This window comes from Vigna radiata, chromosome 6 (assembly GCF_000741045.1).
Source record: "Vigna radiata var. radiata cultivar VC1973A chromosome 6, Vradiata_ver6, whole genome shotgun sequence".
Lineage (NCBI taxonomy): Eukaryota > Viridiplantae > Streptophyta > Magnoliopsida > Fabales > Fabaceae > Vigna > Vigna radiata.
In genome coordinates, this window is record NC_028356.1 from 33,382,386 (window position 1) to 33,454,474 (window position 72,089).

Here is a 72,089-nt window from a genome sequence, read left to right on the forward strand (position 1 = left end):
CTTCTTTAATAATTAATTAACAAACTGAAAAATTAAGATCAGTGTTATTCAAGACATTCGTATGATAACATTAATAAGTAATATTTATAATTACTTTGTTAGATAGTTAAAATTCAGAGTTTTAAAAGTGATTTTGAGTTAAAAAGATTATATATAAAATCACTTTTCTAACTCTCTTTTCTTACCAGTATTACTTTTTACTACACATAACTTTTGGTTACGTCATAGTTCAATCTTACGGTTCCACGTCCAAGTCAAAGTGACGTCATCCTCCTTTTCCCCCATGTGACCGTTCATAGCTATTTCACCGCCAAATTTCTCCTATTCCCCAACCCTTTCCTTCTTCCACGCCCCCACGCACCTCATAGCGCGTGTAACTCTCTTTTTTCTTTTAAAAAAATTATTCTTTTTATTTATTTATGAGTTAAATATGTTTTGGGTTATATATTTTTTTAGTCTCTATATTTTGGGGCGATTTTGGTTTTAGTCTCTCTTTCAAAGGTACAATTTAGTTCTTCAACTTTAGAAGGTTTTAATCTTTTTACCAATTTTTTTTAACTTTATTTGTTGTTTCAAGTACGTTTCATTATAACATTTAGATTGTTTACACTGTTTGACACATTTTTGCTTCAATGTTAACTGAGAAACGTGTTTGAAACAGCACATAAAGTTAAAAAAATTTGATAAAAAGGACTAAAACCAAAGTTTTCTAAAGTTGAAGGACTAAATTGTACATTAGTTTGAAAGAGGGATTAAAACCAAAATCGCCTCAAAGTATAGGAACTAGAAACATATTTAACCCATATGTTTTTGGTTTCTTAATTTTAAATGAAAAATGAAATTAGTCCCTCTTTGAAACTTTGGCCTAATTTAGTTCTCTAATTTTAGAAATGTATGAATTTAATCCTTTTAACTAAATTTTGTTAGGTTTATTTGATGTTTTAAGCACGTTTCATGGTAGCATTTGGGTTATTTAACTGTTTGACACATTTTTGCTTCAATGTTAACTAAGAAACACGTTTGAAACATCAAATAAAGTTAACAAATTTTGGTTGAAAGGACTAAATTCATATATTTCTAAAGTTCGGAGACTAAATTAGACTAAAGTTTTGAAGAGGGACTAGTTCCAATTTTTACTAAAAGTTAAGAGACTAAAAACATATTTAACTTTTTATTTATTTATAGTATATGAGTACATAAAATATGAGAAAGATTATGATTTGAATGTTTCTTTAATGTAGCATTTTTCCTTTCAACATCATGCTATTTCATAGTTAGCTTTTGAAAATTTCATTAATTTAAAAGGAAATTTAATAATTGTGCTTTTTTTTACTGCTGCTTTGTTTCATAACGAAGATAAAACTATTTAGGATGAGAATAAATTGGTGGAATATAAATAAAAAAAAATTGTTAGGATTGAAAGTGTTTTTGATGAAGGGGGAGATGAAAAATAAATAGGGGTAAAAACACAAATATGAATATAATAATAAAATGAAAAATAAAGTGTATGCACTTAGATTATTTAACAAGTACACCTAAGTAAGTTAATGAAAATTAATTTAAATGACTTGTTTTTAGTATATTGAGAGAAGTTGTGATTTATTGAGTTTAAAGGTGAGTTAAATTATTTACATTTTTAAATAATTTATAATGGCCAATATAATTAATCAGTTTATATAAAGTATATGAAGACTTTGTCAATGATTAAAGGAGTGACAATCCAAAAAAAACTAAATATAATATATGATTCAGTTCATTAACCTATTCAAGTTTGTTTTGTTCAACTCTTCAATTCCATAAACTATAATAATAAACTACTAAGGACCAAAGATATTATTCTCTAGAAACATACGTTATTACTATTACTTCTACTATTCAGAATCTCTAAAAGAATTTTCTTTAATATTAAAGAAAATTACATAGCTAATATGGTTGTTTAAAATACGTATTTATTACTATTTTTAGTTTTTTATCAATAATACTGATGCTATTGTAATTTTATAAGATAAATTTTCATAATAAAAATATATATTTATAATTTAATCACTTCAATTTAATCTGTCAAATTGAGAATTAGTGAGCTTAAAGTTTTTTATTTGTTTAATTTATGTATGTTAAATCACGGTAAACAATTTAAGATAAAATCATTATAAGATTTCAAACTTTGACAATATATTATTCGTCAATTAATTAACCCTAATGATAGGCCGAAACACTTCAATCAAATATAAGAATAAAAACTCACATCTTTAACTAATAAATTTATTAATATATTTAATAGCCTCACGTCAAATAATTTAAATACATTTTTTTTTAATTTTTAAAAGAAACCTTTTAGTAACTAACTGAAATAATTGAATTTCAAAACTAATAATATCTCATTTAGCACTGAAGAAAGTGCAATAAATGGGGTTACAAAGAAGACAAAACAAGATTGGTATTTTTCTGGAAATTGGAATTTCACCAAAAAAAATACATGAATAAAAAAAAGTCAAAATAAGAGAAGGGGACAAAGTGATCTGATTATATGTTCCCATAAAATTCATGAAATCTCTTAAGAAACAGAGGAAACAAAGAACAATAGTGATATAACTTTTATTATTTAATAAAATTTAAAACTTTTATAATTTTTGTTCCTGTAAAATCAAGCAGTTTTTGATTTTTGTTTTTTTGGAAATAAAAATGTATTAAAGATGGTTTTAATTTGATGAAAAAATAGCCAATGGAGAAAGCATGCAAGGAAAGAGGAAGCAGAGATTGGCAGAGACTAAGAGGAGAGAAATGGATAACTATATTTTTACAACAATTTTTTTATAATATTTTAATATTATTTATGTGTCATTTAATTGATTTAAAACTATTTTATAATTAATAATAATAATTATAAATAAAAAATATAAATCAACTTTAACACATAAATAATATTAAATATTGTTAAAAATAATCTTAAATAATCTTATATAAGAGAAATAGAGTTAATGAAACCATAAAATAAAAATAAAAGAAAAAGAAAAAGAAACTAACAATAGTAGCACACAAGTATAGACAGTGATGTAAGCAACCACAAAGCAACTCTTCTTTATTTATTTATTTTTCTTTTTCTTTAATTAATTAATTTTATTCATTATTATTATAAATAAAAACTCCACCACTTCAACCTTTCATTTCACTTCATTCACTCTCACTTCTCCTTTCACATTAAAATGCAAGGCCTCCGCCGCTGCTCAAACGACGTCGTACACCTCGACCTCACCACTCCCACGCCGGCCACAACCAACTCCTCCACCACCTCATCCTCCTCGTCGCTCTCCATCGACGTGGAGGAATCCACGGAGGCGCGTATCCAGCGGCTCATATCGGAGCATCCGGTGATCATCTTCACGCGCTCCTCCTGCTGCATGTGCCACGTCATGAAGAAGCTCCTCGCCACCATAGGAGTCAACCCCACCGTCATCGAATTGGATGACCACGAGATAACGGCCCTCCCGGACGCCACCCGCACTCCCGCCGTCTTCATCGGCGGTTCCTCCGTCGGCGGCCTGGAGTCCCTCGTCGCCCTCCACGTCAGCGGCCACCTCGTCCCCAAACTTGTCCAAGTCGGCGCCCTCTGGGTATGACCACCACCCACCACCACCGTCAATAATATATTTTCATAATCACCACCATATATATATATATAAAATATATAAAAATTATTTACCTCCAGAAAAGAAAAAAAAAAAAAAAAACTAATTGTATAATTTTTAGTCCTCCTCTCTATGTTAAATGAAATCTCTCTCAATTCACCAGTTTCTCTCTTCCTTGTCTGTTCTGTATTTGAATTCTCCAACTAAATGAGTGTTAACATTTCCTTATATTAACTACAACATGGAAAAGCGAGACTAATTTTATTTTTTTCTGGAATTTCCCAGACACATGCTCTTTCAGTTTGACTTGGCAGAAATTCAGATAGAAAGAATCTCACCTTCTTAAATGTCTGTTGAACACTTGATTTTTTACTGTATGAATAGAAGTGAGATGAGTGTATATATTGTTAACAAGGTTGATGAAAAAGAACGAGTTTTGATCGATGGAGGAAAGTTTGATTATTTTGGTGTGGGAATAGATCTGCGAGTATGGATGCGATGTCTGAGTGACACGTGTTGGGAGAGAGCATCTGTGTTGTGTGGTGAGAGCGACAAGGATGTGTGGTTGGGTTCAATGGTTGTTGTTGTTGTTCTTCTTCTACAACTACTTAGTGTGGTTCCATTATACATAATCACGGGTTCCTTTTTTCCTCAATTATTATCATGCAATCAGCGTCCATGGTTTTGTCACTTTTGTTTCATCCATCTTATTCATAACTCTCACCTAATCATTCTTTCCTTCTTTTTTTTTTTTTTATTTTTTATTAATTAGAAATTAATTAATAACACACTGGTAATTACTACTTACCAAGAGTTTAGTTTTTTTTAAGGGGATTTTATGGCTATTTTTGACAATGATAGGGACCATCATGGCCATCCAAAAGAGGATTTTTTTAGGGTTCTTCTTGACTTGTTGTCCCCTTTGGGGGTTAAACAGTTGGGGAAGAAAGGAAGTTTACAAAGTACTTTGGAAAAGATGATGATGATGAATGAATGAATGAACGAAGAAGAAGGCCATGAAAAAGATAAACTTTTATCATGTTCTTTATCAGTAGACACAAGCACCTCCAATTATTGTGAAGAAAATATATATAGTTTAAATCCAACACGTCTCTTTTGTTTTTTTTTTTTTTTTTTTCATTTTCCTTCACACCCTTATGAACATCATAGAATCAAATTCCATGTTGTGAGATAATATAAAACCCTTCTCTCAGTTTCATGAGTTAATTATGCTAAACTAGAAGAATCATTTGCACAAAAAAGGAGATGGAATTGCAACCCCAATTTCTGCTTCATATTCTTCCTTCCTTCTTTGACTAGATTGGTATCAATTGCTTTTGCCCTTTTAATCTTTCACCAAATTGATGTGTATGTATATATATGTATTATTGTTTTTTTTTTTTTTTTTTTTTTTTTTTTTTTTTTTTTTACTTTTACCAAAGCCAGCAAGGTGGTGTAACCATAAACCTGATATAAAAAATTATCTTGGTTTTTTCCTTGTGCAATGGAAGGTGTGAAAAAAATAAAGAATAGTTTTTTTGTGGGGGGCACTGTTGGAGATATTTTAATAATAATTGTTATTGAATCTAGAATTCAGAAAAGGTAAAAAGCCCAGATAGATTCAAAGCTAAAACAGGGTGCAAGGACAAACTTGAATTACTGTCATCATGCCAAGAGACAACAGCATTGATGGGTGGTGTGTGATGACATGCATGACTACATCCTCATAAAACCTCAGCCAAGGTCTTAATTCAATAGTCTAAAGGGTATATCACCCACATGACCATCATGATCATGATCATGAGCAGCAGCAGGTATATATAAAGAATCAAAATATCAACTTTCAATTCAATGTTGCTGTTTGAAGCAAACCCTAAACCTCAAATAGAAACAAAATAAAAAAGGTTAGCACTATAAGTTGCAGTGTCATTGCTTTTCTCAAGTGTAAACAGTACTATAAACAAAAAGCACTTTAATTTAGTGCTGATTTATTGATAGCCAAAGCATCTTAGAAGCTGGAGTACAGCCAAGAAGCTTGGTGCTTTCTCTCTATTTCTTAATCATTTATGAGTCTGTTTGTTGCACCCAAAAGTACTACAAAAAAAACTATTACTTTAAGGTAATTTTATTATTTAAAAGACTGAACTTTTTTTAATGACAGCAATAGTATTATTATGATGTTAACTGTAGGGTTATTTTGCTGGATTTTTCACATCAAATAACAGCCTAATCAATTCATTACATAATCTTTACTACTTTGTTTTTCAATTTTTCAAAGAATGTTAATCAAATCAAAATAATGGTAAGAATATTCTTATTTAAGACATTTTTGCGATTGTAAGATTATAAGTATGGGAATGAAAAGAAAAGAAAAAAAAAATCAAAATTCAAATTATTTGTATGGAAAATGGGAAAAAAAAGAATTTATTATAATTATTTTATTTGATTTTATAATTTATATATTATTGTTGTTATTGTATTTTTTTACTATATTTTAAAAGTATTTGAAAAAATATATATTCTGTAATCTTATTTGATATATTTATGACTATAATAAATTACTTGTAATTCATAATTGATCATTTTAACTTGAAAATAATAAAGAAAAAGCCTCTATGTATAAAAATGACCTTTCTTGCTATGTAAATACATTATTACATTCTAATCCACACATAATCAAACCAAAAATGATTTATTATATGGTATTTTAAATATTTTGAAAATGATAATAAAAAAACCTTTAATAATTATCAATCATGTAATATTTACAGCAAATTATAATATTATTTTTAAAGTGAAAAAAAGCACAACAAACAGCAAAATTGAGGATTATGATCCATTATAACATATTGATGTATTGATACTTAATATATTTTTTATGAGGAAAATAATATCATTTCTCTCTTCTTGAAATTGTAGCATTCTAAGACATTTAATTTGAAATAAACTATTATTTAACTTCTCTTTCAATACCCTCTTTTTCCCACTATCATCACCTCTTTCATATGAAACAAACAGAGTGTAACAAATTATTTATCACTTAAACTAAGTTTAAGTTATGATAATTTTAAATAAAACATTCAACTGAACTTGATCTCATGCTAAATATTTGACTTTGGTTGTATTTAACTTTTTATGAGAGAATTGTTGATCAATGTTAATATAATTTATTTTTGAATCACATCTTTTAATGTAAAAGTATGAAACTTAATATTTAAAAAAAAAATCTAAAAGTAAGAGTTCTATATGTTCATTTAAGTTGAGATTTTATCTAAAAACAATCTAGCATTACCAATTAATCATTATATATTTCTAATGTAAAAAGATAATGATAATTTAATAACATTTTTTTACAATGTTTTAACAATATCTATGTGTAATTCTGTGATTGGTTCATATTGATATTTATAATTATTATTAATTGTGGAATAGTTTTAAACCAATCACAGAATAACACTTATGAAAATCTTAAGTTTAAAACAAATATTTTCTATCCCAATAAAACACAGTAAGAAAGAGTCAAAGTAAATGTAATAAATTGTTATTCTTACTTAGTAAGTTATTCAATATAGGGTTGATTGAATTGTTGAATTGACATTAAAGTTTTAGAAGGATGATGGAATGAAAAAAAATAAGGGTGGGAAGGATCTTTAGGCATTTTGGAGAGTGAGAGAAGTGTTGGAAGTGATAATTAGGGCATGACTAAGAAAGGGTTAAAATTCCACTTCCAAGCTAGTGGGACCCTATTAGTTTATTTCCTTTAGGTTGGGAAAAGACGGCATTGTGACGACATCATCAAAGACATGAAGCAGTGTATCTCCAACAATGGCCACAATCCAAAGAGAAAGGAAAGAAAAAGAGAAAAAGAAAAGAATGGTAGACTATAAGCTAGTGGAAGTTTCATTGTCCAAAGTTTAAGCCTTTCTTTAATGCAAAAACCAGACCTCTGACATGCATGCCATGCCATTCATTAACAACACTGCTGGGTCCCTTTAAGAATCTTTCAACCTAACATCACAAGAATCTCCAAAATTATTCTTTTTCTTCAACATTAACTCTTCTATGCTTTCTTCGTAAATGCGCAGATTAAATTAAAATAATAGGATTTATTAAGTTCATATGAAAGGAAAAAAAATATTAATTTAGGCTGTAACTCTAACACTTTACTTTTACACCAATGAATTGGAAACAAACTTGTATTAAGAGTAAAAATGTAATTATATATAAATATATTATTCATATAGAAAATGTAGTTGAAGAAAGAAAATATTAGCCCTGGTTATAAGAGTTTGAAAGTTAAAAGTATTTAGAACCTAGTTTTTATAATGAACTTCAAACGTCTCAAGTAGGCACCAAAAGTAGCATACTCAACCTAAATAAATTAATGATGTATATTTTTCTTTTTATATAATGACATATTCATTTGTTTTGTTTTCTTTCAAAACTTTCGTTAATCAATATTTTAATCACAAATATTATTAGTCTCATTTATATTAATCAATATTTTAATCACAAATATTATCAGTCTCATTTATAACTTAGAGTAAATTTAAAAAATCAATTTCTCTTAAGATTGAGTCTAAATTGAAAATAAAAGAAAACATTAGAGGAAATAATATTTTTAAAACTTTTTACAAATAGCGTATGATAGTTTTTCAAATGAGTTATGTTAAGTTTTCTAATAAGAATTCTGAAGGAATTTCATTAATATTTAAAAAGATTCCACGAGTTTTACTTCTTTAGGTTTACAACGAGTATTTTTACTACTTCTGGTTTACATAGTCAATATGACTAGTCTGAGTTTAACCACTCTTGGTTTACAAGTATTCTAACTACTTCTGGTCTGAACCCTAAACAACACGTGTAGACTATTTAACTCAATTGAGTTAAACACCAAGTAAAGTACAAATTGATAACTCTCAAAGTACAAATAGTGAGTAAAGTACAAATTGATAACTCTCAAAGAGAAGATAAAAACAATACAAAGAAATATGAGATATTGTTAAGATTTTTCTCTTTTAGAAAATATTTAGCTTGAGACGTTATATGAGCATAATAAGCTTGTTTGAGCATTCACGAGTTCACAATATTATCCTTCTTATCTTCTCTTCAAGCTTTTATCTATTTATAGCTTTTCTCGAGAGATAATTGTTAGATTGAGAAATTGACTTCAGGAAAGGTAGCCTTTAGGTGGGAAGTCAAACTCTAGTCTACTTTGTAGAGGTACAATGCTTTATCGAACCAGAGCTTGTACGATTTGAAAAAGGAGAAGGGTTCAAGGAAAACATTCCTAAAATGTTCTTCATCTTTCTCAACGTCTTTTTCTTGGGTGCAATGATTTTGATCATATATTTCTGCTTTAGTGATCTACACAAATATCAAGAACAAGGTATACAAGCATCGAAACACTTTATCGTACATGCATTAAACATTTTGAACTTTGATAAGCATTAGGTCGTATTGTGTGTTCAAAACATTTTATCATTTGTCATATCATTAATAAATGCATCATTTGGTAAAATATACAACATATATGACCATAAAATGATGTAAAACATTATATGCTTTATCAAAACTATTTGTAGCGTTTAGCAATTATACATTAGACGATGTTTTTCATAAGATACTTTGCTTGAATTAATACTATATTGAATAAAACAATCTTTAAGCTTCAATGTTATTATGGGATAGACAATTTTTGTTCATAAAACACTAGCTTGTTACTCATAATCTATTAGATGATTTATTGAGAAATGCTTTCTTTTCTTAGATGTTGTTCATAAACTTTCTTCATCAGACAATTAAATTTAGAAAACGTTATTATAAGCTTGATTTTGTCTATAAAAGTTGTAATAAAACATTTTTCTCTTAGAAGTTATTTCTTTAAAACAACTTCTCATATACAACGATATTTCGTTTAATGTTTTTTTGTTAAACTTCAAAACCTGATCAGTTGTTTATACGGTTTATTCTTTAGACGATCTTGTCTTAACATAAATAGGTAACATTACTTTATTGATTATGCAAAATCGTTCTTGATTTGTGTAGTAAAAATGCTTACAAAATCTCATACCGCAATTTCCTGAGGCGTGTAAATCACTGTCCTTAAGGACTTATCCGCGGTGTATTGCGCAAGTCCCCCGGGATACAACAGGAACTTCTCGAAAATATTCGAGGATCACAGAACTAGCAAGAAACTCTGATAGAGTTTATACCCAGGATAATTTTTAGAAAAGAGGAAGAAAGAAAATGAAAAACTCAGAAGAGAGGAGGAGAGAATGAAAACTAAGAAGAAAACTAAAGAGAAAGAGTCAACTTGGTGTTTTGTAGTGGAGAAAGTGGATCAGGCCCATGACCTAAAATATCCCTTAGAAAATTGTTATTTTTAATAATATTCAAAAATAGATATTTTGCAATATTGTATTAAAAAATTATAACAATCCCCCACATATTGCAATATATATATATATATATACAAACGTAAGAAGAGAAAAAAAAAATAATTCTGGGTTTCACAAGATGTAATGCATCAGAACTGGTATAACAAGCTATATGAACCAGTCTTAGATTAAGAAACTTAACACACAGTGTAATTGGTATAGCAAGCTATATGAACCAAAGACACTTGACGTGTGTTAGAGGTTTATCAATCACAATACACCCCCACAATCCTTGCTGTTACCGCTGTGTTGCGCTTACTAGGCCATGCACGTGCCTAGTATTCATGAGTGCTCTAGACATCATGCCAAGATCTCATGCAAGCAGCCTCACTTGACACTCATATAGGTGATTTCATCAAGTGTATGCTGCAAATCATACACCACCCATAAGGGATATGAAAATCATTAAAAACTTTGTTTAAATTAAAATTCCCACATAGAATTTTAATGACAAAGTTTAACCTCTCAATAATGCAGTCTNTAACACTTTCACACACACCATAGGAAGGGACATAATTGATTAAAATCAAATTAGTGCTATCAGAACTAACAAATGACTTGTTTTTACCCATATGAACCTTATTCATGGGATCTCCAATCACAAAGGTTGGGTTACCATCACTTGTTTGTTTTCAAGTGGCTTAAGTCCATTCCCCTCGATGTTTCTAAAATCATTTGTCTTCCCATGGGTTTTGTCAGAGGATCTGCTAGATTCTGTTCTGATTTCACATAATCAATGGAAATAGTTCCACTCTTTAGCAGCTGCTTCACCAAACTCTTGTTTTTAGCTATAGCTATTGCCGATTGGCAATCACAATGTATTGACATCGATGAGGTTGGTTTCATTCCTAGTGGAATGTTCGCTAAGAAGTTTTTCAACCACTCAGCCTCACTACTAGCCATCTCAAGAGTGACAAACTTAGATTCCATTGTAGATCTTGCAATAACTGTTTGTCTGGCTGATCTCCATGTAATCGCACCACCCCTAAGTGTGAATACATAACCACTAGTGGATTTTGTCTCATCTGAATCAGATATCCAATTAGCATCATTGTACCCTTCTAGTACAGCGGGAAATCTACTATATTCAATGGCGTAATCCATTGAACCTCTTAAGTATCTCATAAGCCTGGAAAGTGCATCCCAATGTTCTTGATTTGTACATTGAGTGTACCTACTCAATCTACCTACTGCATAAGCAATATCAAGTCTAGAAAAGCTCATCAAGTGCAGTAAGCTCCTAATTATCCGGGCTTTGAGGCAAAGATAATGATTCTCCTCTATTTTTCATTAATTTAGAGTTAGCATCATAAGGGGTACTCACGGGTTTGAAATCATAACACCCAAACTTCTTAAGAAGTTTCTCAATGTTTGTTCTTGGGATAGTAATATACTATCTCCCTTCCTTATGATTCTAACACTTTCACTCATGTCTTTCATTTCAAATTTTGATCTTAGAAGCAATTTGGTCCTAGCGACAATTTCATTGCATGTTATTCAATTCTACCAATCATATTCACCTTATTTCACATAACCTAAATTACAATAAAAATTTGTTGATTTACAAGGAAAAACTCTTTATGAGATGTATAAAAATAAGCACTACTTATTCTAGATATCATCTTCAGAAATGTGAAATGAGATATTTCTAGATTATTATTAGATGCAAAAATATTTTAAACACTTGAAGCTTTGATTATCTTTTTCATTTAAAATTTGCTTAAATTATGTATCACTTCATGCATGTATTTTATCCATACGTCTTTTTTTTTTCATGGAAAAACTTTCTTTTATAGATGTTTTATATCAAATTGCTCTAATTGTATGTTGTAGTTTGGTTTGTACCAATGCATTTTAAAATTTATACTAACAATTTTTGTTATTACACTAAAAATGCTATATAAAGTATAATCTTTTTCTCTGTTTTCTTTTTCTCTTCTAATAGCACTATATTTAACATACAAATACAAATAGAAAACTTTTTATGATGTTTAAAAAAGACTTTTTTATGTCGATTCTAGACATAGATATCGTCGACATAAAAAATTTTCACTTTCTATGTCGGTTCTTTTAGACCTGTCATAGAATGTCTACTTTTTAGATCAATTCTTCTAAACCTCCATAGAAAATGTCTTTTACTTAGAAGTAAATGTGTTCTTGTACATTGCTTCCTTAGTAATCATGATTGCCAAATTCAATATAAAAAAAAATGCCCACAAATTTTTCTTAATCATGAAACAAAAACCAAATAAGAGAGCCTCAATCATCATACTAAATTAACAGAATACATAATACAAATATCTTAAAAAATTACACAATTAAGCTAAAACACTCTTATAATCCTAAGCCAAGAATACCTACACTTTGATGCATGAGCGAGATACTCAAAAACATACTATTAATTCTAATAAAGATTATAAAACCATAATAATAGGAATAATATGAAAAGCATAATAATTATGATATAGATTATAAATAATAATTAATAATAGGAATAATAATTAATAATAGGAATAATATGTTAATAATTATGATATAGTTTTCTTGGATTTGGAAATTTCAAAAGATGGTATGAGAACCAATGAATGTAGTCAAGTTTTATTAGCCTGGCTCATGTTGAATTCATTTAAAGTAAGTGAACTTAATTAGTTTGGATTCTCAAGTCTATTCAAACCAAGAAAAGATCCTTAACTAAAATACAAATTATCTAGAGAAATGTTTAAGAAATAATTGCAATTGAATCTAATAATGATCATGAACAATTGGTTTAGTGAACCTTTCTCAACCAAACCATTTAGTTTTTACAAAATTGTCGTTTTCTCTCTTACAATCCCAAGAGTAAAAAAATTGTTTCTTATTATAAGACCATTTTCGTGTTTAATATCTTAACCTATTAAGGTTCAAATTATCCCACAGAGGACCAATTTGACTTTCACTCATTAAAGTCACATTAGTTTTTTTGTTCACACATACACTTAATAGATAAATTATTTTAAGCCGAACTAAATGTAAATTAATAATATAAGGCTTTTGCTTTACGCACCTCCATAATCATCACTGCACCGTCATTATTTTTAAAATGACCCATCTACCATTCATGACATATTTCGATGGTGATTTTTGGATTGTCTATTTTTGAATGTTTTGGGAACAACCTTTACAGAACAAGTTTTCTATAATAGGATTTGTAGAACAAGAATTTCAGACCTGAAAAGGTTTTTAGAATAAAAGTTTCAATTTCCAGAATATATGAGCTGTTTTTCAGAATAAGTTTTTCAAAAGAAGCTTTTTAAAACAAGCTTTCGACACATTATATGTCGTTATAAAATACAATAGACAACAAAGTTATATCCTAAATTGACAGAAAACAACGTTAAGACACATCCAACAGTGTCAAAAATCTTCTAACCCTTCTCAGGTATAGCTTATGTTTCCCTCATACCCAATCTCTGCTTGTTTCATGCTCCAAGCGTTCAATTCTGAAACCACCACACTCTGGCTTCCATAGTTAAATACATAAAGATGAGCATCTTTGTCTATAGCCAATGAAGGATAAACTCTGCTAGTGATACAAACTCTCCCTTCATCTCCAAAACTCTCAACAATGGAGTGGTCAATCTGCATAACAAGAACACATCAAACCACCAAGCATATCATAAAACAAGGAGGACTGAGTAACACTTTTTACAAATAAACATACCAAGCTTCTTAGTGAAATCGTTTTTAGATTAGGATCTATGTCTAAGATACTTCCATATGTAGTTTTGTCAAGGTCATGCCTCAATGAGGACCTGGATAAACAAAAATCTGTCTCAATCACAATTTACATGGAGAGGTTCAACAAGAGTTATCTATGAACAGAAAACTATGTTGGTAGAATGTTAGAATTGAGATGCAACCTGCTTTGGTCACTGCACATGAGGCTTACATATCCATTGGGTGCTCTATAAATTCTGAAGAAGACTGCAGTGTGCTCTTTGAGATCCTTTGAAGCCAAAGCTAACAAACCAAATGGCCCTATTGTGCCACTTCTTGCTGCATATTCTTGGCTACAAAGTAGTTGGGGATCAACTCCATTTGGATCAAGAAACTCAGCCTTTTCTAGCTCAGGTAGCTCAAACAACACTTCTACATCGGCCTTCAAAAGTTCAAATATGAAAGCACTCATCATTCATGTGCTTGGTCTGAAATTTATCAATGAAAATAGAGTCAATTTACTTACCTGTGATGCAGTGATACCCGAGACTTCAAGATTTGATCCATGCTCAAGGTTCTCCCTCGTTATTCTTATGTGCTTCCCACGTAGTTGTTCTACCTCTTCAAGTGGCCACTGAACCAATCGCTTCCCACTTTTATCAAGCCAAACTTGCCTTGGAATTGTCTACATAGCCAAAACACTCAGTCAGATAACATGTTAAGAAAATCATTAGAAACTATATAGTATGACAGGAATTGTTTATATTATGGACATACACACTCATCTATCTATGATTATATCCAACAATGATTAAGGTAACAAAATAACTTAAAATTCTACATATCTGTCAAACATATCTCTTTGGATTGAATCTAATAAAATCATATCTGCTAAGGTAAACAATAGGACAGCTGAAACGATTAGAATACCTGTAGACCAGCCCATCCTTTCTGAATATCATCTTGTGTGGAGTCAGATTCGTTCACCCATCCCCACAATATTCTCCTGTTTTTGGCATTTTCAAAAAATGACTTGGAAGCATAGAATTTACCATAGTCATACCTCAAGTCTGAACTAGTCCCTGTAAACCTGACATCAGGAATGAAGTTTCCCTGATCAGATGCATAGTTACCAAGAAAATAGTAATCATGCTGCTTGCGTAGGTAGCTTATCTTCAAGACATGTTTGACACTTGGATTTTGCAAAGATGTTTCCACCCCATTTGTGCTGCCATTGATGTACACGGGAAAAAAGTCTGGACACTCACAAACCCCAGTATTTTGTGATGCATAAAAGGGATTAGGATCCACTTTCCAACTAACAAAATCCTCACTTTGGTAGAGAATTGCCTTCCCTTCATCACCATTTTGGGCACCAACTACTACCCTCCATTTCCCATCCTTTCCCTGCCAAGCAGTTGAAGGGTCTCTGAAATTATCAACTTCAACTCCACTTGGTGGAGTCATCACAGGGTTCTGAGAGTGTTTCACCCATTCCCTTAAGAAGGTGTCAGATAGATTCCTCGGCACAGCTAAGTTCTGAACTTGGTGCTTCTTATCATCAATTCCCGTGTACAAAATCATAGGCTCTTCTTTCCCTGGGATTATAGTGGCTGAGCCTGACCAACAGCTATTAATATCATATGGTCCACTTGGTTCAATGGCATTATTCAGATGAATCCAATTGATGAGATCATAGGATACTGAGTGACCCCACACAATCCTATCACCAAAGGTTGCTGCTTCAGGGTTATGCTGATAGAAAAGGTGGTAAACACCTTTGTAGTACATAGGCCCTGAGAGATTCAATCAACATTAACGCCAGACATCTACAGAAGAAGTAAATTCTGGGAGAAACTAGAAGAAGACTTCTACAGAAGTTAAACGCATAAGTTGATTTTAATTTAATTATTTTGTTCCGTAAGTTCTTATAGTGAAGTCTATTTAAACAAATTCTTAAGAGGTCAAAGTTGATCCAATTTCACAAAGATATGGATGATGATATGGGGAGATGTATGAACAACAGATAGTTCTATAAATTCAAGAGCTTACCATTGGGATCTGCAAAATGAAGACATCCATGTCCAATTATGTCCGCAGAAACATGTCAAATGACAAAAGAAAAGGATTAGAATTATCAATGGTTCAAAAAAAGAAACAGAATTGAACAGATAAACTTGTATTAATCCTACGAAGTATTAATGTTGAAATACTAAAATTGGATCCACAATACTTGGAGGGGATAACAATACCGTTCATCCAATTTTCTTGGGGCTGAAAGTGATAAGAAGTTCGATAAGGTTGCTTTGCAGTTGCTCCAGAATTGATGCTATGTGTGGTGAATGCTTGAATTCCATTTCCACTGTTGAGAAGAAAAGAAACTAAAACAAATAACAGTAGCGCTGCAATGATCTTCATGATGCAAGCATGAGGGAGAAGGAGAATGTCAAAAGAGCAAAAAGGCCTAGCTATGAATTTTAGTTTGATAAAGTCCTTTATATATACACAAGAAAAGGACTATTATATTCACTGTGATCTGTCACTTTGTTGAAAGAGACAAATCCAAAACCAATCAGGTTTTTAAATACACATCAGCTTGAGATAGATTCCAACCTGAAGTTATCTGGGTTACTAGTTAGCCATTCATTGGAGTATTGAACTTCATAATATAAAATATCAATCCATCCTATATGCTTTTAGAATTTAAAAATATATCATATGATTTTTCTATGATGACTCATGTATAATGGTTTTTTCTTTATAGGAAATGATCTGCTTTTTCATCATTTATTGCTTATTTAATAAGAATGTTTTCTTATAATGAAATATGAGAAAATATCTAATTAACTCTTTATTGTTGACTTTTGGAGTAAGTATGATCAAAGTTATGTTTTAATTGGTAAAGAGTGGAATAGTGAGAGTGAAAAGAAATTAAACTCTTATCAGATTCTCTCCAATTTTTGGTGATAAAGCAAAAAGGGACTGATTTATTGGAAACTGTTATCAGACAAGACAGGGACAAATGACAGACTTCATCGTGCATCCATGCATGCATATGCTTGTGTTGTGGCTGAAACTATATCAAGAGAGTTTGGCATGTGAAAATCACCAATGTTCATTGCCCAGCAAATAAGTGAAATGATGATACTATGGATAACAGAGTGGAAGGTGTGGCCAAAGCCATTAACACGTGCTATGTTAGATATAGTGCTCTCTTTCTCGTAGTTGTTTTCTTCCAACAACACAGTAAAAAAAGAATACAACTTTTCAAAAGTTAACATGTGTTTGTTTCAGGTATGAGTATTGTTATTTAATATTGTGCTTGTCTTGGTACAACTCTTCCTTTTAGTATTTTATCATCTGGGTTTTGAGACAGAGAAGTAAACTAGTTTTTTATGTCTCTTAAAAAATTACTTAACAATTACCCCTAAAATCAAATCGTACTTGAAAAAAAAAAAACTAAATTCTTACTTAACATTAAGCGATGGACTTTAAAACTAACTAAACTTTACAAATTAATATTTATACTATGAATTATTCTTATCTCTAACCCATCTATACGACTAGAAATAATTTCAATGAGTTTTAGTTTCACATTAGATAAAAATGACAAAATTGTAAAATAGAAAATACTACACACATGGTATAATTGTATTTTGATATTGTGTGCATATTATTGATGATTAGGCCATAAATAAAGGCAAGACCAAGAAATAAATACAACAATCCTTAAAAATAATAACAAGAAATAATTGTGTAAAGCTAAAACCAATAATAGGAATAAAAAAAAAAAACTCAACAAAATCAATGGAAATACAGAACCATCCTAAAATTTAAATTATCTTAATAAAACTCTTCTATAAACTTAAATTTTGCCATCATTTATCAGTCATTCCAAGAATAGTCAAATTCTTTACTTTCATTGTAAAACCGAGCTTGCTCCTCAGGTTCTTCACTTTCATTGTGGTCTTCCTCTTTCTTCACCTTGGTCGATGTCTCCTTACTTTGATCGTCTTCCTAGTAATCTTCGTTGAGTTGTTCTTCATCTTGGTCGTGTTATTAACCATGCTTCCACCATGGGTTAATATAGCTTTGACTCTTTCATGATTTTTCTTTTTCCATCCGTCACTATCCTTATTGTGCATAATATCATCTTTTATGTTTTCCCACTTGTTTTTATCCACTTCCTTACTAACATTACTAAACTTCTCTTTCAAATTGTTTTGTGCCAATTCCCTTCAAATATGGTTCTCCATGCTGAGACTTTTCACTTTTTCTTGAAGAATCTAATTTAGCTTCCTTAGATGTCGAATCTCCTAATCTTTCTCTTTTAATTTCTTCTCCACATCTTCTAACATGTTCAATTTCCTTAAACGTTGTTGCTCTTCGAGCCCCTCATTTTCTAGGAACCCAAACACGTTAACCAAGCTGATCTCTAGTTCCTTCGAATGATCTTCAAGATTTACCAAGTTTACCTCATCCATTGTCGAGGACTCCACTTTTGCCAACACATTCTCCAGTTCCTCCAGTACTTCCGAGCTCTCTAGTTTCTCTAACACCGAGCTCTCCATGTTCACACTCTCTACAATGATTTCTAGGCTATCTAGTTATCCCATTGGGCTGGCCGGGCTATCCTCACACTTAACCAAGTTCCTTATATCCTCCTCCGAGCTACACAGAGGTACCACCAGGCTATTCTGATGTCTAACCGAGTTGTCTGAACTCTTCACTTGTTCCACAAACTCATTCGAGCTTTCTTCATTCTCTAGTGAGTCATGTAATTGCTGAACCAAGCTAACTAGGCTCTCCAATTGCTCGTCCAAGATTTCCACCTTGTTATCACCATACTCAACAGAGCTTCCTACTTACTCTATTGGGCTTTTTGGGCTCTTCGTCGAGCTTATTGTCAAGCTCTTTACACACTCTTCCATGTTCTCCAGAAAACTCTCCACTAAGACCTCTATTGTGCTCTCAAAATACCTCCATGGGTTGCCCAAGCTTGATTTTCCACTTTCCAGGACTGTTTAGTCTTCCCATGATAGTCGGCTGCCTCATCGAGTTCCCCTTATACTACCCGACTATTTTTCCAAGTTCACTACAAACATAGAAATCTTGGCCACCATCTCCTCTTCCTCTAGTGATGGTTCTTGGTATCCATTCTCCACTACATCTCACATGTCTTGGAATCCAAAAAGAACTTTCATTTGCAGACTCAAATTACCATAATTGACTTTCTTTGATAATTGTGGCAAGGACATTACCGTTTACTAGATTTTCCATCTCTCTCACTCTCTTTTTCACAAGCCATTAAGCACATTGTTTCACTCTCTTATTTTTTTCTCTTTCACTCAGACAAACAAGACATAAAGCTCTAATGTCAATCTATAAAATAGAAAATGCGACACAACACGCACACTCTATAATTGTATTTAGGGGTGGGCAAATCGAACTGAACTGTACTTAAAAACTGAACTGAACTGTAAAACAGTTCAGACAAACTGAACTGAACTATAAAACAGTTTGGACAAACTGAACTGAACTGTTTTTTGTTTTATCAAACTGAACTGAACTATACTAAATTGTACTAAATTACAGTATGAACTGAACTGAACTATTAACTGAATTGTAAACTACACTAACTGAACTATTAACTAAACTGTAAACTGCACTAACTGAACTGAACTATTAATTGAATTGTAAATTGTACTAACTGCACTATTAACTAAATTGTAAACTACACTAATTTTAACTAAACTACAATATAAACTGAACTGACCTACTAACTATACTAATTTTAAACTTAATTGTACTAATTTTTAAACTAAATAGTATAACAATACATGCTTTTCTTAATTGAAATTTATTTTAATATTTATTTTATTTTATTCATAAGTGTCCAATAAATTGATTTTTAATTATTTAATATTATTATTTTCTATTTTATTTATATTTTTTTTATTATTACAAATTATTTTATTTTTTATTTATCTATTTTATTTTATTAATAAAAAATATAAAAAAATAACATTTGTTATATATTTTATTTATATAAAAAATAATATATATATATATATATATATAAATATATATATATTATATTATATAACTTAAAAAATATTAAAATATAAATTACATTTTTTATTTTTATTGATAAAAAATATAAATTTTGTGACAAAAAAAAATTGTCTTAAAAAATTAATTATTATTTTTTTTATGTGAACAAATTTTTTTATTAATATTTTTTTATTAAATAGTTTTTTTGATAAGACGAAATTGGAACTAGAGAAGATGTAAGAGTAGATACAGTTCTCACAGTTAACTGAACTATAACTGCTATAAGTTCAGTTTTTAAAAACTGAACCATAAAATAGTATACTGAACTGTTAGTAATAATATGGATCAGTTACTTTTAGTATAATATAGTACAGTTAAGTGCAGTACAGTACAGTTATTTTTGCCCAACCCTAATTATATTTTATATTTATGTACATATTATTGATGAATGTCACAGGCCTTAAATAGTCGCAAGATTAGGAGATTAAAACAACAATCCTAATGTGCTCAATATGATAATAACTGGTCCGTCATAAAAGCAATATCAAAAATTAAATCTGTAGAGTTAAAAATAGTAATAGAAACTGAATCTTTAAAGCTAAAACAAGTAACATTAATAAAAAAAAATAAGACTCAAAACAAAATAAAAGAAAATTACAAAATCATCCTAAAATTTAAGTTTATTCCAATAAAATAAGAAAAAAAAATTTAAAATCATACTCTTATGATTAATATGTTTTTAGTTAGTGAACATGTGAAATTAGAATTTGTATTTATTCAAAACTTCGATGCATTTTGATTTCTAAACTTTAAAAATAATAGATATGATTTTTTAATCTAATTACATTTAACTTTTGGGCTTATCAAATCATTGAAGCGATAATGTATCAAGGGGATAAATTACTCAAATACTAGTATAAAACACATTTAACACCTTAAAAAAATTAATACAATTAAATTAAAACTATATATATTCTTTTTAAAATTTAAAAATCCTATAATATATATATATATATATATATATATATATATATATATATATATATATATATATATATATATATATAAACAAATTCCAATTTTGTGTAAATATATTTAACCATGTAACTGTAAAATTATTGGTTTAAATATTTTAAAGCTGGTAATTAGAAATGAGAGTAGCAACCAATAATAAAAAAATCAGATAGCATGGCAGTGCACAGTTGGCTTGCATGTGATTGAGAAAATGTCATGATCTATACATTATAATTTGAGCTTATATGGTGAAGGTTTTCCTAAACAAATATTTTTGAGTTGATCATTATCTATCACGTCAAAGATGACTCAGACAATGGAAAATATTAAAAGGAATTTAAAATTCAAGTCTTCTGAGAAATATTTTTCTTTTGGCTAATTCCTAAGACAAAACAACATTAATTAACATTATTAATAAGAGATTGCATGTCGCCATCTTAGTTTGTTAAGGGTCTTTTGATTGATTTGCGTGAAATGAAAGATCAAGACAACACAACATAATTTGTTTTATATTTGATTTCAAAACTGGTTATGGAACAACTTGCCTTATAGAATTTATATTCATTTATTATTGAATTGAACAACTTGTATTTCCCTTTATTAAACAAATGGAAATATTTTTTTAGTCATTATTTCTAGAATTATTGAAATGAAAATATGATAAAAAAAAATGCAGAGAAATAATTCCTTGAGCCACCACAATCAGTCTTTGAGTATTCGAGCCTTAATTTGTGATATCTTAAGTTTGAGCACGATTTATAGTTTTTGACTTATATATTTGAGAATAAGGTGATTTTCCATAAGTTTGTTTTATTAATCCAGGATGAAGTAAGTATAAGTTAGTTTTGTCATTTTTCTTATTTAATTTAATCCAATTTTTTTTATAGAAATTTAATTCAAATATAAATTTGACTTGATCAAAACTTGAATAAGGGACGCAATCGAACCAATCTAATCAATTTTATCATTATAGATGTAGTTAAATGGCAGGAAAAAAATATAATAGTCATTTAGAGTATAATGTCATGGTAGCAAATTCTGTTGTTTACTTTCCATTTTCTTTCCCTTTTTTTTCAAGCTTATTTTACTATTTTTTTTATGTGTTTTTACTATTTAGGAAGTGTTTTTTAAGTTTAGAAATCATTTACTATTTTTAGGTAGTCATATAAACAAATTTTTGTTGTACTTTTATGTTTCTTTTGTAATTCTAAGTAGCATAGTGCATATACCATTTTGTTAACGAGTCTTTGAATTAACTTTGATTGGTGAATGTTTTAAGTTAGTTTAGGACAACTTTATTCTTACAAATAACTTTGATCAAATAAAAAGTTTATAAATGATTTGATGTAATTTTATAAATGATTGAGGTGTTCTTTGCTTTAAACCAGGACCAAACTAATCTACTTTTAAATAATTCTATTGTGTAATCTATTTGAACCAAATTTTCTATATTTTTAATTTTGAAGCTCATTACTAGCTGAGATAAAGTTAAAAACAATGAAAGAAAATTGAATTGACAATTTGCATTGACTACGAAGTCAAGTCATCAATAAAAATAATTTCTCTGTTTCAATGTTCTCAAAGTTTATGTATATTCAAATTGTTATCAGCAGCAATCGTTTATATCTGTGATGTTTTTTTTCTTCAAATACTGAAAGATCCATTGTATAAGGTACTCACCATCTAGTATTGGTTGACCTTCCTCTATCATCATGGAGATCAATTCAGACAACCTCAATTCTACCATGAACAAGGTACCTCAGAAACAACCTTACAGAACTTGGTACCACTTTCAACCTCCAAAACATTGGATGAATGGTATTATTACCCTGAACACTTTTTTTCTCTATTTGATTTTGGCACATGTTTCTGTCTATTTCAGTGCTCATGTCTAATTCTTTTCTCTTGATCTTACAACATGTTTTCTGACAAAAAACTGGAAATGGTTGACTTCATTGTGCAGATCCAAATGGTACGCTCATGAATTTCTCACACTTTAGGTTACTTATTTTGCCTATCATTGCAGACACCATTCATGCTCATACTTGAATAAATTTTTACAAGTTAAAAATGTTGATCTTCTTAGAAAAACTAAATCAATTTATGCATTTAGAGTTTTATAGAAGCTCTTCTCGTTGAACTTCTCCAAAAGTTTGTTGTGTAAGCTAATTTTACTTTGAACACTTGTTCAATCAATCTGTTATGTGTATATATACATGTGTTGATATGAGAAAATTGATACTTGTGGCAGCACCAATGTACTACAAAGGAGTTTACCACTTTTTCTACCAGCATAATCCTCATGCAGCAACCTTCGGTGAGAAAATGGTGTGGGCTCACTCTGTGTCCTATGATCTCATCAACTGGATTCATCTGAACCATGCCATTGAGCCAAGTGAACCGTTTGATCTTAACAGTTGTTGGTCAGGGTCAGCCACTATAATCCCAGGAAAAGAACAGCCTGTGATTCTGTACTCAGGAATTGATGACAAAAAGCATCAAGTTCAAAACATAGCTACGCCAAAGAATCTATCAGACCCCTTCTTAAGGGAATGGGTGAAACACCCTCAAAACCCTGTCATGACTCCACCAATTGGGGTTGAAGTTGATAATTTCAGAGACCCTTCAACTGCTTGGCAGGGAAAGGATGGAAAATGGAGGGTAGTCATTGGTGCTCAAAATGGTGATGAAGGGAAGGTAGTTCTCTACCAAAGTGAGGATTTTGCTAATTGGACAGTGGAATTGAATCCTTTTTTTGCATCAGATAATACTGGAGTTTGTGAGTGTCCAGATTTTTTTCCTGTGTCCATCAATAGCACAAATGGGGTGGATACATCTGTCCAAAATCAAAGTGTTAGACATGTGTTGAAGATAAGCTATTATCGGAGAAATCAGGACTATTATTTTCTTGGTAAATATGACAATGGTGATGGAAACTTCATTCCTGATGTTAAATTCATAGGAACTAGTTTGGACTTAAGGTTTGACTATGGTAAATTTTATGCCTCAAAGTCATTTTTTGACCATGCTAAGAGCAGAAGGATACTATGGGCGTGGGTGGACGAGTGTGACACTAGAGATCATGGCATTGAGAAAGGATGGGCTGGTCTTCAGGTATTTATTTTAGCTGTGTTAGACTTTTTCTTTTGGTTGAAATTGCTTTAGGATTATGTTAAGAACTGTCTTACAAAACTCACTTTTATGGTATCATTTTGAATTAGTCTTATTTCTAGTTAACATGAAATTATAAAATGATTTTTATCGGGTCTTATCTTTAGTTAACGTGAAATTATAAAATGATTTTTATCAGTATTGTTTTTCTATGTACTATGCAGTGTATTCCAAGGCAAGTTTGGCTTGATGAAAGTGGAAACCGGTTAATGCAATGGCCAATCGAAGAGGTAGAAAAGCTACGTGAAAAACAAATTAGCATAAAGGGAGAGAAACTTGTTGGTGGATCAACTCTTGAAGTCTCAGGTATCACTGCATCACAGGTAAGTAAAGTTTTGCTGTTTTTTATTTTGAAACCATGTTCAACATCAATGATGATTTTTAGAAGTTTATAATTCAAGGCCGATGTAGAAGTGTTGTTTGAGCTTCCAGAAGTAGAGAATGCAGAGTTTCTTGATGAAAGTGAAGTTGATCCTCACTTACTGTGTAGTGAAGAATATGTATCAAGAAGTGGCATAATAGGGCCATTTGGTTTGTTTGCTTTAGCATCTGAGGATCAAACAGAGCACACTGCAATCTTCTTCAGAATATATAAAACCTCCAATAGATATGTATGTTTCATGTGCAGTGATCAAAGCAGGTAATTTCTGACATAATTATCTGAGTTTTAATCTGGGAATTATGCTGCTTATATTATACTTTGGATTAAGAATAAATCTCAGTGTGATTTATGGTTGAGACTTGAGATTTTGAGAGTTGTGTACACTTGACAGGTCTTCATTGCGGGAGAATCTTGATAAATCCTCATATGGAACTATATTTGACATAGACCCTAATCAAAAAACAATTTCTCTCAGAAGTTTGGTATGTTTATTGCTACTCATAAATATTACCCTTTTCGTTTCATCAAGTGTTTGCCAATTTGAAATATATATATTCATATATATAATGCAGATTGATCGCTCCATTATTGAGAGTTTTGGGGAGAAAGGGAAAATTTGTATTACGAGTAGAGTTTATCCCTCGTTGGCTATTGACAAAGATGTTCATCTTTTTGCTTTCAACAATGGAAGACAGAGTGTGGTGATTTCAGAACTGAATGCTTGGAGCATGAAGCATGCAGAATTTGACCAAGACCAAAGCATATATCAGCAGTAGCTAAGAACGATTTGGATAATCATGCATCATTTATCTAGATACTTTATATTATTAGTGATTTTCTCTGTTTGTGATTGTTATTGCTATCTTAGATATGTTTTTATCTTATTTTTTATTATCAAATAAGGAAATGTTCATTCAAGTGGTGAACATGGCATCAATACTGTTTTGTTGAGTCGAGATAAATGAAATAGAAGAAAAGAAAGTAGATAGATAAAATAATAAAAAAAGAATTTCTTCCAAATGGATTCAAAATTTATCATAAAAGTTTATTTAATTTTATAAATAAATATTATCATTATATATTGATGTTATTATTTACGTTCATCGGTACTGTTATTCATCTTATTAGTAATACTTTATTTATTAGGTTTAATAGGTCCGTAGGTTCCTATATTTGGGGTTTGTTTCAATTGGGACGTCCAATTTTGGAAGCGGTCAATTAGGTCTCTAATTTTGTCAATTTGATTCAATAAAACCCTTTCCGTTAAATGTAGATAACGCCGTGAAGTTTTTCGACATGTGGCACGCTGATGCGTCCAGGTGTCTGACTTTGAAGTGCATAGGTGGATTAAAAAGTTTTAAAATTATTGGCAAATAAATTAATAAATGAAAATAAATCAATAAATGAAATTAGTAAACATATTAAGACAATGTTTCCTAATTTGGGGTCATTGGTTGTGTCTGCCAAATTAGGGAAAGTTGTAAGTTAGGGTTCGTTGCCTGGGTTCATCATTGTGGTGACATTTGGTGAGCATCGTTTTTGCGTGAGAAGTTAGGGTTCGTTCCATAATATTGTAGTGATCTATCGGTGGTTTTGACTTGAAGCAGGTAATTTTTGGCGGTGTAGCACGTGGAAGAGAGTTTCGCGAAGGTCGTTGGAGGTGTAGCACGTGTCCTGGATAGTAATATCTTTACTTCTTTGTATATTTTTGACAATGATGCATTGTCAGTCGTGGTCCCCCATGTTCGAAGTGGTGTGGCAATGTGTTATTTATGTTGTTCAACAATATTTGGCTTTTGAAAGTGGTCCCCCATGTTTGAAGTGTCGTAGTAGACACTAATTATTATTGTGCTTTATATGGGTTTTGCAATGTGGTCCCCCATGTTTGTTTCTTGTGCTTTTTGTTTTGTTTAAGTTATGTTGAAGTTGGTCCATGTGCTTTATATTTTTTGTTGTCATTGCCGTCTTATTATTTTACAGGATATATACTGTTATAGTGTATTACATGGAGGATCCTTTTGAAGTAGTTTTCCACCATGGAGGTCAGCTCATAAAGGATGGTCCACTTAGGTATGAGGGGGAAAGTACAATTTTGGCTTTTGACCCCGACGTGTGGAGTTACTTCATTATAGTGAGTGTAGTATAAAAGGACTTGGATATGATGACTTTAAGGAGTTGTGGTATTCTGTGGGGGAGGTTCTGTGTTAGACGATAAGTCAGAGGCTTTGACGGATGATAGAGGAGCCTTGCACATGATGACCTTAGCTAGGCTAAATGGACAAGTGCATTTATTTGTTGTTCACACAGTGTCTGAACCTGAGATCATACATTTGTTAGAAAATGTTCCACATAATATAAGTGAAGAAGAAGTTGAACCTGTGATGCATGGTAGTGGTGATGATGGTGGCTGTGAACAAGGTCATGAAGAGTGTCAGGAGGTGGGTGATGGTGAGTGTGAAGTTCCTGTTTCAGAAGGTAAAATGGAAGCTGATGTTGTAGATAGTGAAATTGAAGTTGAATGTGATGTGGGTGAGTCTGAAAGAAATGATGTTGTACAAGGCCAAATTGAAACTAAATGTCATGTTAGTGAGTCTTAAAAAGATGATGTTGTATGTGATGTAGGTGAGTCTAAAGGAAATGATGGTGATGTTCGTAGTTGGAGTTCTAATGGTGAGGATGACAATCTTCATTGCAATGTGGATGTTTCTAGTATGGATGACCTAGTTGACTGTGATATCCAAGAAGAGGTTGAGCATGGAGTTGGGAATTGGTTTGGTGAAATTGAAGTTGATGTGGAAGATGATGCACCATCATGGACTCGCATTTCCGATAGTGATGAAGATGTTGGTATAAATACTGAGACTGATAGAGGTTTGTCTGATGATAATTGGGAATCAGAAGAATTACTTAATGGAGGAGAAAGTGATGGAGAAGATGATGACCACGAAAGTTATGGAAAGTTTGTAACATTTAGTATGCCTAAAACAATGGTGGATTACAAGTGGGATTTGGGCACTTATTTTGCTAACAGGCAAGATATTCTGGATGCCATAAAAACATATGCAGTAGAAAATGGAAGAAATTTAACATATGTTAAAAATGATAGGAAGAGAATTAGAGTGAAGTGTATGGGTGCTAAAGGAAAGTGCCCCTGGATGGCATACTGTGGTTATATGAATGCAGTACGAACGTGGCAATTAAGGACTGTTGTTGATAACCACACTTGTAGTATGTTGGCTGCAAAACCAACGGAGAGTGCACCGGTCGCAGCGTAGCAAGTGATAAATATCGTTCTCTCCCAAGGGACTTATGCAACACATGACAATTCTTCCTTTTATAACTCAATTAGACATCAAAGTGCACAAAAACAACACAAGAAACTCTTTTTGGTATTTTATCAAAACAGTTGGTGTGCAAGGAATTTAACATAGTGTATTTACAATTTGTCAATACTATAATTCATCCATTTCATTCTCATGCATTCACAAACATCTCAATTCCATCCAATAAGTCTTCAATTTCAATTCTAGGTTCAATCATATTTCTCAATACATGAAGAACCAAAAATTCATGGCATGGGTGATCAAGCCACAACAAGCATTAAGCATAGAAATCAAATACTAACATGAATTGGAAAAACATATATCATTAACATCACAAAATACATAAGAGTTCCATGTTTTACAACTAATCTCAACAAATAGGAAAAGCCCTCCATGGAGGAGAACTTAGGGTTCTACAAATTGAAGAGATAAGGAAGAAATTGGAACCAAAGAGAAGATGCAAAGCCTTTCCCAAGGTTCTTGGCAGCTGCTCCATGCTCCATTTGCGCCTCCCCTTCGCATCTCCATCTCCAATTTGTGACTCATCCTCTTCCTCAACCCAAAAGGGGCAAAATCACCATTGATGAAGCTTGAAGACCCAAGGAGGAGTGGGAGAGCTTCCCAACACCCCAAATAGCCTCCAAGGGCCTCTCCCAATCTCTCTAGGTGAAGAATGAAGTGTAGGAGGAGAAGAATGCCCCAAAAATCTAAGACCCATGTTTAAATAACCCATTTTGACACAGCGAAAAGTCGCGCCCAGCGCTCCTTCTGGGTGCCTGGGCGCCAAATTCTGGGCAAAATAGCGAAGCAAAGGGCGCCTAGCACCCTTCTGGGGCACCCAGGCGTGATATCTGCAGAAAAAGGGCGTTGGGCTCCCCCAGGGGTGCCCGAGCGCGGAAATTTGGCTGCAGCACACAGAAGGGCGCCCGGGCATGACAGTTTTGACAGCATTCTAAAATTCAGGCTCTTGTGCGCTTCCAAAGGAGTCCAACATGGGTATTTGCTTCAATTGATCTTTTATTGTCCCAAAATATGTTCCCTTGAGTTCTTGCTTGTTTTCCTCCACTAGAATTGCTTCCTATTCATTTATTTCAAACACTCAAACAAAGAGATTAGAGGTAAAAACAAGTATATACTAAATAAAACACAAGAAAACTAGGAAACTCAGAACTTGAGGATAAAACAAGGTAAAAGCTATGAAGGAGTTGATTTGTTCACAAAATATACACACACAAACACGTTAAATCAACCGTTATCATAGTAAAGAGTACAAAGTTAAATTACTGAATTCAAAATGGCTAAGTAAGAGATTGGAGAAAATCGTGAGAGAAAATCCCAAAGTCAAGGTTGGGGAAATTCGTGACAAGATAAGTCGAAAGTGGAATGTTGGTGTATCTAGATCCATGGCTTTTAGAGCAAAGTGCATTGCTTCAGACCATGTAGATGGGTCTTTCAAAGAACAATATAAAAGGATTTATGATTATGAAAATGAGCTCTTAGCTCGTAATCCTGGATATCCACAGTGAAGGTGAAAGTGGAAGAGAATGTCGGCGGCCATATTTTCAAGAGGTTTTATGTTTGAGTTAAGGCCTGCAAGGACAATTTTGTGTCCTGTAGGCCAATTATAGGGCTGGATGGTGCTTTTTGAAAAGGTAAATATGGTGGTCAAGTGCTAACTGCTATTGCAAGAGACGCAAATGACTAGATGCTACCTCTAGCATATGCCATTGTCGAAGTAGAGAATAAGGAAACATGGAAATGGTTTCTGGAACTTCTGGTTGAAGACATTGGTGGGGAGGCATCATTGACATTCATATCAGATCAAAAAAAGGTTATTAACATGCCCTTTTTCCTAAATTAGTAATTTCATTTTCATTACAATTTATATGAGACCTTTAACAACACTGCCAATTTGAAATTACAGGGATTAATGCAAGCTTTTGAAGAGGTGCTCCTTAGAGTTGATCAACGGTTTTGTGTTAGGTACCTTTACACAAATTTCAAGAAAAAATTCCCTAGAAAGCAGCTGAAGCGAATGATGTGGAAGGCAACTACAACAACTCATCCACAAGCTTAGGAAACTGAAATGACAAAATTAAAGGAAGTGAACCTTGAAGCCTTCAAATACCTTATAAAAATTCGTCCCAGGTATGATCATCTTTCCTAATCTGTTTTTTATGTGATTCAATTCATAGTTCTGGAAGTGGCAGAATGTGATACTCATATTTCCTAATCTCTTCAAATGTAGACACTGGTCACGATCAAGGTTTACCACCACTGCTAAGTGTGATACTTTGGTAAACATGTCAGAGGCATTCAACAGTGTATTGGTCCATACAAGGTCAAAGCCAATCATAACCATGTTGGAAGAGATCCGCCTTTACTTGATGAACAAATGGGCAACAAACCGAATCAAGAGTCAATCAATGTCTGGGTCCATTTATCTTAAAATCAAGAGTAGACTGAATAAGGAGTCCCAGCTAACCAAATTTTGGATTCCTAGGTAACCTTAATAAATCAACCTTTATCATGTCTTCAACACTATCAAATGTCATGTATCTCAATTTTAATTTTGTTTTTCCAACTGGTCAACACTGAAGCTATTTGAAGTTCGCCATGTGTCCCAAGCTAGGGACAAATTTATAGTTGGTATAGACAAATTAGAATGCACATGCAGGAAATGGGCTATCTCAGGACTTCCATGTTGTCATGCGTTGGCTGCTATGAAGCATCTGAATTTAGATACAGAGGAATTCATCCTTGTTTGTTTTAGGAAGTCAACATATGAAGCAATGTACTCTTCCATTGTCTATCCAATTAATGGTGAGAATATGTGGCAGATTACCCCATATAATGAACTGCTCCCTCCAAAAAAGAGAACACTGCCAGGGAGGCCCAAGAAGAAAAGAAGATTTGCTTGAATGGGAGTTAGTTAGGGACGAAACAAGAATGAGGAAGGGTGGTATACAAAAAAGATCTGGCATTTGTAAGGAGCTGGGTCACAACAGAACTTCATGCTAGAAATCAACCCAAGATGGTGAAGTCAACCCTGACCAAACACAACAAAGCAACCAAACAAATGAAGAAAACATACCATCATCAAATCAGCCTTAAGCAAGCAAGCTGTTTTTTGTAGCAGTCGTGTTTTGAACATTGTAATGATGTAAAAAAAATTTGATGTTGAACCTTTGTCATGTTGAACCTTTGTCATGTTGAACCTTTTTACCTTGTAATGATGTACAAAACATACCATCATCTTTGCTTTTATGGAATGATTGATAACAATTTGCTGTAAGCTTTTTTTTATTTAAGAAGTTTTGTCTTTAGCTTCCTCAATTTTTAGTGATGAGTTCTTTAAGAAGTTTTTGTTATCTCTTGCAGTGATATGCAGTGTTTGAATATTTTCCTTCTGTTCCTTTTATGTCTGTTAAGACTTTGGCAAGCGTACCAAATCGTTCAAGTAATAAAACTGGTAAGACCGAATATCGTTTCCCAAGAGACTAGTTTCACTAGACAATCGTATAATTTCTAACTAACCTAGACTAAAGAATGCTTCCATAAATTGAGATTTGGTTCAATTAAAGTAACTATAAAACATAAATGATAAAAGTGATCTTAAGCACTCAAACACTTGGAAATGGTAAGATTAGAGATGATATGGAATGATATTGTTGGGGGTATGATTTCACCTACTTCACTCTTATGCATAGAAAATCACTTCCTCTTCATTAATATGTCAATGTCAATCTACTAGTTTACTCAAACCCNAATCCCTTGGTAGAAAGAGCCTAGACTTCCTTATTAGACTCCAATCCCTTGAAAAACCTAACGATTAGTTCCGCATTAAGAAATGAGATTTTAAGACAACCAAAGGTCCTAGTTCTATCCCTAGATACTATTTCCTTTAGGTGTTTAACCCAAATTCGGGTTTACCCAACATTTCCCAATATTAAGCAACCCTAAAATCAAGTCATGAGTAGCAATTTCACAACAAGCATTAAGAGAAGAAATCAAACACTAACAATCAATGAAAGAGGCATATATTCATTCAAACCAAAATGATTTACATAAGAGTTTAGTGGCTACATCAATCCCCCAACAATAATGGAACTAGCTCTCCATGAATGGAGAGCTCAAGCTTACAACAATGGTGGAAATTGAAGAAAGAAGAAGACCCAAGGGTGAAGATGGACTGTTCCCACAGCTCCAAGCTTGCCTCCAAGAGCTCCAACAGAGAGAAAACGAGTCTGGGTACCCCAGCTGCAGCCTTCCAGAGAGCAGGGCGCTCAGCTGCACCTCAACTACAGCACTCCAGAGAAGAATGGGGCTCAACTGCACCTTAGCTGTAGCAATTATCTTTTCTTAAAATTTTCTCTTTTACATTCATTCAAACTTTGTGATTCTTCCATTCCTCGAATCGGCCAACAAGCTTCATGTATGTGATCTAACAACCAAAAAGTGGGGATTAATGATGAAATTTAAATTAATTCAACTTAAGGTGTAACTACTTACAAACTTAACAAATTGAGGCATAAACAAGGTGCAAAGTTAAGAAAGAGTTGACATTTTCTCTCAATTCAATACTGAAATCATGGTAAAATATGTCCTTATCAATGCCAAACTTATGTAATTGGCAAGGAGAACGTGTAACGTTCTTAGAGGACAAGCCTCATGTTAAGGGAATTATAAATGGCATTGTTTGATATTCTGAGTTGGTGGAAATTAAATGGAATGAAATATCCGACATTGTGTAGAATAGCAGCCAATTACCATATTTTGTCTTTACCAGTTTCCACTATGTCCGCAGATTCTGTTTTTGACACCCAGAATGACTATAGATATTTCAGTGGCCTATACTCATGTGATTATTTTAACCATATACAGTACCTGTTTAGTTTGATCCATATTGTGATTTAACGAATTGGACATATCAATGCTGGTGGAAGTGACCATGTTGTCATAGGAGTGCTGCTCAATCCCTGTGACTTCAATATGCAGAGTTTATAACATCCCTGAAATTTCAATTTTTTGTCTGTCTTGAATCCTAAGTTTCAATTGTGAATAAGCTATGTATTTTGTCACTTTATTTCAGTGGGCTGCAATACTGAATTTGAATAGAATTTGCATTACAAAGTATTACAAATTTATTCACCAAGCATGAAATGAGAGAAAATTCCAATTTTATTGATGAGAGAAAAACTGAATTAAAATGACTACTTTGTATTTACACAGAACCAGAAGTACCTATGGTACTAAATTGGTAAGCCTGGATAACTTGTCAGTTACAACATATGCCAATCAGCCCTAGGACACAGGTGGTAATTAGATTAGTTCTCTGAAACAGAAAACAACTACTTAACTAGACCACATTACGATTTTAATTATATTAAATGAAAGCTGTGTAGCAACATTTGGAAATTAATATCAGTCCTTAATCATCCCTTAATCAGCCCTTAATATCAGCCCTTAATCAAATGAAATCAAGAAACTAAATCAGCCCTTAATATCAGTGCTTAATTAAACACCACGTGTAATTCAAGAAATCGTTCAATTAAACACCAACCTTATATCAGGAACCATGTTACAGAAGACCGATATTCTCAGACACCAAAAACATGTCACTTCTTTGCAGATAAATTGAAACTGCTTATTCTATAAAGATGATCTGTTATTGCTAACAATGTTGTAATTTAGCAGTAATATTGTACACAGTATATGGACTGGATTTATAATAACTCTTCCATTTAATTCATTTCATTAATTTCATTACAACAGACCAAACCTACAACAAAATTACAAGAAATCATCCCTTCCTTATCAACATTGAAACTAAAACTATCTGTATTACACATATAATAGACACCAACAACATCAGCACCTTCATCCACTTTTGAACAATGAAAACTGATTTTTGTAAATTCCCTATCATTTTCCTAGTACTATCCATGTCTTCACTGTTCACCAGAGTTTCTTTGTTTCCTTCACTGTTGAAGAAGCTACCCCTTTCGTCACCACCAATAATATTGCACCATTTGAAGAAGTTGCAACCACTTTCTCCACCACCATTCTATAAAGACAACATTCAACTTAATTAGGGAGTACCACCTTCTTCTCACAAACTGTACCACAAATTAATTAGGTTTAGTTGAACCAAACATACCTTATACTTGGAGCATCCCCAAAATTGCTTGCCTCGATTCTTCTTAGTTTTCACAGTTCTCACCACAGTAGCAGATCGGTGAAGACGTACCATTTTGCTTCCGCCTGGCGCTACAACTCGATGAATAGCAAGAGTGATCCTTGGACATTGTGGAAGAACACCCACCCGCGTCGCAGAACTACAAGCTCCACCAACCCAGCCAAGAACCCTAATTTCTCTAATTTCCCCAATTTCGCAGATTTCCCCTCTTTTGCAGCACCACCTACCTGACCTCAAAATAGGTAACATTGTTATGCTTTACTGATTTATAAATATATTTGGAAAAAATATTTATTCTTTTTTATTTAGCCAATAATTTTAAAACTTTTTAATCCCCCTATGCACTTCAAACTCATCCACCCGGAAGCGTCAGCGTGCCACATGTCAAAAAACTTCACGACGTTATCTGCATTTAACGAAAAGGGTTTTATTGAATCAAATTGACAAAATTAAGAACCTAATTGATTAATTCCAAAATTAAAGGACCCAATTAAAACAAACCCCCAAATATAGGGACCTACGAACCTATTAAACCTATTTATTATTATAAAAACAAAAGTGTCTCATATTGTGACTCATTTATTTATAAAGAAAAAGAATAAATGAATTGCAGCATAACTAACTTATATGTTTGCAAGGAAATTTTTAATGTTATCTATATTTAAGATATTTCTATTTATTATTTTTTTTACTAAATCATTCATTGTTTTCACTTTCTTTTTTTACTTTCTTTTTTCTATTTTTTTTCTTTTGTAAAAAAAAAAAGCCTTAAAAAGTACAAGGTAAGGTGATATAGTCTAAGAACATTTTTAAACTCATTTTTGACATTAATAATTTTTTTTTCTTCTAACTTATCTAGTATATTTTGTATCTTAAACTGTTAATAACACTATTTTGTTATTTTCAACTTGTCAAAACAAAGGGTAAGTGATAAAAAATTATAAAATATATTTTTATCTTTAGTATGAGAATTTTTTTTTATTAAATTTATCAATAAACCTAAATTTAACAATGAATTTTAAAATTTAAATGATTGATGAATAATTTGTGGATAATGATAAATAATTTTGTGATAATGAATTTGTTATTAAAATGTCATCGATCAAATTTTTTGGTATTATAAGGTTTTTATCAATAACTTGTCTGATGGTTTAACATTGTAAGTGACTTATAACTTTTATTACCAAAATTGTTTTTGTTAATAAATTAGACGAAATTTTTTTCACCAAGTTTGATGATATTTTTATATATTAAAAGAAAAAAAAGAGAGAAGAAGAGAAGGAGAAGTCGAAGTTGGCTACTGTGTTGAAGGATAGTTGAATATAGTGAAAACTATGTATGAGATTAGCCTAAAATACAAATGAGAAATAATAACAAACTAACTAAAGATAAAAATAATATATCTAATAGTCTTGCTCAAGCTAGTGCATACAAATCATCGTATGTATCAAACTTTACTAATATAATCCATAAAGACATAGTGAAAGTATCTCTTTTTGCACTCGAGTGACACCAAATTGTTAATGATTTGCAAAGACGACATAGAAGATAAAATACCAACCCAGAAAACTCCCTTAAGTAATTAACCTAGGAGGTTGCTCTATATAAATCTCTTCTTAGAAATTGTCATTGAGGAATGTATTGTAGACATTTAGTGGATAAAGAGGTCATTGTTGAAGAGTTATCACGACTATAAATAAACTAACAAAAATCCTCTTTGTCATGGGAGAAAAAACATATATGGATGATTAAAACACAATGGTGAAAAAATAAAGATCACAAGAGACAACAACGGAAGAAGCCATGGATGAACAAAAGAGAAACCTTAAAAGTCTAAGATTCTCCAACCAAGGCACCTGAAAAAGGGAAAAGAGTAATCTCGATGTTTTGAATAACTGCTTGAGAGGAGACAAGACGTGTGACCACACACGACAATCTTGAAAAAGGAAAAAAAGCAATTTGGACACTCTGAATCCCTACGAGATGTGCCATCATGCATGACATAAAAGAGAGCAGATCCACAACTTCCAAAGGCACTGAAAGAACATAATAGCTTCAATGAAGGTGTCGTTGATGACATGGTGGTCGCTTGGCCGAGAGATCAAAACCATGTGATCGGTCGGAATTGGAACTTTGGTAGTGGTAGTGGTAGACGATGGCACTGTCGGCAGTGGTAGATGATACTGTCGCTGACAGCGACGGGTAGAGGCAACCTAATTTTTTTCTTGAAAAGAATCTTAGGCTCTAGATACCGTGTTGAATATAGTGAAAACTATATATGAGATCCTCTATTTATAATAGAAGAAATATAGGCTAAGCTTAAAATACAAATAAGAAATAATTACAAATTAACTAAAGATAAAAGATAAATATAAGATAAAGATAATATATCTAAGAAGAAGAACAACATTGAAATAGAACTACGATAGAAACACGGAACTGCAACAATGACACATAAATGCAACTATAGTGAGAATCGAAATTGGAAGAGAAAGGGAGGAGGAGAAGCAATTTGATTCCAAGGCAACTGTGGACGCAACGACAACAATGATAGAGGTGCTGTGAGGAGAAGAAGATGATAAGAGGAGAAAGAAGAAGAAGAAAAAAAAAAGGAGAATGAGAGAAAGAAAAAGCCTTCAATAATATATTTTACTATGCATATTTACTGTGAATTTATGGTCATCAATAATTATAACCAATTTTATGATGCATTGAAGAAATTTATTCACGAATAATTTATTAATAATTTTTTTGCAATTAATAATTCGTAAGTAAATTCGAATTACAAACAATTTTTTGCTATTTATGATAGATATGTCCTTTCATAATGCACGATTTTGTTATAATACTTCTTATTATGTTTATAATTTTTGTAATTTATGTTTAAATTTACCTTCGGATGATATACAATATGATAAATGCACATCATATGATGGAAATAGCGTTTGTACCAATTCAAAACATCAATTTTTTTTTTTCAGAAAATTGATTCTGGTTTCAATAGGGAAAACATACAATATGAAATAACTAGATAAAATAAAATGTTGTATCGATTATCCAAACCCTTGTTTGTTACTGTTTCTATTTTATGCTTTGGTCTTGGTCAAATTCTGCATGCTTCATGCTCCAAGCATTCAGTTCTGAAATCACCACACTCTGTCTTCCATTGTTGAAAGCAAAAAGATGAACATCTTTGTCAATAGCCAACGAGGGATAAACTCTACTCGTAATACAAATTTTCCCTTTCTCCCCAAAACTCTCAATAATGGAGCGATCAATCTGCATTATATATATGAATATATATATTTCAAATTGGCAAACACTTGATGAAACGAAAAGGGTAATATTTATGAGTAGCAATAAACATACCAAACTTCTGAGAGAAATTGTTTTTTGATTAGGGTCTATGTCAAATATAGTTCCATATGAGGATTTATCAAGATTCTCCCGCAATGAAGACCTGTCAAGTGTACACAACTCTCAAAATCTCAAGTCTCAACCATAAATCACACTGAGATTTATTCTTAATCCAAAGTATAATATAAGCAGCATAATTCCCAGATTAAAACTCAGATAATTATGTCAGAAATTACCTGCTTTGATCACTGCACATGAAACATACATATCTATTGGAGGTTTTATATATTCTGAAGAAGATTGCAGTGTGCTCTGTTTGATCCTCAGATGCTAAAGCAAACAAACCAAATGGCCCTATTATGCCACTTCTTGATACATATTCTTCACTACACAGTAAGTGAGGATCAACTTCACTTTCATCAAGAAACTCTGCATTCTCTACTTCTGGAAGCTCAAACAACACTTCTACATCGGCCTTGAATTATAAACTTCTAAAAATCATCATTGATGTTGAACATGGTTTCAAAATAAAAAACAGCAAAACTTTACTTACCTGTGATGCAGTGATACCTGAGACTTCAAGAGTTGATCCACCAACAAGTTTCTCTCCCTTTATGCTAATTTGTTTTTCACGTAGCTTTTCTACCTCTTCAATTGGCCATTGCATTAACCGGTTTCCACTTTCATCAAGCCAAACTTGCCTTGGAATACTCTAAAATATTGAGATCACTTGATAAGAACATTGTCCTAAAATAATTGATAACCAGAATCAACATGAAGCTAAAATAAATACCTGTAGACCAGCCCATCCTTTCTCATAATCATCTTGTGTGGTGTCACACTCCTTTGACCATCCCCACAATATCCTTCTGCTTTTTGCATAGTCAAAAAATGACTTGGAAGCATAAAACATTCCATGGTCCAATATTAAGTTCAGATTTGGTCCTCCCAAATCAGCATCAGCAACAAACTTTTCCTGATCAAGGAAATAGTCACCTAGAAAATAGTATTCTAGTTGTTTGTTCTGATAGCTGGTTTTCAAGACATGCTTAACACTGCTGTTGTGGACAGATGTATCCACCCCATTCTTTGTGCCACTGATGTACACTGGAAAGAAATCTGGACACTCAAACATTCCAGTGTTTTCTGATGCATACATAGGATTAGGAAACAGTTTCCAATGAACAAAATCCTCACTATAATAGAGAAGAGCCTTCCCTTCATCACCATTTTTGGCACCAATGATCACTCTCCACTTCCCATCACTTCCTTGCCAAGCAGTTGTAGGATCTCTGAAACCATCCACTTCAACTCCACTGGGTGGAAGCAAGATAGGGTTTTGAGGGTGTTTCTCCCATTCCCTTAAGAAGGGGTCTGATAGATTCTTTGGTACAGCCAAATTCTGAACTTGATGTTTGTTAGAATCACTCCCTGTATACATAATGATAGGTTTTTCCCCAGGGAGGGTTGTGATTGAGCCAGAATAGCAGCCATTGATGTCATAGGACTCACTTGGTTCAAGAGCATGATTTAGATGAATCCAATTGATGAGATCATAGGACACAGAATGACCCCATACCATATACCTCCCAAATGTTGGTGCATAAGGGTTGAATTGATAGAAAAAGTGGTAAACTCCTTTGTAGTACATTGGTCCTGTGACAATCAAATCAACACTTATCATAAGATCATCATTTCATGTGTTCTATTGAATCAAGAGTTGACAAGTAGATGAAATAGTAGTGCATTAACACCAGTCTTAAAGAAGAAAATATATTAACTGCATTAACACTAGTAAATTTATAATTTTGACTGCATATCATAAGTAAAAATTAGATGGAACCTCAGTAATTTCTAATGGGTTAACAAGGACAAGAGATAAATTTCAATTTGACATTGGAGAGAAGTTCACAGACATACCATTTGGATCTGCATGATGAAGGCAACCACTTTCAATTTTCATCAGCAAAATATGCAGATGACAGAAAAGCAGTGATTTAGAACAGAAGCATTTGTGCTAGAAGTTGATGAACAAGTTAAAAAAGTGCTAAGGATAGTACCATTCATCCAATTTTGTGGGGGCTGAAAGTGGTACCAGGTTCGGTAAGGTTGTTTTTCAGGTACCATGTACTTGTTTGAGCTGATGTTGTCAGAAGATGCGTTGGTCTCCATGATTATAGCACCAAAGTTATTGGAAGAACAACAAGAATCAAATGTATAATGACTTAGTTTGATCAATGGCTAATATTTGCAATTATGCACATTATGGATCTTTCTCCTTATGGCAACAATACCAGTTAAAAAACATGAATCACCACATAAATCCAGAACTTATGAGGATTTAATATACAACAACTTGCAGCTAGAAAATATATTTATTGATGACTTGATTTTCAAAGTCTCCACAAATTACATTCTTTTTTTATTTTTTAGTAAATACAATCTTTGATTTTTATTGTTCTTAAATAATCCTGGTTAACACGCAAAAGACAAAAGCTCAAATTTCAGAAGGTGGAAGTATCCCATAATCCACTTATTTGTTTAATCATTATTATGTTAAGTCCTTAAGAGGAAGAATCGAGGAAAAAACAAAAGAGACTTGTCATGTAATCAAAAGTTAATTATCTAATTTTTTTAAAGGTTGCGTAGAGAAGATATTATTCAAAGACTCAAAGTCTTCAAGGTAAAAAATAATATTTAAAGAAATTTAGAGTCTCGCCATTTGATTTTTTGGTAATTCGAAATCTAGTCTTTTAAAATTTTTAGGGTGTAGATTCATAAAAATAAAAAAAAAAGAAGTTACAGTACTTTTTTTAATTAGGGTATCCCCAATAAATTGAACAAAAATTAATTTGTGAGTTTTGAAATTTATTTAAGATTTAATTTTAAAATGCCTATTTTTGTATGAATGATCAAGATTGACCAATAATCACCTAATTAGTGGATAAGATTATATGTTAACTATGTCCCACATGGTTAACTTTTTATTTTAATTTGAGTAAGGGTAGTATGACACACATTGACATTCATTTGACACACCTAACAAGCGTAAAATAGTTTTAAAATAGTGAATTTTTATAGTTTTTTGAAAAAAAAGAGTAAAATGTAAGAAAAAATAGTGTCAAATGAATGTAAAAAATTTATGTGTGTCAAAGTATTTTTTTTTTTTAAATTTTTCCTCCCACTTGCATATATAGTTTGGGAAGAGTTAACTCTTAAAAAAATATTAGAAATGAAAAATGTACGGTAGGATATCTCCAACGGTCGGCTAAACCGACCGGACGCGTTAATCAAATAACTGGATCGAATTATTGATCGTACTGGGCCCGAAACTGGGTCAAATCTTATTGGGCTCACAGCCCATCATGTCACAAACGTGAAAGAACTGAATAATATCGTATATCACATAAAATATAATATCCAAACAGAGATATCTCAAGTAAGTTTGTTTATATTTTACTCTGTTTATATTCTATTGATCTTATACCAATCCAAAGCCTATAAATAAAAAACGAAGGACACCAAACAAGGTACACGGACATTCTACACATTCTCTCCTTTCAATACAATCCTATTGCAGTACCATTTTCCTCATTCTAAGCATTACTTTGCTGAGAATTGAGAACACGCTATCACCGACGTCTAACTTGATTGTCGGAGTTCCTTTCGATCCCGAAATTATCACCGAAACAAAAAATATTAGAGATTTTAAGTAATTTATTTTTGTTTTTAACTTCGAGCAAATATTGGTTAAGAAAAAATTTCTAAGCAATCTGAAATGAAAAATCTATTTATGATTATATTAATGGTAAAATATTTTGTTAAATTGAAATGAATGTTTATATTTATTTATTTAAAAATACTAAGTTTAAGTGTTTAACCCAGTATTAGAACATTGCATGTGAACTTTTGGTTTGAGCTGTGATATATAGACATGTTAGTTTTGTTTGGTAAGAGGTTCAAGATGAGCTTAAATATTTGGTAGAAAGTTTAAAATTGGTTATGTAGTTCTGATAACTTAGGAGATTTTGAATTATTAAGTTTTCAATAAAGTTGGGTTTGGTATGCACAAATTCAGAAATATTTATTATCATATAAAATTTGGGTCATATATAAGCTTAACTTGTATCATCTAGACTTGCTAAAAATATAAGTGTAATTAGTTTCTAAAAAATTATGTAAAATTATACATCAATCTGTCCATATTATGAAATTTGTTTAATTGATTTCTTCAAAGATATGTTAATTGATGAAATTTGTTCAATGAATTAGAATTTTTCCAACAAATTTTAATTTGAAATAATTAAGAAAAAAAATATAAATTAAATTTTCTCAATAAATTTTATTCTGTGTAGTGAAGGTACCATTTTTACATACACACGATTTGTTTAATTTACTTATATGATTCCTGTTTTATTAGAATGATTATGCACGTGTTAATGATGAAGATTGATATTTTATGTATAATAATTATGTTTGAAATGATGAATTATATGTTGATTCCAATGCTTGAAATCAAGTATAAAAAATTATATGATTACATAGTCATTTATTTGAATTGAATTATTAAATAATGAATTTATTAGAGACGAATTTTATTGATAAAAAATATATTTATAGATCAATTTAGAAACTAATTTTTTAATAAAAACTAATTTCTTAATTAGAAACTAATTTTAGTAAAAAAAAATGTTAGCAAATTAAATTGAAAAAACAAAAGAAAATTAATCTTCGCCGGAAACTTCCACGCAGTCACATTTTCTATAACCTCGTATATTATATAATATAGATTTTACTTTCTCTCACAATTCATAGGAGATGGTCCAACTCAAATAAGTATAAATGAGAAACTTAGAAAAATAATGCAATCATTATTTAGTGTTGTTCTTCCTGTCCTTTCCATTCATGCACTATGTGCATTTAAAAACCAACAACAAGAAAATCCCAGACAAGGCCAAGACCAACAACAACCATCCAATCAAGAACAAAATAACATGCATAACATGAAAATGAAGATCATAATTATGTTAATTATTAGGAACTTAAAAATCTTTGATTTCACTTTAATTATGTTAAAACTTTGTTTACAATATATTTAAGATAACATTTATATAAATAATAAATTGTCTTAACTTGGAGAGAGATAATGTTCTTATTTCATTTTTAAAAAAAATAAACTAAATTGAATCAAATAAATATATATAGAGATTAAATTAAAATAATGATACTTGACATTAACATTAACATGTGAGAGTATCCTCTCACATGACATCGACAATGTCATATGTCATTAATAATGTCACGTGTTACATCAGGATATGACACTTTACAACAAAAAATTTTACAAAAGAAAAATTTTAAAATTTAAAAGAAATAAAAAAAAGTATATATTGACACATGACATGTTGTTAACGTCATTAGTAATTTTTTTTAAAAAAGACCTAATTAAAGGACTTTTTCAAAAGTTATGACACAGTTGAATTTTTTTTAAAGTACGAACTAACTTGACACATTCCCACTCAAGTGAAGACCATTCGAATAATTAAGATCATTCAAGTAATTAAACCCACAAATAAGTTACAGAGAAATTTGTAATAAAAAAACTCCATTAGAGTAAAAAAAAAAAGTCATGGTAACAAATTTATAAATAAAACTATTTTTTTATGACAATTATGTGGAAACGATTGTTAAAAATAAAACAATCCAGGAAAATGGTGTTTGTGGAAAGAAAACAATTATTAAAAGTTCTTAAAGTGAAAGATAACCATAGTTAGGTAGAGAATTATCATTAAAAGTTGGAAAAAAAAATAATGATGGTTAGATGAGAAATTGTCATTAAAAGTTCTTAATGTGAGAAACAACTAAAACTATTGTAGTTATATGTTTTAGAGAAATACTTATTTTTTCTCACTTCTTCCCTCATTTTGTTGTTATTATCTAACCGTCCTTCTCGTTGTTAAAAGACTAATAAAGAAATTGATGAGAATTCCAAACTCATATATTTCTATATTGTCGTTATTTATTGTTTTTGTGATTATGTTTTTGTCGTCCTCTCATTTCCATTATGAATTACTTCTTTTATTCTTATTTATTTTTTATTATGTTGATTAAATATTTTTAATTATAAATTAGATAAAATGTGAAGTTATATTACATCATACCTATTTTCATTACGCATTTTATAATAAAAAGTATTAGATAAAAATACAATATAATAAAGAAATATAGAAGAAAAAAAAAACACTGTTTCGCCATTCCTATATTTAACTCTATTCATATACACTTTAACATGATGTTATAATTTTTTTTTCTTATAATTAATAAAGTATTATGAGTAATTGACAATAGAATCAGTGAATAAAAGTTTTTATTAAACATCATAAAAAATTGCTAATCAATGTATAATTGTAAATATTACTTTTTACTAATTTTTGTTTTTTTTTCTGAACTAAGACCAAATTAAATATAGTTTTAAATCAGTAGTTTATATTCTGTTACTATTGAAAGGAGAAATATAATAATATGCATTTTAGACTGTGCAGTAATTTAGATTTTCCTCTTACCATGTAAGATGGCCTACTATCTTTTCATTTCCAATTAATGAAGTATTAGTCATTTAACCATTATGTACAACACTTAATACACATAAACTTTTCTATACATTACCAAATAACTAATAGTGTATAAAAATTGTATATTATTTTAAAATATTTAACAAATCAAAGTGTTTAAATTCATAGGCTACAATAACTTAAGATAATTCTAGCTTTTGGCTAAGATCCACACACATTTATTTATTTTTTAAATATTAAAAATAATGATAAATTGAAGGTGACAAAGAGTCAAACACCACAGAAGCTTGTTAGCTTTGAACAGATCACTTCAATTTGCTTTTAGGTTAGCTTTAGACAGCTATATGTCTAACAAACACAGCATATTCTTTTGTCTTTCTGAAAGTGACACATAATGTAACATCAAACATAATTGAAAAAAAAAAATAAAAAAAAATCTTTGTTTTCAGCTGTTTTATTGCATTTTATGAAGCAATAAACTCAAATCTTCACTAATTTTTCATGTTCTATAATCTAACTATAATGGGGATTTCAATTTTTTAGAAACACAAAAAAGAAATGCATAAGCATAACATGGTATCTTTTAACTAGATTAACACTCCATATGAACCACATAAAAACACATTTTTCAAAAATTGATCTCAATGATGATGAGATTATTGTTAGAAGTGGGTTCTAGGCCTAACTCAACCACACAAAACCGGCTTATAAGGTGAGGTCTGCACCCCACTTATATATTATAAATTGGTCTTATCTCTAGTCAATGTGGAACTTCCAACATACCTCCTCACGCCGAGGTATATACATCTCGAGCGTGAGACAAGATATTAATGGGTGGTCCGATAACGGCCCAATAGCGGGTGGAACAATCTGCCCAACAAATATTGCTAGGATAGACTCTAACCATAGCTCTGATACCATGTTAGAAGTGGGTTCTAGGCCTAACTCAACTCCACAAAACCGACTTATAAGGTGAGGTCTGCACCCCACTTATATATTATAAATTGGTCTTATTATCTCTAGTCGGGACTTCCAACAATTATGCATGTGATTCCAAAAAAGGAGAAGTTTATTATAGGAGGGATGAACTAAGTCCATATCATAATGCAATAAAATGCTTTGAATAATTGAAGATATTAGTTGTATCTTTCCATATATGAAAACATGGCGCTTTACTATCTCTAAACTTTGTCTTTGACATGATGCTATCAAACTAATATTAATATTTTATTATTAAATGAGACAAAGAGATATATTTTTTCTTTACAAATCTAACAAAACAAATTGGAATTAAGTATAAACAATAAATTTTTACTTCTTTCTTTTCTTCAGAAATAACACCAAACATGTGAAAAATGAATACAAATAATGAGTTTTACTATGAAAAAGAAAAACGAACTTAACAATTAGAAGAGATAATATACAAAAAAAATATGTTCATTTTTTTCCAATATATTTCATCAGTTTTATTTATTTATTTTTATTATACTTAATTTTATGTTTCAATATTTATTAAAATTTAATGATATGCATAGCAAATAAATTAAAAATCCTCTTCATTTAATTATCATTATATATATATAAAGAATTTTTTTAATTAGTACATATGTGCAAAAGTTTAGTTCATATGTTTATAAATTATAAAAAAGAAAAATTACCAGGAGGACATCCTAACTTAATGATTCGACACTTGTTCTTTGTGGTGGACTGTGCAATGTTTTCTTTTGTGTAAGTCTTATTTGATGCACCTTTGTCTGCTATTAATTTTTTGCATCCAGATTAGGAGAATTAATTACATTTACTTTTGTATAGTTAAAACAAAAATATTTCTTTTAATACTGAATAATTAGGTACCTGTATTATACCTAAGGATTTTAACACAATTGATATATTAAGACGCAACATAGTTTTTAAATTTATCTTAAAGGTTACAGAAGTTAAAAGTATAAAGTAATTGATCTTTTTCGAATACGTTGTATAAAAAAGTTGAATAAAGAGAAGAATAAAAACTTTTGCTATCACTAATATTATTGTTATATATTTGTTTCTTTTTAAGTTCTTAAGACTTATTTTTGAAAAAAATTTTACAAGTTTTGAGAAATTTATTGTATTATTTTCATATACTCTCTACGAGAGTAATATTTTGTCTGATAAACCTTCAAAAACACTTTGTTATTTTAAATTTATAATTGAATTTAAATACTTATAAAGTTTACTTTAGTAGAGTTCAACATTCTAATTAGTTAGACCAGTGTTGATACCAAGAGTGATAAATTAAATAATAAGTAGGTCACAATTATTTACAAATATGTGTTAGCACTAATTTTAACAATTAATTTTAATTTCCTTATTAAGTTTAAAAACATTTATTAAACTTAACAAAGGAACCAGATTAAAATCTCTACCAGTTTGCTACTGATCTTGAGGTAGTGTGGCAAAACTTTCACTAAAATTCATCTCCTTTCAAGAAATAAATTATGTTAATGATTAAAGGTTAATTATCTTTTTTTGTTATAAAATTATAATACAATTTTTGTTTTGATTTCTATCTTAAACTTTGATTCTAGTTTTCTTTAATTGATAAATGTTAGTTGATAATATTTTATTAGTAAGAGAAGTTTAACAGATAATCTCTGATATTTTTTTTTTAATTTTAACATTAAATCATCTTATAATTCAATAACTTTAATCTTAGTAGGTCCCTATACATTAATATAATTATTTTTGTTCAATAATATTAATTTTTTTTTTACAAACGACAAATATGTTAAATACAATCCACAAATTTAATTTCTATCAAACGTTTTACAAGGTCAATATGTGATTAGTCATTTGTCATGTTTAAAAAACAATTAATACTATTGAATGAAAATTACTGAATCCATACATTTATTAAATATAAGAAGAAAATCAAAGTTTGAGATAGATATAAAAACAAAAAAAAAAAAAAAAAACCTAATTATCTTATATGGAGATTTTGTGTGGTTCTGTGGAAGGAGAAAAAGAAATGTTTTATCTGTATATGAGTCTATGGCTGTCACAGGCTGTGTTTGTGAATGCAGATAGAAAAGCATATTTGCTTTTTGGTTTGAACTATCTTAGCAATTACATTTGAACGATGATATTTTGATAATTTTCTTAACAATTTTTTAATAATAGATTATTTTTTATTACTTTATTAGTTTATATATTTAAAATGGATGAATTACAAATTTTTATATCCGTTATTAAAAAGTTGTCAAAAATAATTGACACCATTTTGACACTGGACACTTGTCAAAATATGATTGGACGATTTCAAATTTAAAAAAAAATTGATTTTTTTCTTCCAAATATGTCCTTGTCTCACTTTTTTTAATTTGAAATTATCCAACCACGTTTTAACACGTATGCAGTGTCAAAATAATGTCAAAAATTGGTGTCTAAATACCATTTTCCTTGTTAAATATACATTTTCATCAAACTCTATTATCTTCATCTTTCACACTCTCACGGACTCACTTTATCTCTACTTTTTAGGAAGAGAGAATGTTTGGCATGAATAATCAATCAATGTCAGACATCCACCATTAACAAAACATCCACACAGACACAATATTATTTTCTATACCCTCTTCGTGTAAACTTTCTATCATTTTTCTTATACTAATCATACTATCAATTATCAATTTTCTATTCAATTTTTTATTATATTTTTAAAATAGACTCATTGTCATTAATTTTAATATTTTAAAATATATTAAAATAATTTTTCAAATATCAATATTATTAGTGTATTTTTAGTACTCTAGGACAGCATAAAAACATCCATATTGAATCTGAACTCCTGTATCTATGTTACGTACAGAAGATAAGTTCATGTTATCTGTTATATTTTTATACAAAGGCTACGTTCTGATTAAAATATATATTAGAAGTCACATCATAAAAAATACACTTTATGCATCTAAGTACAATATATTCTCTTTTAACCGGTAAAACATGTCATATACTTATATTACTTAATGAATTTTACATGAATTTCTTATTCTGTTATATATAATTATTTATATTAACTTATATCTCAAATCAAATATATTATGTATCACTGTAAAATAATACAGTTAAACATGGATTTGTTTTTTATTTTTGTGTATTTTCATGAACCTAATATAGAATTGGAAAATGATATTTTAACACTAATTTTTTGACACCATTTTGACACTGCACATATATCAAAATGTGGTTGGACGATTTCAAATTAGAAAAAAACTTTAGTTTTTCTCTTCCAAAAATGCCCTTGTGTTAGCTTTTTTTAATTTGAAATCGTCCAACCACATTTTGACACGTCTGCAGTGTCAAAATGGTGTCAAAAATTAGTGTTAAAATATCATTTTCCTATAAAATTTACAACGGTCAAGTTTATTTTCTAATTTCAACTAAAATGTATTTTTAGTATGTGTGTACATAAATTAAAATAAATAACCGTATACAATTACACAGAGTACTATATTTTGAATTTTATGTAGGAATAATTAAAGTGGTAAAACTTTGTCGAAAAATATTGATGGAGATTAAGATATGGTTGGTCTAAATAAAACTAGATGAGATATATTAAATAAAGTACTGAATTTGAATCTTATGAATTAAAAATTGTAACGGTTCGGGGAATGGGGTCGAGTCAACTAGTCCCTACACAATTTCTCTTGTAACCGATCGGTTTTTCTCTTCTTTGTGTCCTTACTCCTATTTTCCTCTTACTAGTCGGTCCTCCAGCGTCCTTCTCAATACAAGTCCGATGTTAAAGTCAATTAAATGTCCGTTCGATAATTCACGAATTGTATTAAATACGTAATTAATGAATCTGTCTACCTCCTAACTTTGACCTGTATTTATAGCGCTGGTCATGGGAGATTAAGGAAACCTTAATCAGGACCCAATCACAGCCGAATAAATATTTTCTTAAGTATTTTCTTAAGACTGCAACTTTTAATAATTTATTGTTTTTTCATATGTAAAATGTGAATCATAACTCTAATAACAAGGTATATATCAAACACATTGTATAAATATGGTCACCACAAAGTTGACCCACAGAAGAAAGAAGATCATCAAGCTATTATGGTATGTGCAATTATTGAGGAAGAAAAAAAAATTGAAGAGTGGAAGAAAATGATAATGTTATAATGTGCAATTATTGAGGAAGAAAATTTTGAAAAAGAAAAACTGGAGGTAGAGAAAAAAAAAAGGGGAAAAGACAGAAAGTGCACTTCAGAAGAAGCCAGTTTGGCTTGTGCTTTGGTCTCTTGTACGTGCCATCTTCAAACACATCCTTTTCCTCATCCACATTCCAATCTCTTCTCTCTCTCTCTCTTTCTATCTCTCTCCCTTCACACACTCACAAACTCAAACTTCCTCAACTAGGTAGCTAATAATTAACTCATACACTTCTCACCATTCTCTTGTTTTCTTTTGGTTACTCACATTAAAGACTAGTCTTAGATACTGAGATCTACTTAAGGAATTCATTTACTTACCTCATATGTGTTTTTCTTCACACTCTTATACCAGGTCATGCTTCATCTTTCATGTTTGATGCTTGCTGCTTCTTCATGCTTTTCATCTTAGATGCTACTTACCAACAACTTCTCAAGGCAATCCTTCTCGGGATCCATTCACCTTTCTCAGCTTTTTCCTCATTCTCTCTCTCTCTCTCTCTCTCTTGGTGGTTTTCTCAAGAATTTCTGAAAAGTTTGAACAAGAGAGAAAGCTATATATAAGTAAGCAGGATCCATGACCTCAACAAAATCAGATCCATTCATTTCCTTACCTTATAGTATTACCCTTTTACCTGCAAGATCTCAGAAATTCTTTTGGTGCAAATACCTTTATTTTCTCATCAACATATGTATATATAACCTATATACTTTGTGAATATCTCACCTTTCTGCAGTGTAGTTTGGTTTCTTACCTAATCTATTTGTATATATAGGTTTCTGGTGAGAAAACATGTCTAATTTGACTTCTGCATCGAGTGAAATAAGTGCTTCTTCAGGAATCAGAAATGACAGTGGTTTTTTCCATGCTCACCAATACTCCTCTACTTCAATAAATCAAGAACCACAACCAAAAAAGAAGAGAAGTCTTCCAGGCCATCCAGGTCATACATAAATACCATTTTTTTTTCTCTACTTTGTTGCAGCCAAAATCAGTTTTTGATTTATTCCCTATACAGTTACTATAGTTCACTGTCAAAATATGATTTTTATTATCATTATTACTTCATGGAATCAACAAATTTATCATATAGGAGAATTTGTCATTGGATAAGACTTAAAACCCTTCATACATTTGTATGTGGGAGTGTTTGGTTAATTTTGAAAAGAATTTGTTGTTTTATGTTGGTTTGGTTCAGACCCTGATGCAGAAGTGATAGCATTGACTCCAGAGACCCTATTGGCAACAAACAGGTTTGTGTGTGAGATTTGTCAGAAAGGGTTTCAAAGGGATCAGAATCTGCAGCTTCATAGAAGAGGGCACAATCTGCCATGGAAGCTAAAGAAGAAGAACAGCAAAGAGGTGAGAAAGAAAGTGTATGTTTGTCCAGAGGCAACATGTGTTCACCATGACCCTTCAAGGGCCCTTGGGGACCTCACTGGAATCAAGAAGCACTTTTTCAGGAAGCATGGAGAGAAGAAATGGAAGTGTGAGAAGTGCTCCAAACGCTATGCAGTTCAATCTGATTGGAAAGCTCACTCCAAAATCTGTGGCACCAGGGAATACAAATGTGACTGTGGTACCCTTTTCTCTAGGTAATTTACTTTAACAATCTCATTAATTACTTAATTAATCAACTTTTAACTCATAAACCAACTTATCTTCTCAAACCCCAATCTAAATTGCTCAAATTAACTCATTTTCTGTCCAAGAAAATCATTTCATAACAGTTTGTCATCAGGTTTATGTATTATATATCTTCATTGTTATATAATAGAAATTGTATAATTAATTATATGGTTATTATATGAGTATATGCTAAAAAACTAACTAGAATATATAGTAAAACACTTTTTACATTGTTATTCCAATACTGATTTTTTCTTATAACTTTAATTTTTAATTAGTTAATGTAAATTCACAGTAATGAAACAAAACTAAGCAATTTATTAGTATAAAAAGTTGATATATATTTGTATTAGTATATTGATTGGTGATGTAAATCCATAATAATGAATAGTTTAAATTTTGTTAGGAAAAAAATTATATTTAGCAGGGGCCAAATTAGTCAGATAAATGACAAAATTAGTAAATATCTAAACTGAATAATTTTATTTTGTAAATTGAGTCTGAAAAATAAGTCTCTTTTTATTTTTATTTCATATGAATTTCAAGGAAAAATTGATACAGATTTTGTCTTGAGAAAGTTTAAGTATTATATTCTAACTCAATAGAATAATTAATAAACAATCTCTTCAGTTTTGCCTTTTGAATATATAGACACTGAGAACCTCTCAACTCAGAAAAGAAAAAACTTATAATTCAACTTCAAGCTTTTCATGTATTTCTCTTATTACACCATTCGTTAAATACATTCATTTTCATCTTTTTTTTTTCTGTTTACACTAAATATAAATCTATTTTGATTAGAAAATAAGTCTAAGCTTTTCCTATCACAGACATTCTTTTCTCTCTGAAAATATGTAACATATAAAATTTAACATTGATTCGTGCATCACTTACACTTATTTGTTTCAGGATATATAATGACATAATTACATGGTGATAAAAAAAATAGCATTTCTACTTAACTGACCATATGTCAATATTTTATCAATATTTATGTTTTTTATTATAACAAAACAAATAAAATAAAGTATTAATAATTAATAAATATACTCCACTTTCTAATTCATTTTTATTTTTTTTTTCTGAATCAAAACAAACATATTATTTTTATTTTACTTTTCCATGTATTAGGAAGGAAGAGGAAAATTAACAAGTCCATATATAGATGAAAAGGGAAAGTGTGTAAAACAGTACAAACAACAAAAAACTGTACTCTAGGAAGGAATCTGTATCTGTGTGTATTTATTTATATACATGAAAAAAAAGAAAAAACTGAATATATGAATTATTTAGAATATATAATAATAGTTTTCAGTTTGATATATAATTAAATTACATATACTCAGACAGAGTTGCATTAAACAAAACTGTCTTATGAAAAACATAATCATTATAATTTGTCATGCAAAAAATAAAATAAAAATACTGAATTTCTTGTTTGCCTTTTCTGTGGTTGCAGAAGAGACAGCTTTATCACTCACAGAGCCTTCTGTGATGCCTTAGCACAAGAAAGTGGAAGAGCAGTGAACCCTCACTCTCTATTATCATCTCAGTCCCAATTTCGAAGCCATGGGCTTCAACTTGAAGCAGCATCATCAATGGTGATGAAAAGAGAACAAGATTTCAACCTATTAGGTCAAGAAATTCCATCATGGTTATCTTCTCCAACAGTGTTGGAAGAATCAATGCACAGTCAAACACTGAGAACCACCTTAGACTTCTCAGCAACACAGTTGTTTCCCACACATGCGAACCACTCATTGTTCCACCATGATCATCATCAAAACCCTAGCCCTACTACTACTACTACTACTTCTACAACAACAGCTTCAACACCCACTTTTCTTCCTTCTTTGAGTTCCTTCCATTATTCCACAACTTCTCCTCACATGTCAGCCACTGCTTTGTTGCAAAAAGCCTCACAAATTGGCGTAACAGTGAGTGCAGCACCTTCACAAGCGATGATAGTGAGACCCCACTTGTTTCATCTTAATATAAAACTTAGATTCATGTTTAAATTTCCAAAATTAACAATTAAATTAATCAAATGTATTTTCAAAAAAAATTAACAAAATTAAAATTAATATTTTGATTCTCCAATCATCTACAACAAAAATATTATAATATATTCTTAAATGTTAAAAAAAAATATTATTGTTCAATAATTTTAAACAAATGAAAGGTATATATAATTAATTATAGATCAACCCACCTTGAATTAGTAAAGTTATAAAATTTTCAAAAAGTTATGGTAATTATGGTCTTGCATTTTTAGTCGTGGTAAGCAAAGCATGCCCAAATTTATTAGGTTTACACAAAATTCATAAAGGATTTCAATTTTGTTTTTCAAGGTTACAATCTTCTTAAGTCATGGAAATATGGCAAGCAAACAAATGTTGAACATTCTTTTAATAAGTGGTGTTTTATAGATATAATATATTTTAATTTTTCTTTTATCAATTTGGTTAGACTTTATAAAACTAGTTTTAAAATAATATGGTTTTTATAAGTTGGGGATATATCATATCAATAACTTTACTACAATATTTTGGATAAAAATATGGATAAATAAACTTGACTATAATTCCTTAAAGAAAAAGTCTATAATTTGTAATTATATAGTTTATTCTTCCTTTCAAAATGAATTTTGTTAAATAGTCAAGATGCTAAATGAGTCTAAATTATAATCTCTAATTTGAAAGATTTATAATCATCACTTCAGACATATAATAAAAGTTGCATAGCTTGATTAGAAAAATAAAAGTCAAGTTTATATATAAATTTGGTGCACATAAGTCAGTAACAAATATTTGAAAAAAATTAATATATTACAAACTATTAGAAGTTTTACATCGAGTAAAATAAAATTAATTTATTGTATATACGTAAATGTAAATATTAATTTACAAGTCAGTTTTGGAAAATCGATTTAGACTAAAAGTTTAATTTTTAACATGGTATTAGACTCCTGCATTAGAATTTATCTTAATAAATTTTGTTGTTTGTTGGTGATAATGATGATATTAACGCCATTAAATTAATGGTATTAAACTATAACAACTTTAATATTAAAAAGATAATAGGTAACAAAATATAAATGGTAAAGCTAACCCTAAGTCATCTTATAAGGAAAACAAAATTTATTTTTAACAAATTAGTTCTTATACAATATATACACTAAAAAGTTAGTCAAATACAATAAAAATAATAGAAGATAAACAAAATAAATAAAAAATAATAAAAAATAATAGAAATAAATAAATTTAAAAAAGATAAAAAATAATAATGACACTAGTAAAGAAAATAGGTTGCTTCCACTGTTTTTTTCAAAATAGGATTTATCATTGGTTATTTAAGCTTTATTTTCTACTATTTCTAGGTGTCCTTATATAGAATTTGATTGGTCTTTAGTCTTTACTTTTTTGTTGATGAAATCTTCTTTCTGATAATGTAATATTTTCCAAATATCTTTTATATAATCATAAATATAACTTATTTTTCTGGTTGTTATGAATATCTAAAAGGATTAGAGATGTAAGAACTTAGAAAATAGAGTATTAGAATTGATAGGTGTTTTAAAATAACGAGACCGAGTATTTTAATGTTAAAACAATTCAATAATATAACCTCTCATTATCTTAAACACTCACCATTTCTTTAAAACTTATTCTCTGAGTTCCCTTTTGCCTTCTCTCTAAAATTTCTGACTTTTGGCTCATCTATTTGACGATCAAGAGGTGTCTAAGTGATCACAACAATGAGTTCTTCATTATCTATCGATCGATTTTTCTTATAGAGTAAGTAAGTTTATATCTTTTTCTTTAATTCTTAGTTTAAGACACATGCAATTAGGATTTCCTTGCATGTGTCATATGAGCTCTTTATCCTGTTTCTTATAGATCAGTGGTTTTAAGGATTTACTTTGATAATGATTATATGGTTTGTAGGCATTTTTAGAGTTTTTTGAGCTGAGGTAGGGGTTGTACTCTATGTAAAGCTATGGTAGTTTTCCTGATCAAGTAAGGAAAGCTAGTGATTGTCTTTAGTTTGAAATATGAAGTATGAACTGGTGGTTGTTAGTATGTGAGGTTAATGTATGTTGATTCGTTATGCCTAAATTGATTGTTTTATGTTAATTGTGTTTGGATGAGTGTGCTTGGTTAAATGGTGCTTGTTGACATTGATGATTTTGTTTAGACTTGATTATTATCATGAATGTTGTTTTTGGGAAGTTTAGTGATATAAAATTGGTGTAGTGTTGAGAAGAAAGGATTAGGTTGAGTTATAGGTCATTTTTTTTATCTAAAAATGAGGTTTTGATGGGTGAGATTTTGGAGTGATGGTCAAAGGGGGAAAACTGAATTTTAGGATCTATTTTATAATCATTTGAAACTTGTTGGAGCTTTGAGTTAGCAAACTTTTTTTTACAAAAATTGTTCGTAGTCTATAAGTTGTGTTTTGGATGGTTCTAGATTCATTTTAGGGGTTTTGACTAGTGAGATTATAAAGTAGAGGGTTTGTGTTAAAGTTGATGGTTTGAGGTCTGTTGTTGAGTTATTTCTAACTTGTTTAGACCCTTAAGTGGTCAACTTTTGTGTAAAAAAAATGGATTTGAGTGAGGTTTTAATTGCAGTAAGTTAGAAATTCATAGAAAGATAAGTCTAATGGGGTTTGAGTTGAGTCAAAAACACTTTGAATAGGTTCAATTGGGTCATAGAATGTTAAATGAATGTAGTAGATACATGTGGAGGTAGGGGAGTTTAAAAATTTAAGGTTGAGGGGTGCAAATTCTGCAGAATTGATGTTCTGCATAATTTTCCAGAGTAACTAGGCGAGCAAATAGCCTGTTGAGCGAATAAATAAGAGGCTTGGCAGTGAGTTTTAGAGGTTGGGCAAGCTCTCTTGCTGGGTTGAGGAAACTCTTTGTTTGTGCTCTCACTAAGCGATGAAGAGTTGCTCATTGGACAAGCATGTCTGCGTTGGAAGCTAGGATTTTGGTGTTAGGCGACTAGAGTGGGTGTTTTATTTTCATTCCTCTACTATGTATGCATGTAAATGGTGTGATGTTTTATTGTATGCTCAGTGATACAACTGAAATATATGGCGATAGTGAATGACTTTATGTATGGAAAGGTGGTTTTGTAAGAGTTTCTAAGGAGGAATTTGGTGGTTGTTTCAAGTGTTGTGTATGAATGTAACAAGCTTAGTCTTGAGATTTATCCTAACACTCTAATGGTTATTCATTCTCAATTAGAGAGGAGTGATGCATTTGGTGAGAGTAGTAGGAGGTTCTAGTCTAGGTGCTCCATTGTGGCCTAAAACACGAAACGGACTAATCTTGTGTGTGTGACAAGGTGAAATCTATTGGCAATGACTCTGTAGAGCACTAGAGGCCACAACAAGTGCATGACCCGCCATATCTTAAAATTCATACTTCATTCGGATGGTTAGGTCTAGGTTCATGGTATGCTTAGGATGTTTGCTTAACTTTGTATGAAAAGTTATGTATGATGAATCTTAGTATTCTATGTTTGTTTCTTTTTACATTAGCTTACCATTTGTGTGTTCTTTATTTGGTTGTTTGTGTATGTTTGGTTCTTTTTGTATTGATCATATGGTGCGTATGAACAGAGAGTGATGACGTCTCAGTGGAGGTTCTCAGAAGTGATAATGTATGGATATCAATTATGTATATTTCTAGAGTTTAATTGTTCTACTTTATCTTGTGATAGCCTTAATAGTGTTTATGCTATTTAAATGGGATGTTATTTCTAACCAATTTTAAAAATATTTGGTTGTTGGTTGATAATTACTTTATATGAAAAAATAAATAGCTTTTTAATAATATATAATTTATCCATAACTAATTTTGCTCAAATTTCTTATTGTTGTCTTTTTAATTAGTTGTATTTTCATTTAACCCAGTATGATTTTTCTTCTCCATTATTCTCGTGCAAGACAACTAAAGTGAGAAAAAAAAAATTATGCATCTAGCTCAACTGAGATAAAGATTCTAAAAGAAAAATGTGAGCAAAAAAGGAAATGAATCATGCATCTAAAGTGCAAAGGCTCAAGACAATAAAAAATCTAGCTCAAAACATAATAATAAACAAGAACCACAATCAAGCCAAATAATGGATTAATACTGGTAAAGTCCTCACAAGCTTGTTTATAATCTCTCTCTGCACATCATGAAAGTAAGCATTGTCATAGGCTTGTAATCTAGCTCAAAAGGACTTTTAATGAGCTTGTAATGTGGTTAAAGTGAAGGTAAAGTAAAAGAAATGAATCAAGGCTAAGATCAAAGAGAAGTGAAGTTAATTTCCTTAGGTTTGATGTTGATATGAATATTGACCCAGAATAAAGTTTTCAAATTACTATGTTTTTTCTACGAGTGCAAAAGGATAAATATGAGGGTGTGATGAGTATATATTTATACTCTTGTTAAGCCTTTAATATTAAATTCTTAATTGATTTTTGTATTTTAAAAGAATATTTTAATTAGAATTTTTTATAATTGGGATTATTGAACATGAGATAGAAAAATAGGTTAAAATATGTTTTTAGTTGCATAACTATTTTTTAGATATTTTGAGGTGTGTTGATACAACTACAACTAAGTTGAGCTCAGTGAGGCATTAAAACAAATTGGTTACAGTTTTATGACAACTTAAAGATAAATTCAAGAATAACAAATATAAAGACCACAAAAAGTCAATCCATGCATTGCATGAAGAAGGCAAGAAAAACATGAAAAGTGAAGAAATTTGGACAAACAACAAAAATTAGACCTTGCGATTTTCTCTATTTTTTCTACAAAAATGACTGTGATAATTGATGAATGTTTATGATAAAAGATAATTTTAAGAAAATATATATTTAGATATTTTATTTAATATTTTTAAATAATTATCTTATTTAACTATATCAATAAATATCAAAAGATAATATTTGTCAATCTTTTTTAATCTAGCAAAAATCTTCTCAAATATTTTTAAATCTCCACAACAATCAAATAATTAAAGGATATTATATTATCAAAAAGAATATTACAAGAACTGAAAAGCCCAAAACAAAGTCCAATCCAATTTTCATATGATGAGACTTAGGAAAACAAATTAAAGGAGCTTAGGAACCCTTTCGAGGGGTCTATTTCGTTTTTCTCTCATGTTCTCCCCCCCCCCCCTCCTCTCTTCTTCTATTTCTATGTTATTTCTACATTGCATGGAGTGCTAGAGTTGATTCGACTATAATTTCTTAACCGGATTATGAGGTTTGATGAATAAATTTATTTGTTCTTTTGATTCGTGTTGTGATTTGTTTTCATTGATGTCTTTTGCTTCTTAATAAAGTAAAAGTAATGATGTTTACATTGTGACAAGTTAGTAACATATCAACCATATGAATCCAAGAGTTTTTAATTTTAATTGAAAATTTACTTTGATTAAAGTTAGGAACTTTCATGTGATTGAATAAGTTTTTGCAAATAATTAAGAATGTATTAAAGAGGAAAACTTTAACAAGAGTGTACTTTGGTTAGCTTTTTACTTGGTATAAAAGATAAAAGAATAGACATGATTAGACATAATGTACTTTGGTTAATAGGGAATCTAAGAAAATAAATAACTAAACAATAATCTTTAGATAACTAATAATGAATTTTATTTTGAAAGAACATTGACTTATTTTCTTTATCATTATTTTTATCTTTTTAAATCTTTTTATAAACTTATTTTTTCTATCTTTTGTTATTTTTTATTTAATCTTTTATTTATTTTTATCTTTTTTATTATTTTTATTTTACTAACTATTTTGTATAGTTTTTATAAGAACTAATTAATTTGTAAAAATCAAATTCATGTTCCTTTGGGAAATGACTTATGGTTGACTTTACTCTTTTTATTTTGTTGACTACTATCTTAATAATTTGAAGTTATTATATTTAATAGTATTAATTTGATCATATTAACAATAATGTTATCACTCATCATACACAATTTTTTCACAATGCAAATTAGATTATAAAAATCTCCTTCAACTTTTGTCATTTAATATTTTTCTCTATATGAACCAAATATCACTAAATATACAATCTAAATATTTCAACATACTTCTTTCCTAAAAATAATTATGTTCTGATTCATTTATATTTCATTCATTCATCACTTCTCACATTTAATAAGATTCATATTTAAATCAATTAAATCCACACACTCTTACATATCATTCATTAATCACTTATCATGTTTAATAACATTTATATTTAAATTAATTAAAATAAAAACAAACAAATGAGAAAAAATGAAGAAAAATGTAGTTGCACTACTATGTTTTTAACGTGCTCAAATATAACCTACATATTATCACCAAATTTACAAATCACCGAATATCAAGACTTTTAACTTAATTCAAACTCAACAATAAACTTGATCAACAACTTTCACTTTAAACTTCAAATAAATCATAACACACAAAAACTTTCACCAAAGAACATCCATGTATAAATATATATTAGGGTTAAATATATATTTTTTTCTTAACTTTCAAAAAAAATTAGAATTAGTCTTTTTTCGAAATTTTGGACTTATTTAGTCATTTATCTTTAGAACTGTGTAAATTTAGTCTTTTTAAACAAATTTTATTTAAGGTTTTAAATATGTTCTTCAACTAACATTGAAGATTAAAACGTGTCAAACAATATAAACAACTCAAATGTTATTATGAAATGTGTTTGAAATGTCAAATAAACTTAGCACATTTCTAAAATTGAAGGGCTAAATTGAGGCAAAGTTTTAAAAAAGGACTAAATTAAACCAAAATTTTTAAGAAAGACTAATTTTAATTTTCACTAAAATTTAAAAAATCAAAAACATAATTAACCATATATATTATTATTATTATTGTCACTATTTTATCCAAGGTTCTCTCAAAATAATAACAGTTTTTTTTTCTCTCTCAAACTTAAGTTTCAAAATCTTTTACTCTCTTAGAAGGTTATGGTCAACTTTATTAAGTTTCAAAAAATATTCAACTTTTACACTACATTTATTTCAAAAGTCCTAAATTTCTTAAAAAGTACAAACCTATGCTAAAAAAATTAGGTTAAATATCTTTATTTTTCACCATTCATTCGATTTGTTTAAAACGACTTGTTTTAATTAAAATATTTCAAAGATTAAAATCTCAATAGCGGTGCTTCATTTTATAAATTCTTTTTATATATTTTGAAAAGTAATTTCATCTTTATTAACTTTATTTTATTAATATTTTTAAAAGAATTGATATTTTGTTTGTTATGAAGATATTTATTTATATTTAATTACGAAATATTTTATATACTTTTTTGTTTTTTACTTTATTTTATTTAATACTAAAATTTATGTAGTTATTATTTTTTCTAAATATTTAATATTAAATATATTATTTTAATATTAAATACTTGATAATATTATTTTTTATATTTTATAATTTTTTTTTTTGAAAATTAATTAATTGTTGTTTAAATAGTAATAAAACGAGTATGAATTCAAATAACACATGCTCATTACTTAATAAAGATATAAATGAAATAAAAGTTCTATATCTATTAAATATAAGGATAAAAATGAAAATATGTAGAGCTGTCAAAACGGGTAATCCGGCTCAACCCGGCCCGGGCCACCACGGGTTGGTCACTTAGTGAATCAACTCAACCCGACTCATTTATTAGCGAGCCAGAAAAATCTAAACCTGACTTGAACCAGGTTGGTGGGTAAACGGGTTGGCTCACTAGTCCATTTAATTAGAGTTTTTTTTAAATAAAAAAAATTACAAACTTTCTATTATCAAATTTAAAGAAATTTCACTCCCAAAAAATGATGTTAAACTGAAGATTTCAAAATAATAATAAAAAGTACAATATAATCCAAATGTTTGTAAAGAAAGAAAATGGGAAAAAATTGTCTTATTAATTTTGAATAAAATATAAGAAATATATACAAGAGAGAATCTATAATTATGTTATTTTATCCCTATAAATATTCTATAATAATGTAACATTATTACTGTAATCATTATAATAATGTAACATTATTACTACAAATCACCTATAATAATAACAATATATCTCTCAATAATCTCGAGATATGATTTATTTTCTAACAATCCCCCTCAACCTGGAGCATACAAATTGTATGGACAAAGCTTGAAATACATAAACTCAATTTGAAATATGTAATCTGTCTTCAAGAGTATCAGCGGTGCGCCGTCATTTCCGCTGTTCGCCACTATTGATGAACAACAAATTGCAAGAACAAATGAAGGGCCTGCAGCAATAAACTACAGGGACAAACAGCAACAGACCTGCAGGAACTACATTATCCTGCAGCGATGGGAATTAAAAGGCTAATAGCCACAAACCTGTAAGGACTTAATCACCCTAAACATCAACAAAACTTCAAGGGACTTAATTTCCCTAAACAACAACAAGCCTTCAGGAAACATCTGTCCTCTAGAGGCAAACAACAACAGACCTGCAGGGATTACACTACCCTGCAATGACTGGAATTAAAAGGCTAACAACCACAAACCTGTAGGGACTTAATCACCCTAAACAGTAACAAACCTTCAAGGGACTTAACTGTCCTGAACATATGGGAGACCTTCAGGAAATAACTGTCCTGTAGAGGCAAACAACAACAAACCTTCAGGGACTTCACCGTCCTGAGTAGCAACACAACTTCAAGGGACTTGACTGCCCTGAACATAAGGGAGGCCTTCAGAACAGAGAAAAAGATAGCGGAAGCAATAAAGGTAGGACTAGGTGTTGGTGCATTGGTGGCACAAGTGGCGAAGACGATGGCCGCGAAAGTGATCGGCGACGGTGGCCGACAACGGTGGCCGGAGATGGTGGCTGGATGGCAACACCGGACAGATGCGAAACAAAAACCAGAGACTGCGCATTGAAGTATAAAAACACAGGTTGAAAAAAAGACTTTTAGGGGGCCGCCGGTGGCGGTAGCCACCAGCGGCAACAAAGACAAAGTAGAAAATGATCAAAAAACCTGGTCTGATACCATGTAAAGAAAGAAAATGGGAAAAAACTGTCTTATTAGTTTTGAATAAAATATGAGAAATATATATAAGAGAGAATCTATAATTCTGCTATTTTATCCTATAAATATTCTATAATGATATAACATTATTACTGCACATCACCTATAATAATAACAATATATTCTCTCAATAATCTAGAGATATGATTTATTTTTCTAACAATGTTATCCAAAAACAAACACAAAAAACATACAAAAAAAAAAATTGATCCTTGAAGAATTTCAGTGAAGAAGTGAGAGTGACAGCACCGCCGTAAATGAGAGCCCGTAAATGAGAGCAAGTTCCGTGAGAGTGATTTGTGAGAGCAGAAGTTACTTTTTTGGTATACACACTGAGTGAAGAAAGTCTCTTATTTTTAGAATTTCATAAATAAAATAATAAATTAAAAAAGTAAAATTAGGTAGGTGGGTTGGCGGGTTAACCCGATCCACTACGGGTTCAACCCACACGAATCAAGTTTAAATGAGCCAGGTTAAAATCTGACCCGCATAAAAAAAATTCAATTTTTTCAAACCCAACCTGGCCCAAACCCGTGGTGAGCTGGGTTGACTTGCGGATTGTGACCCATTTTGACGACTCTAAAAATATGTATGAATTTTTACTTAGAATGAAATAATAAAACCCAGAACACCCCGTTCTAATTCCTATATATCTTAAAAACTAACGTCGTAGAGGTGGAATATCATTTTTAAATTAGTAGTGGAGACATATGAGTGTGTCAACTTTTTTTTCTTATTATAGAAAGATTATTATTATAATTATTATGATAATTATTGAATAAAAATTACTTTATTAATGTTATAGATTATATATTAAGAAGAAACTTGCATGGAAATCGGTTTCCGGAAGGAAAGAGTTTCAGTTACATAACTGAACTGAAAAGGGTATACTATCGATTTTCTTTTTCCGTTTATTCAATTCATTCAAACATTTCCAACACACACCAATCTTATGAAGGTTCATTTTCAAGAATTAATCAGATAGGTCGATCACGCGAGCATGGCTTTGAGGTTTTCCATATCGCAGGCAAGTTTTACTCCTCAATTCAGTACGTCCTTCGTCAATCTCCGATACGGAGATTGCATCCGTATCGATTTCAGCCTGTTGCGTTATACGGTAATTTGTGTGTATGGAGTTTTTTGTTCTGTGACTTACGAATGAATATCCTGTGGAGGCTTCAAGTATCGGGTTTGCAGAGCTGATCTTTAACTTATTACTGTTCGTCTTATAGTGTTTTTATCAGTCGTCGAGCTTTTGATAATTTGCTCGTGATTCTACTTTCAAACCCTTCCATTTACACCAGGGAAATATGAGAACTTGAACTTGTGTTCGGTATACATGTTGTGTGCATTATTGATTATGTTGCTAGTTTTTACACAAAACTAGTTGGCATATGTTGTTTATATCTTGGATTTATTTATGATTTAGCTACTTTCATAATTTATTTTTACAGGTTGCAAGACGACAATCTAAGTTTGGACGGATTCAAAGTGTGTTTGCTAGAAGCTATTTTTCTGTCAATAACTTTGGAAATCGTCCAGGTATAGATCCCTTCCTCCTAGACCATGCATTATTCTTATAGTTAACTTCTTGTCATTTGCTTGTATAAGTTAAAAGTTTTGCTTTTCTTAATATAGCTTAATTTTATTCCCTGATTATGTTGGTTTGGGAATTAACTTTCAACAATTTTTTTGTGTTGTGGGATTATTTTATCTTTCTCTCCTTTTTCTTTTTCGGAGTGGATGAATTGGTTTCTTTGTGTAATTATTCATGGCTGTTTTTACTTTCAGTATACGTTCATGTTCAAAGTACTATTGGATATTGAGTTCCGTTTGGCATTTAGCTTTATGTTTTTTGCACTTTCAAAATTATATATGTAGGTTATAGACTTTTGGGTGCCCAAGAGAGATTTCAGTCTCGCTACTTTGGCAGTATATCTCGTCAAGTGCGTGATGCAGTTGAAGCCACTAAAGTTGCTTATCTCAAAGAGCTTTACCGTCGGAATGATCCTGAGGCTGTGATTAGAGAATTTGAAAGCCAACCATCTTTGCATAATACCTCAGCTGTTTCCGAATACGTGAAAGCAGTGGTGCAAGTTGATAGGCTTGACAAAACTGAATTAATGAAGACATTTAAGAGAGGTGCTTATTTCGGTTGAACTGCTCATATTTGTTTGCTTGATGTTATAATTCTAAGTGTAAGTTTAAGTTTCTTATTACATACAATTACGAAAGTAGTAGACCGTATAAAAATGAAGATTTATTAATCTTTTACCTTAAGGTTTTAAGTAAAGAATGGTGTCAATTTTTTATATTAAGTTCAGGTCTCTCATTGGTATTGTATCTGTAATAAGCTTCGTCCTTTAGAGACGTAACATTTGATTCCCCTGTATCTCTTAATACTTGCTGATTGACCTTTTAATTTTATTCATTATTTAATTATATAAGGTCTTTGCCAAGCAGAGAACCATATGCGGTTTTAGTGGTTCTACTTTCTTTCAGGGTACTATATTGTTTCGTAGGGGTGTGGAAGTGGTGGAATTTTGTCTGCTAGAATTCACTGACCAAGAAGTTTTCCTGACTTCAAATTTTGATCAAACAAAAGTGTTGCTATTTTGATTATAAAGTTGCTATTTTGATTAAGTAAAAAGTACCAGGGCAAGGATTATAGAACTCTTCATTTACCAGGGCACTTGAATTAATACTTGTCTAAAGTGATATTGATCATACTGCATCAGTCTTTTTGGATATTTTTTTTCTCTAGCATATTTTTTAGACCATAAATTATGACCAGAGGTGATATGAGATTCCAGGCATGTCCAAATCGGTAGCGAGTGAGGAAGAAACCGCAGCTGGACTTTTTGCTTTAAGAAATTTAGGAAAATCAAGAAAAGAAAATATTTTTGGAACTTCTAGTAATCCAATCCACACCGTGGCTAGAGGACGTTGGAATATAAAAGAGGAGATATGGACAACGTTCAGGATCTTTTTGTATACCTTTATCGTGATGTGTGGTTTAGCAGCACTCTATGAAGATAGTGGTATTAGAAAAGGTATTTCCTAGTCAGTATTGTTTTTTCATATTGTTTTTTTAATCTGATCTTAGAAGACATGTTCTCTGGTTTGTTTTTCTCTATTTCCCAGGACTTGGTATAAATGAAACACTGACACCCGTCATGGAAACAAACACAAAATTTAGTGATGTAAAAGGTGTTGATGAGGCAAAGGCTGAGCTGGAAGAAATTGTTCAATACCTTCGAGATCCTAAGGTAGCTTTTTTGCCATAAATTCATGCTTCCTGTTGCATACATTTCAGGCACTGTGCAACCATGATTGAACGCTTGAACTGGTATTGTGTATGTAGATATAATATAATTAATATAATTTCTAACAATTTAACATATATTCATCATTACATGTCCTGGCCTAGTTTATTTTTCTTGATCACATCATGTGATTATTGATTTAGGGCCATGTAAAGTAATCTAGCTCCTAGTCTGTGAACAGGTCATTGATTTCAAGTAAAAAAATAGGGAAACTTTTGACTAAATTGCATCTCTTTCTTTGGATAATAATGTCTGAAACTCAAATAACACGGATATAATATACTAACTGCTAAAATTATGATTGTTGGAGTAGTGTACAACTTACATAAAGCTGTTTTTGGGTGTATACTCTTTGAGATATACTTGTACTCATTTTGTATGTATACACATGCATCAGCTGAGAATATACTCACTGATTTTTCCAAAACATCCAAATTCAAGTCTTATAGCATGTTTCTATTTCCAAAACTCTTGTGTTATATTTTTATATGGTTATTTCCTGACAAGATACAATAGCTTATATATTTTCTTGTCATATTTATTATAGTGATTTGTTTCCCTTGTGACAGCGGTTTACTCGTCTTGGTGGTAAGCTTCCAAAAGGAGTTTTGCTTGTTGGTCCACCTGGTACTGGAAAAACGATGTTGGCTAGAGCTATTGCTGGTGAGGCTGGGGTTCCGTTCTTTTGTAGCAGTGGAAGTGAATTTGATGAGTTATATATTGGTGTTGGTGCGCGAAGGGTGAGGGATCTTTTTTCTGAAGCAAGGAAGGTAGCACCTTGTATAATATTCATTGATGAGATTGATGCTATGGGAGGTAAGCGAAATCCACTTGAATCAAATTGGCGTAGGATGACATTAAATCAGTTATTGATTGAGCTAGATGGATTCAAGCCTAATGAGGGCATAATTTTGATTGGGGCAACTAATTTTCCGGAATCATTGGATGATGCATTGGTGAGACCTGGGCGGTTTGACCGCAAAGTTGAGGTTCCCAATCCGGATGTAAGAGGAAGACAGCAGATTTTGGAATCACACATGTCAAAGGTATGGTTTTATCTCTTGCAATGAGCATCATAGAACAATTTCAAAAGCACTGTTATTGCGTTTGCTATTGTTTGATATTGGAAGATATTTTGTTTTTAACAATGTCTTCTACTTATCATATTTATGTTTGGTTGTCATGTATTGTATCACTCTTTATTATAAATATATTACCTTATCTGTGTTTGTGTTTTAGATAGAAGGGAAATTAATTTTATACCTAGTTTTACTATGTTCAACATAGTATTAGAGTATAAAGTTTTTGATGGCCAAATTTGAAACAGTATTCTCTGGTATCTCAGTTCACATCGTGTTGATATATTCTGTTTGTGTAAAAGGGGATCTACACTTTGTTTTATGTTCTTTCATTCATGTACCTATGCTGAAAATCTCTCATTTACTAGAGATAAAAATCATACCATATAAGTAGAGAGAAAACCTTAAACCAGTTTTATGAAGTCCAGTTAAGTTACTTGAGATAAAAAATGAGAGAAAATATATTTTTGGAAGACTTGAAAGATCCCTATTATGATCTTCTATTTATAATGGAAAAAATTGATATAAGAGAGCATGGAAGATCTAAAGTCTGCACTAAACACCTAGGTACAAAATTAGGTACAGCTGGAAGATGTTTTGAACACACTACTCTCTACTTGGACATAATGATTACTATAACACACTCAGATTTAATAATTACTTCTAACAAGGTTAAAGTTCGTGCATTCGGTCCGTCATGAGCAAAACAGCAAGTTTGATGACCTTGAAACACTGCCCGAAGGCCCTATTTTCTCTATCCAACCTGCACTCCTTGTAAAATAAGTAAGTGCATTTCTTTCTGCCTCTAGATGCGTTCAAGCGGCATGGCTTGAATTTTTCGTTTTGGGTTGAAGAGTTACATCTAATGCTTCATTTCAGGTTGCAAACCACCCAAAAGATAATCCAAAAAAATGTTCTTTTGGGTAAAGGATGAACATGCGATGGGAGCAATTCAAGTTATTCTGTAAATTCTTCACACAAGCCTGTTGTTTCAATTCAGCCAGTTTTCAGAAAGTGTTTTCATATAATTGCACCCCAAACCATATCACCATTTCCCCTTCAGCTTCTAGAATCCCATATTTAGCCCATTTGTATCTAATTTAGTTTCACTTCTCCACTAGAATTTGAACTTCAACAAATTCCTACCCTTAGTAATCCACCCAATAGGGTCATCTCCGTCAAAGGATGGCAGTTCCACTATAACTGCAATTTGATACTCATCCATGCCATGGTTGCTTGAACATGGTCCTTTCCCTTCTTAGTGTGACGAACTGCCTTGTTCATACTCACACTTATGGCTCACCCATTAGTTTTCTTAACTACAACATAATCTTCTCAGAATTTTCCTTCACCTGCCGCATATGCACGTATCCCTTTTGCAAATTTCTTGTCCAGGACCTCAGGAACTCTAGAGATGTTATCTGGCCAAAAATCACCAAACCTAACAACTTTTTGCCCTCCTCCCCCTCCCAAGAAAAAAAAATAGAAAACAGATAAACAAATACAAACAAAACTACATATATTCTCTGCAGAAACTATCAAATGTAAATTATAAAAACTAAGTCCTAACAATCCAGTTTTTAAAACTGGTGTAAATAGTAAAGCTAAGGCTAAGGCCTATATTTCCTAGAATAGGCTTTCCAAATAATTGGTCTCTCTGGGTGGTCCGAGGTTCCATATCAGCATGTATCGTATTTGGTTGATTGGATTGACAACATGATTCCATTTTTCAGAGGTACATGGTTAGTGCTCTCAACATATTGGTACTAAACACTGCGTTTTATGCTTTCTTTTTGGGCAATGATTGGCTATCAATTGGATACTCGTGTATGGCTCACACCCACTTATTTTGAAGTTAACATTTTTTACATCCATTATATGTATAACTCTGATCAGCATTACCAACTTGTTTGCATGGATTTTAATCTCCAATAAAATACAGGTTGTAACGGATGCTGATGTTGATCTAAAGATCATTGCTCGAGGAACACCTGGGTTCTCTGGTGCTGATCTTGCAAACTTGATTAACATGGCTGCTATCAGGGCTGCAATGAATGATTCTAAAGCTGTGACAATGGCTGATTTAGAGCATTCAAGAGAGAAGATACTGATGGGCAGTGAATTGAAGTCAACTGTTGTATCTGAGGCGACACGAAAGCTCACTGCTTTCCATGAGGGTGGTCGTGCCCTTGTTGCCATTTATACTGATGGGGCCGACCCTGTTCACAAAGCAACTATAGTTCCCACCGCTACGTCTCTTGGCAGGGTTAGGCAATTGCCCGATGATGATAAGCAGAGCGTTTCCCGTAAAGAAATTCTTGCCTGGATAGATGTTTGCATGGCAGGCTGGGCAGCTGAAGAGCTAATTTTCGGAGAAGTCTCTTCTACTGTATCCTTTGAGCTCAAACAAGCAACTAGGGCGGCAAGGATGATGGTTACCAAATATGGCATGGGCAATGAAGTTGGACCAGTCACTCACGAATACAATGATAAAGGGAGGAGCATGAGCTCAGAGACAAGGCTTCTCATTGAGAAAGAGGTGAAGCAACTCGTGGAGAGAGGTTACAACAATGCAAAAACCATTCTGACCACTCACAGCAAGGAGCATCATGCACTTGCAAATGCTCTTTTGGAGCACGAGACTCTCACAGGAACTCAGATAAAGACATTGCTTGCCGAAGTTAGAGCTCAGATGGAGCAGCAGCAGCAGCATCTACAAACAGTTGAAGCTCAGAGCAGTTCACAATCCAGCACGGTGCCTCCATCATCCAGCTGCTAGGGCTAAAAGTGCTCCAGTGGGATCTTAGCAGAACAAGATGCTGGAGCAGCAAACATAACTAGTACTAGTTGATTGAAAATGTTCTTATAGTAATTTTTACAGGTTTTTCACACGGAGGAGCTCAGCTCATGAACCTCAGATTCTAGGTGACATAAAAGTATATGCACTTACTTTTCTCTTTCTTTGTAGGGTACGATGAAAAAAAAAATAAGAGATTATCAGGTACCTCCTACTGAATCTGGTACTCTCTCACGTGGTCTTTATCAAAGACTATAAATTATAACACATTATTACCTTGCTCAATTCTTTGTTCTCTTCACCTTCCTCTGAATGCCCTGTAAAGACACTTTGCATTATGCTTTTCTAAATTTAAGTAATTCATTATTATATTAAACTTATGCATGTAAAAAGTTGTTCTGCTACTACTTATCTCTTAATATTCTGTTTTCCTAAAGCTAAAATAAAGTTTTACTGTTAATTTTCAAGAAAGATCAATTTGGTTTCATGACAATAAATTGCAAGGCTTATTTGTTGGATCATAGATTTTGGTCATTTGTGGATTTGTTTGAACAAATATGGAAGGAACTTTTAAGACAGAAATATAAGGGGAAAAAGTATATCAACTTCTTTACCAGTTAAAACAATATATTTCAAAACATGAAGATATTTGTATAGTTGTAAATATATTTGGTAGTTTGAGCAAAATTTTCATATAAAGGATCAAACAAAATGGATATATAGATTTAAAAAGTAAAAGAGGTGAAAAAAAAATGTAAATAATCTTCTGACATTTTTTTCTTGACTTAGTCAATTTGATTCATGAATTTTTTTTTTCATTAACACTTTTGAGTTGACATTAAAAATGAAAGAATTTAAATCCTCCAAAACTTAATATTAAATTTTCCTTTCATAAATACTAATGAGTTTTGGAAAGTTTTTTGAAATGTAAAAGAATTAATATATTGTTTTTTTTTTAGACATATGAAATTTAAAGTTTTAAATATTTTATGTGAAGTCAATTCTCATCATTTAATATATTTTTTTATATGAATTCAATATTAATAAAGTCAGATCATCTTTTTTAAAATTTAAATTTAATACATAATTTAAATATTATAACATAGTACATCCTTCCTAAAAATAAACATAATTTAATACTCTTTTTCTTTTACATTTCATTCATTTATCTCTTATCACATTTAATAACATTTACATTTGAATAAATAAAAATTCATATATTATTATTCATGTACATGTAATCCATTCATCATTTATCATTTTTAATAACATTCATATTTTAACATCCCATTTTAATAATATAAAACTTCAACTACTAAAATGTTACATTACATATATAATAATAGAATCATTTCAAAATTGACTTTTGATGCACTTGTGACTTGTTCTATTGATCAAAGGAGTTCTCTAAACATTATAATTGATGGGAAAACACATTTATAAGTAGAAGTAAGCATCCATTTGATCATTAGACTCAAGATTGGTGCATTAAACCATTTTTTACACTCCAAAAGCACCTAAGCTCAAATTTTCACCTTCAACACCAAATTTCTAGCACCTAACTATTTGAGCAAGTCCAATTAACTCAAAAACAGATTACAAATAATCATCTCTCGCTGGAACGACTAAAAAGAACGTCTTTATAAGCTCACACCATTTAGGTGATCATTGTAAAAGAGAAAGCAACACAAAGACAAACAACACAAAAAATCAAGGGTAAGCTAGTGGTAAAACAATTTATCATAATAAAATAGCATTACAACATGTTTTACACTTCACATAATATAAACATTCATCATAAATATGTAACAAACTTAGACTTGACCATCTAGATACACAACGAATGTCGACCTATAATATGTTCTGGCCTTTTTGTGGTGGAACACTTGACAACCATCAAACCTACCACACAAGGTTAGTCCTTTAACATGCCCTTTGCCAGATGGAGAAAGGCGCCCAAGCTAGGACCATGGTGGGTTATGCACTTATGTGGTAGAACAACTGACAACCATCAAAGCTACCACACAAGGTTAGTTTGTACCACGTCTTAGGCCATAATGGAAGCACCTACTCTAAGACCTCCTGCTACTCTCACAACATGATTCATCACTCTCTCTACATGAGCATGAATGGTCATTAGATTGTCAAGATAACCCATCAGAACTCAGCTTCTTACATTCATACTTACAATACTTGAAAACCACCATTGAGAAGTTCCTCCTTGGAACTTTTTTCCATACCTTTGAAACCATTGAGATCACTTCACATTCACATAGTACACCAATACATGAGACTATTGATCATACATTAAAGAAATGGAAATATTCATATAAGTTATCAGAAATCACCCAATAACATAATTTCTTCATAGCATCTTGATAATCACATTAGGCAAGGAAAATGGTTTTGAAATCCTGACCAACAGTACCAGAAGGGTCTAAAACCCCCTCAAAATTATCTCAAAAACAGACATCCAAAACCCTGAAAACCCTTAAAACTGGTGCAGTAGCACTTATTACTAAGAAAATTATAAGTTAAATTTAATTAGTAATTTTGTCTATGTATTTAGGTCATAATTTTATAAAAATACTTATTATGCCTCTTGTGTTAGGTACACTTTAATATAAATTAAAAATATCATATGTTAAAATCTAGATTATTTTTTATTTTGAAACCTATAATTTTAAGTATATAATTTTGAGAAGTGTCATCTTTTTTATAAAAAGATAATTCATTTTTGATATATGACAAATCAATATGGATGTGTGACACTTTTAAACAGTATTAACTTCAATATAGAATATCACGTTGAATTTTTCTTTTTACAAAAGCAAGAAATTAAGTATTTTTTTAAAAATAAAATAAAAACTCAATTGTGTAGAAAAACTATTAAAACTAAAATGAATAAAAAACTTACACATTTTACAAATAATTTTATTTTACCTTTTATGGTGTTTTTTTTATTGATTAGATAATATATAATTTCAATACCCTGGAATAATCAATGGATTGTGTGGTGTGATCTCCACACTTATTTTTAATAAACAAAGATATTTCTTTTGTCAATATAGACTTATTTTTAATAAATAAAGATATTTCTTTTGTTAATATCGAAAAATTATAATTTAGTCCGTA

General features: G+C 30.9%; 6 protein-coding genes across 6 annotated transcripts; 4 read left to right on the forward strand and 2 right to left on the reverse strand.

Annotated features, from left to right (window-relative positions):
- Positions 1 to 3,145: 3,145 nt before the first annotated feature.
- On the forward strand, positions 3,146 to 3,866 carry LOC106764326 (glutaredoxin-C6). The gene has a single exon (XM_014648608.2). It carries the CDS (start codon positions 3,204 to 3,206, stop codon positions 3,615 to 3,617), a length of 414 nt encoding a protein of 137 aa, XP_014504094.1. The 5' UTR covers positions 3,146 to 3,203; the 3' UTR covers positions 3,618 to 3,866.
- Positions 3,867 to 13,303: 9,437 nt separating this feature from the next.
- Positions 13,304 to 16,249, reverse strand: LOC106763119 (beta-fructofuranosidase, insoluble isoenzyme CWINV1). Its single transcript, XM_014647309.2, has 7 exons — positions 16,015 to 16,249; positions 15,815 to 15,823; positions 14,693 to 15,558; positions 14,289 to 14,447; positions 13,966 to 14,204; positions 13,767 to 13,857; positions 13,304 to 13,684 (listed from the first exon to the last, which is right to left on the reverse strand). The coding sequence occupies exons 1-7, from the start codon at positions 16,178 to 16,180 to the stop codon at positions 13,481 to 13,483; spliced, it is 1,734 nt and encodes a 577-aa protein (XP_014502795.1). The 5' UTR covers positions 16,181 to 16,249; the 3' UTR covers positions 13,304 to 13,480.
- A 6,166-nt stretch (positions 16,250 to 22,415) lies between these two features.
- On the forward strand, positions 22,416 to 25,301 carry LOC106764018 (beta-fructofuranosidase, insoluble isoenzyme CWINV3-like). Its single transcript, XM_014648216.2, has 7 exons — positions 22,416 to 22,648; positions 22,794 to 22,802; positions 23,082 to 23,944; positions 24,166 to 24,324; positions 24,403 to 24,641; positions 24,775 to 24,865; positions 24,956 to 25,301. The coding sequence occupies exons 1-7, from the start codon at positions 22,543 to 22,545 to the stop codon at positions 25,157 to 25,159; spliced, it is 1,671 nt and encodes a 556-aa protein (XP_014503702.1). The 5' UTR covers positions 22,416 to 22,542; the 3' UTR covers positions 25,160 to 25,301.
- An 11,685-nt stretch (positions 25,302 to 36,986) lies between these two features.
- LOC106763740 (beta-fructofuranosidase, insoluble isoenzyme CWINV6-like) lies at positions 36,987 to 39,330 on the reverse strand. The gene is made up of 7 exons (XM_022781726.1): positions 39,323 to 39,330; positions 39,183 to 39,211; positions 38,056 to 38,918; positions 37,816 to 37,974; positions 37,499 to 37,737; positions 37,275 to 37,365; positions 36,987 to 37,184 (listed from the first exon to the last, which is right to left on the reverse strand). Exons 3-7 carry the CDS (start codon positions 38,911 to 38,913, stop codon positions 36,987 to 36,989), a joined length of 1,545 nt encoding a protein of 514 aa, XP_022637447.1. The 5' UTR covers positions 38,914 to 38,918; positions 39,183 to 39,211; positions 39,323 to 39,330.
- A 10,338-nt stretch (positions 39,331 to 49,668) lies between these two features.
- On the forward strand, positions 49,669 to 61,603 carry LOC106763741 (protein indeterminate-domain 12). Its single transcript, XM_022782232.1, has 5 exons — positions 49,669 to 49,689; positions 49,806 to 49,973; positions 50,229 to 50,625; positions 52,119 to 52,640; positions 61,324 to 61,603. The coding sequence occupies exons 2-5, from the start codon at positions 49,823 to 49,825 to the stop codon at positions 61,601 to 61,603; spliced, it is 1,350 nt and encodes a 449-aa protein (XP_022637953.1). The 5' UTR covers positions 49,669 to 49,689; positions 49,806 to 49,822.
- A 1,149-nt stretch (positions 61,604 to 62,752) lies between these two features.
- On the forward strand, positions 62,753 to 69,239 carry LOC106763742 (ATP-dependent zinc metalloprotease FTSH 4, mitochondrial-like). The gene is made up of 7 exons (XM_014647905.2): positions 62,753 to 62,869; positions 63,207 to 63,300; positions 63,643 to 63,894; positions 64,566 to 64,805; positions 64,897 to 65,021; positions 65,648 to 66,124; positions 68,100 to 69,239. Exons 1-7 carry the CDS (start codon positions 62,753 to 62,755, stop codon positions 68,934 to 68,936), a joined length of 2,142 nt encoding a protein of 713 aa, XP_014503391.1. The 3' UTR covers positions 68,937 to 69,239.
- The last annotated feature ends 2,850 nt before the right edge of the window (positions 69,240 to 72,089 follow it).

Excerpts from the sequence above, each read along its gene's own strand:
- LOC106763119 (XM_014647309.2), bottom strand. The coding sequence starts at position 16,180 with ATGAAGATCATTGCAGCGCTACTGTTATTTGTTTTAGTTTCTTTTCTT. Across the intron at positions 14,448-14,692 it reads AAGGATGGGCTGGTCTACAG|ACAATTCCAAGGCAAGTTTG; the intron begins GTATTCTAATCG and ends TTGGCTATGTAG. Across the intron at positions 13,685-13,766 it reads CGATTTCACTAAGAAGCTTG|ATTGACCACTCCATTGTTGA; the intron begins GTATGTTTATTT and ends CTTGTTATGCAG.
- LOC106763742 (XM_014647905.2), top strand. The coding sequence starts at position 62,753 with ATGGCTTTGAGGTTTTCCATATCGCAGGCAAGTTTTACTCCTCAATTC. Across the intron at positions 62,870-63,206 it reads TCAGCCTGTTGCGTTATACG|GTTGCAAGACGACAATCTAA; the intron begins GTAATTTGTGTG and ends TTATTTTTACAG. Across the intron at positions 63,895-64,565 it reads AATGAAGACATTTAAGAGAG|GCATGTCCAAATCGGTAGCG; the intron begins GTGCTTATTTCG and ends ATGAGATTCCAG.
- LOC106763740 (XM_022781726.1), bottom strand. The coding sequence starts at position 38,913 with ATGTACTACAAAGGAGTTTACCACTTTTTCTATCAATTCAACCCTTAT. Across the intron at positions 37,738-37,815 it reads CAGGTATCACTGCATCACAG|GCCGATGTAGAAGTGTTGTT; the intron begins GTAAGTAAAGTT and ends TTATAATTCAAG. Across the intron at positions 37,366-37,498 it reads ATGTGCAGTGATCAAAGCAG|GTCTTCATTGCGGGAGAATC; the intron begins GTAATTTCTGAC and ends TACACTTGACAG.
- LOC106764326 (XM_014648608.2), top strand. The coding sequence starts at position 3,204 with ATGCAAGGCCTCCGCCGCTGCTCAAACGACGTCGTACACCTCGACCTC.
- LOC106763741 (XM_022782232.1), top strand. The coding sequence starts at position 49,823 with ATGTCTAATTTGACTTCTGCATCGAGTGAAATAAGTGCTTCTTCAGGA. Across the intron at positions 50,626-52,118 it reads TGTGGTACCCTTTTCTCTAG|AAGAGACAGCTTTATCACTC; the intron begins GTAATTTACTTT and ends CTGTGGTTGCAG. Across the intron at positions 52,641-61,323 it reads ATGATAGTGAGACCCCACTT|AGGCAAACAACAACAAACCT; the intron begins GTTTCATCTTAA and ends ACTGTCCTGTAG.
- LOC106764018 (XM_014648216.2), top strand. The coding sequence starts at position 22,543 with ATGGAGATCAATTCAGACAACCTCAATTCTACCATGAACAAGGTACCT. Across the intron at positions 24,325-24,402 it reads CAGGTATCACTGCATCACAG|GCCGATGTAGAAGTGTTGTT; the intron begins GTAAGTAAAGTT and ends TTATAATTCAAG. Across the intron at positions 24,642-24,774 it reads ATGTGCAGTGATCAAAGCAG|GTCTTCATTGCGGGAGAATC; the intron begins GTAATTTCTGAC and ends TACACTTGACAG.